Source organism: Onychostoma macrolepis, chromosome 09 (assembly GCF_012432095.1).
Source record: "Onychostoma macrolepis isolate SWU-2019 chromosome 09, ASM1243209v1, whole genome shotgun sequence".
Classification (NCBI taxonomy): Eukaryota; Metazoa; Chordata; class Actinopteri; order Cypriniformes; family Cyprinidae; genus Onychostoma; species Onychostoma macrolepis.
Window position 1 is genome coordinate 5,501,439 of NC_081163.1, and position 72,089 is coordinate 5,573,527.

Here is a 72,089-nt window from a genome sequence, read left to right on the forward strand (position 1 = left end):
TCTTGTTTTCTGTAAACTTCAAATCAAAATGAGGTGAGTGCATGATTATGATAAAAAAAAAAAAAGAACAAATCTCTGCAATAGGTTCCGGGAAAACAGGGAAAACACACCCTATTGACAGGTATTTGTTCTTGTATCAAACATAAGTTTTGTGCAGTTTTTCAGAAAACGAGATTTAATTTGTCATTTTCATTTGAACATGTACATTTTTTTAGCAATGCATGCAACATTTAATACACTACTTCATGAATTTAAGACTTTTTGCTCTGATTTAAGAATTTTTTTAAAGCCATAATTTGTGGAAGGGCAAATTAAGACTTTTTAAGACCTGCAGAAGGCCAGGGGTTTTATTTTTTATATTTTTATGTATGCATATATTTTTCTAGTTATTTTAGTACATTGTTTTAGTAAAACTAAATAAAAATGAGAAATGTTGCCTTAACAACTAGCTGAATACATGTTATTTTTATTTATTTTATTTCATTTTATTATTTCAGATATAATTTTTATTAATATTTTAAGTATTGGGAATGTTTTAGTTTACTACACTGTAAAACGTGATTAAGTAAATAATAATAAAATAAAAAAAAAGTTAAGTGAACTTGACAATTCACTTAACTTATTTTTTTAATGATCATTTACTTAAAAATTTTAAGGCAACGGGTTTCCTCAATTTTTTTAAGTTAAGTCAACTTATCACTTTTTATAGTGTAAACTGAAAAATGAAATACTCAAAAATTACTGGTAAATTTCACAAATAATTACAAATAAACTGTAAGTAACACATTTTGAAGAAGACTAACTGAGGTAGTATTTTCTTGTAAAGCATGTTCCAATAATTGTAGTGCAGTATACAGAGGTGCCCAAACCTTTGACTATGAAGGGCTAAAAATCAAACCTGACTGAGAGTCATAGGCCGAAAGTAAATGCTGCATTATATTCAACAATATTACATTAAAATGTACTTAAAATCTAAAATCTAATTTATAGGTCAATGCAAAAATTTAGATATAGCATAGATATAAAAAATAAAGATATGCTTCACCTCCACCCTTGTGACATTGCATGGCTAAATCAAAGGTCACCGGGGCCAAGATTGGCCATCTCTGATTTACTCTGGTGACCCCTGGCACTAGAAGGTCGAATCATGCTGCAATTACAGCTGCTGGCCATTTGATGTCAGTGTTGACCCTTCCTAAAACACGCAGCAGCAGCAGCAACAACAGCAACGTGTCTGGGTGTAAAGGGGAGATGCAGGCCGGGGTGGGCTTATCTGTCCTTTACACAGTAACACTGTATTATTGATGCTGGTAGCGGGGCAGATAAGGGCCTAGAAGAATTTCAGACACTCTCTGTTAGCGCAAGTCTCGCTTTTGGCGATCTCACTGATGTGTGACTGGAAGAGCTGTCCGCCCCCGACACCCAAACAATGGAGCCAGTTTAGTCCCACAGTTTATACACACCGTATCGCTCCAGGAAAACATCTCTGTTTGACGTTACGGCCGATGGAAAAGTACAACACGGCGTTTGAAGCGTGTGTGGGCCGATTTTTTCCCTGCAAATGTCATTGTGATTTTGGAAACGCTCTCGGCAGGGGGTCCAAATGACAAGATGGGAGGAATTAGGCAGTCCATTTGAGGCTGAGGAGGGGATAACCCTCTAATCCGAACGGGCTTTTGTGCGCTAGGGAGGAAAAGCTGAAAATCAATATTTCGTCTGGTTGCTGAGCAAAGTAATCTTTCTGGAGAACAGGTGTCCTATCGCCTGGCAAAGCCTCTTGTCCTTGCATCACACATCGAATGGTGGCAGCTTTGGGAGGGAGACGCCCTTTCATACCGAGGATTGGATGGCGCTCTCAAAGGAGCTGACCTGAAATCATACTCGAGTCTGAAGAAAAGCACCGCTGAGTGATTTGTAAAAGGCCTATAGGTGAGTTTACACTCGCTTTGGACTTCAGCTTGTGGATGGCTTGCTGAGACTGAGTTTACGGTGGACTTGTTTGTTTGTCCGTGTAACCATGTTCCTTGTCGAGGTTTTAAATGAATGGAACTAGTAAATCTCTCCCATTTTTTCCAGGGCTGAATTATGGACCGGGCCTGAGCCTCCAAAACTGCCAAAGGAAGTTGAAGAGCAGGACCTTCAGTGTATAAAGCATGAGCAGAGAATCTCATGCTTTATGACTTGTTTTTCAGTTAAAACATCTAAAAATCCTTCAAACAAGAAAAACTTTACCGCACAAGATTGCAGTGTATAAATCTATTCTGTCTTACTGCACTGGCAGATTCTTTCACTTGTCTTTAAACTGTTTATACCTAAAGCAAGTGGAAAAGAAGCCATTTTTGCAGTGCAAATTTATCTAATGCTTGCCTACACTTTAAAAAAAAAAAAAAAAAAAAAGATCAAAATTCAACCAGGGCTGAACAATAAATAAATAACAATAAATAAATGAAATCATGAAACTCATTGCGAGTATCAAATCACAAAGGCTATTTACGGTAAAATTGTTTGACGGTCATAAATATAAGTATTGTAGTTCTACAGTTATAATATTAAATAAAATTATTATATATATTTTTTTCTTAAACACAATCATTTTATTTTACTATGAAATATTACAATAGTGATATTTCTTATTTTGTCGTTTTTTATGTTTATTTAGTAGTGCAATAATGGGAAAAAAAGACGCACACACATCCAAAATCATACAAAAAGCTTGTATTTATTTATTATATTGAAGCCCAATAAATTGATATGAAATTTTTGGACAATTTTGGATGTGTGCAGTTCTTTTTTCATTCTTATATTATTTAATTGCTTGAATCTACGCACCTAAAGACGTTTGGTATATGTTTTTTATTTTTATTTTTTTTTGACAAATTTTTGGCTCTACAACCTTTTCCGTTTGTCAGTTATGTTTATTTAGAAATATTATTATTATTACTTCCACTACTACAATTTTGTACAATCACAAAACTTTGGCTAAATTGTGCAGCTCTACAAACAAGCAATAAATTGCATTTTTGTTTGCAATCACAATTTTAACAATTAGACTTTGTACCAACTTTGAACCTTATCTACCCCTAAAAGGTGCAGATTATTAGCTTAGAATCATATGTACCCTAAATGTGCTACTATGAACTGTTTAGGTGTAAATAAGATACAAAGAAGTCCCTTTAAATTTACTGACCCAGTGAAAACCCAGTGTTGTACCCCTAAAGTTGTATTGTACACAGCATACAAAAAAAAAATGTATTTATTTTTTTTTTTAAATTGGAAAAGGTGTCTTTATGTCCACTAGGGGTGCTGTGGAGGTCTGACCTTTGAAACATGTGTCCAGGGGGTTTGTATAGGACCACGATCTGGCCCTACCAGCATCCAATCAAGGCAGCAAGGGCCAAAGCTTGCCTACTAAAAATACACGCTCCAGGATGTTATTGCTAAGCTGCACATGCGTGTCTGGCCAGCATTTTTCAGCCTTTGGGATGTTTCCTCTCTCTCCTTTCCCTCCATAAATTAAAGAGGTAAAATTCCTCAGTAACACATCATAATAATGTTTCGGCTCTGACAGCACGTCCAGAATTGATGTGTGTTTCCTAGTAAGACACTGCACAGAATGTGTTTATTACAGTGTGTGTGTTAAAGGAGTCTTGGGACCTTCTATTGGCTCATAAAGTATTATCAAAAGAGTGCCAACCTTGGAGAACACACACTGCACCTTTCAGATCTCCAGCCTGATTTATTCTAGACGAGTACCAGTGTTGTGGAAGCTAATTTGAAACAAGCTACAGACTAATTCAAAACTCTTTTAAGTTTGGGGTAAAAAAAAAGAAAGAAAAAAAGTTAATGCTTTTGTTTCTTATGCTTATCAGTGCATCATTTATTTGATTAAAAATATAATAAAAACAGTAATATTGTGACATATTATTGCAATATAAAAAGTAACTGCTTTCTATTTTAAGATATTTAAAATATAATTTATTCCTGTGATCAAACCTGAATTTTCAGCATCATTACTCCAGTCTTCAGTGTCACATGATCCTTCAGAAAACATTTTAATATGCTGATTTGCTTCTCAAGAAACATTTCTTGTTGTGCTGCATAATATTTTTGTGGAAACAGTGATGCATCCCCCAGGATTCTTTGATACATAAAAGTTCAAAAGTTTAAGAAATTATTCAAGAAATTTTAATATTTTGTAACATTCTAAATATCTTTACTGTCACTATTGATTAATGTAATGTATTCTTGCTGAATAAATGATCATTTATAATAATAATAAGTTGTTTTAAAAATTATGACATACATGTATATATATGTGACCCTGGACCACAAAACCAGTCTTAAGTGTAATTTTTTTTTTTCGAAATTGAGATTTATACATCATCTAAAAGCTGAATAAATAAGCTTCCAATTGATGTATGGTGTGTTATGATAGGACGATATTTGGCCAAGATACAACTATTTGAAAATCTGGAATCTGAGGGTGCAAAAAAATCTAAATATTGAGAAAATCTCCTTTAAAGTTGTCCAAATGAATTCTTAGCAATGCATATTACTAATCAAAAACGACGTTTTGATATATTTACAGTAGTAAATTTACAAAATATCTTCATTCATTCATCCATTCATTCATTCATTCATTCATTCATAACCCCATATTGGTTTTGTGCCAAAAAGTATAAATAAATAAATAAATAAATGTTTGTCTATTTGTTTAAATGTATTTAAAATTATGATTCATATTTTTTTGGCACAGAAAGAGTGTTTTGAAAGAATGAACGTTGATTAAGGTGACAACATTAAACTTAAGCTAAATACAACCAATAACATTACACTCAATTTAAACCGAGTCAAATCATAAGATGCATCCCAATTTGTGTATTTATGCACACTATTCTGCGGTGTTGTTTATTATTATTATTATTATTATAAATAGTGTGATTAGTGTGTTCACACTGAAAATTCCAAAAAGGATAAAGTGCACTTCAAATGCCCAGATGATGCACTTAAATAACCAGAAAAAAACAAAGTATGGAATGTTAGATACTTCATGCACTCAATTGTCACAGCTTTAATTATGTACTGGAAAGAGACTCCAATGCTGGATGACAAAATAACCTTATACACTAGACATTTGAGTACATAGTGCATAGAATAAACGCCCAGTGCAACTACTTGGCTATGAAAAAAAATAAAACATGTTCCAAATAAAGTCAATGTAGTAACATCACTACTTTTAGATACTTGCCCCCCCAACACTGTGCATTTTTTTAGATGTTCATTCCTGAATTGCCCCGTATATCAGCATTTAGTCCTGCCCTGTAACTATCCCTGGTGCCCTTATTAACTTAGTACAGAGAGTTCTCTTCAGACCTCTCATCTGGATAGAGCTTAACCTCCCCCGCCCTCCTTTTCTTTAGCTGTCAGGTCAAGTACGCACCCATATAAATAGCCTGGAAAGTAGGGGTCAGAGGTCAGAGCTGAGCCATGCCCAGAGGGGGGGAGCTGAATGTGGAACCCCAAGAGGGATCAGGTGTCTCCTCGTTACGGGCGAGGGGGGTGGGACAACACCTGAATGATTGGGAAGGCGGATGGGAACCATTAAGATGGAGAAAACACACCCGTCCCCCACGACCCCTCCTTGGAGAATTCACTAACCGGCCACCATCCGGCTCCGTTTACCCAAACAGGTCAGGTGCTTTTTCCGTTTCAGTTTACAGGCTGCTCAGCTGGGGCTCTTAGCGGAGATTGCAGTCAGGCCCCAAGAGCCTCGGCATATTCACACGCCAAGCACTTACGCTAATCTTTCAGGTGGTATCGCTCTCTCGGCATCTGTATTGTGCGGGTGCGAGGCTCCCGTGCTTTGTCTTACCACGGGGGCCCTTCTGCGCTAATGGTGCCTTGCTCATCGGCAGGGATCTGCGCCTGCTGCAACAGATGGCACTGGGGTCGTCACGGGTCAGGGTGGGTTACAGCTGTTTGGAGTAGTTGTGACATGGCTTCTGCTTTGCAGCGTGCAGGTGGAGGGCTGGAGGTGCACCACCGGCCAGCCTCACATGAAATCATGCCTACTTTTTCACAGGAACGACCCGACATTTGCTGCCAGGGCTTCAGCAATCATTCACATATACTGTAGGATTGTTCCAAAACCTCATGGGCAGCTAGACAGTATTTTAAGGCACTTCCTTTATGTGAAGGTAGGTGATGCTGCTTTTAAAAATGCTAAAGTGACATTGAGGTTTTGCTGGGAAGGCAATCCCAAAATGCACTGCGCTGAATAAATAGAAACATATAACAATATACGGTAAGAAAAATGTTAATTGTAAATATATTTCAATAACTCTTTACAATAAGGTTACATTTGTTAATACTAGTTGATGCTATTAACATTTTTTTTTACATAATTAATTAATTTGGGTTACTTAATTAAGGTTTAATTAACTTAATTTAGGTTTAATTAAAAAAATTCCACTAAAATATTAAGCAGCACAACTGCTCTTAACATTGATAGTAATAATTATTTATTTATTTATTTTTTTGTATTTATTTTTTTAAATTTTAAATTTTATTTTTTTTAATGTTTTGAGCACTAACCAGCATTTTAGAATGATTTCTGAAGGATCATGTGACTCTGAAGACTGGAGTAATGGCTGCTGAAAATAAACTATATATTAAAATATATACAGGTGCATCTCAATAAATTAGAATGTCGTGGAAAAGTTCATTTATTTCAGTAATTCAGCTCAAATTGTGAAACTTGTGTATTAAATAAATTCAATGCACACAGACTGAAGTAGTTTAAGTCTTTGGCTCTTTTAATTGTGATGATTTAAGCTCACATTCTCTATGGGGCTGAGGTCAGGCGAGTTTGCTTACCAATCAAGCACAGTAACACCATGGTCATTAAACCAGCTTTTGGTACCTTTGGCAGTGTGGGCAGGTGCCAAGTCCTGCTGGAAAATGAAATCAGCTTCTCCTTGTCAGCAGAAGGAAGCATGAAGTGCTCTAAAATTTCCTGGTAGATGGCTGCGTTGACTGTGGACTTCAGAAAACACAGTGGACCAACACCAGCAGATGACATGGCAACCCAAATCATCACTGACTGTGGAAACTTCACACTGGACTTCAAACAACATGGATTCTGTGCCTCTCCACTCTTCCCCCAGACTCTGGGACCTTGATTTCTAAATTAAATGCAAAATTTACTTTCATCTGAAAAGAGGACTTTGGACCACTGAGCAACAGTCCAGTTCTTTTTCTCCACAGCCCAGTTAAGATGCTTCTGATGTTGTCTCTGGTTCAGAAGTGGCTTGGTAGCCCTTTTCCTGAAGACGTCTGAGCGTGGTGACTCTTGATGCACTGACTCCAGCTTCAGTTCTCTCCTTGTGAAGCTCTCCCAAGTGTTTGAATCAGCTTTCCTTGACTGTATTCTCAAGCTTACGGTCATCCCTGTTGCTTGTGCACCTTTTCCTACCCAAATTATTCTTTCCAGTCAACTTTGCATTTAATATGCTTTGATACAGCACTCTGTAAACAGCCACACCTTTCAGTAATGACCTTCTGTGATTAACCTCTTTGTGGAGGGTGTCAATGTCCGTTTTTCTGGATCATGGCCAAGTCAGCAGTCTTCCCCATTATTGTGGTTTCAAAGAACAAGAGATACCCATAATTTATACTGTATGGATGGTCATTTATTGAAACTCAAATGTAAATATTCAAATATTTTGAGATACTGATTTTTGACTGTAAGCTCTAATCATCGAAATTAAAACAAAAAAAAACTTTTGAAATGTTTTACTTTACATGTAATGAATGTAAAATATATGAAAGTTTCACTTTTTGAAATGTTAAAAGAAAAACTTTTTCACGACATTCTAATTTATTGAGATGCACCTGTATATTAAAAAAAAAGTATTGAAGTAATATTTAACAGTATTACTGTTTTTACTGTATTTGACATGATAGACTCAAAAACATTAAAAAATAATGAAAAGAATCAAACATTGAGTTATTGAGTAATTGCACTGCATGGATATGCTAATATATAAGTGTTCTCAATAAGTCACTGAGGTTCCATTTCTGTTAAAGGCAGTTTTCTATGACAGCAAGGCAGCTCACGAGGTTTTGGAACAGAGTTCTAGTGCCCCAAACATATGCCTGTGTGGAAATTACAACTCGCACTGAATCACACTAAATGTTTTTTTTTTTTCTTTCTTTCTTTGGTCAGAGATCGATAAAACACTCTCTCTATATTTATAATAATTCATTTTTGGTATATTCTTTCCCAGAGACAACATTTTACAAAAGGGAAAAACTGTCATAAGATTCTTGGCCTCTTTTTAATTTTGCATGTGGGTTTGCATTCTCCACCCTCTCTGGATCAACACATTAAACATCCAGGACAAGTACAGTAAACAGACCCACGTGCTTTTGAAACAGCATGAGTCTCGTGTCAGTCACTGCCCCGGGCCGATCCGCAGGTGTTGGGTGTCGACTGGCAGAAGGGGGAGGGTGGACGTCATTAATCATTCTATGATGGCTGGATGGGTCAGGTGTCCATCTCAGAGATATATGTTTAGAGCTGACCAGTACAGACAGCTAAGGCTGAGCAGACTGTCTTTGCATGCATTCCATTTCAAAGGCAGCATGTCAGTATGTTTTGGCTCAAATGCATGTGGTGCATGTTTAGGGCAGTTGCATTGTCTGTCTCATGCCTGTTTCAGCATGCTGCAGGAGTGTGGACTTTATGCATTGCTCTTAAAGGGATAGCTCACCCAAAAATGCAAACTGTCATTATTTACTCATTTGTTCCAAACTTGTAAGAATTTCTTTTAGCTGTTGAACATATAAGATGATATTTTGAAGAAAGTTGGTAACCAAACAGTTGATGGTAGCCAATGACCTCCATAGTCAATTGTTTAGTTATCAGCATTCTCTAAAATATCTTCTATTGTGTTCAGCAGAAGAAAGAAACTCATAGTTTTGGAACAAGTGAAGGATAAGTAAATGATGACAGAATTTTCCAACCGTGAAAATGGAATTCACTGTATAATAACACTTTTGGATTATTAAATCAAAAGTAGGGCTGTAAAATGAATTGAATTCAAATCAAAATGTGGACTAGTGTCAGTAATTATTAAACCGCAAAAATTACAGCTATTTAAATATATAATCTGCTTGTACATTATGCTAGCAACGTAGTTTTGTCTACTACACCTACTCAAGTACACAATAATACTTATTATTATTATTAATAATAAATCATAATTAAGAGATTTTTACCACCAATTTTTTTTTTTTTTACAGTAAAATAAAAATAAAAAGGCAATGATTCAACTTATACCCATCTATCGTTCCATTCTATCCATAAGGCCTATAAACCTTCAAGTTTCAAGACTTGATAAACTTTTCTCGTAACTTTAAATTTAGGCTTTATCAAGCCAATATTTGAAGTGTGGCTTGACAAGCATGTCTAAATTACAGTCACATGAACTTGGAATATTCAATTAACTTTTAATCTGCTTCTTTACATTTAAATTAAAACTGTAGTTCCACATCCGGTATGCTACCTCAAGTTGAATGATGCACATACTCTGACACAGTGGCATATCATGTATGTTATGGCTCAAATGTACATGGTTTATGTATAGGAATGTTGCATTATACAGCACGGCTACGGTTGATTTATGCATTGCTCTAAAGTTTCATAGGGGGCTAATATCAGAACGGCATGCCCTCAGCGATCCTTTCCATGCCCGTCTTTAGAAGGTGTTAACGCCCATTCCTAGATTGCAATGACGACTGGGGGCCCATTCCTAATGCTCAGTGTGAGCAAACAGGACAGGACAGTCCGTACTCCCAGGCTACATTCAATGTTTGGATGTCCCTTATATTTTAACCCCCATTGCCATTGCAGACTCCTCCAGCCCATCCCAGAATCTCCTCCACAGTCCCTGAGAATGGCATTCATCCTGCCTGAACCTATCACAACTTTCATCGCGGCATTCTTTCCAGCGTCTGCAATGCCTGGAATGGGACGGGCCAGTGATTCTTTTACATGGGCGCCAGGGAACTCCCTGACACCAGAACCAGCCTGGGCCTCCTGAGAGTGTATGTGGAGGTAGAGTAGTTCTCTCCCAGACAACCTGACTGATCCGACACACATCAGCTATTGGGCCAAAGATAATAAATTCATGAAGACTAGACAGGTCTTTACAGTGTACAAGAATACAAGAATGAGCTGCATTTAGCCTCCAGGCATCTCAATGACAAAAAGTGTCCTAATTTGCTCTATTATTTTGAGTCCAAAGATGCAATGAGCTGTTTGTCGGGAAAAAAAGCGATTATAACCCAAAACCTGTCATTATTTTGGATGAAACAATGTCTAAGCTATCAAAGTATGCTAATTCATCACAAAATTCAAGCAATCTCAGAAAACGTTAATAAACCAGCTTGTGAACGTGTCATGTGACATAAATACACAAAAATATTTGTGTACTAGGCTATATTACGCATATAATTTTCTTAATCTGTTGTAGTTATTTGATTAATACATATTTAATTAAATTCTCATTTTAAAAAGACAATAGTTAGATATATTTAAAAAAAATATATATATTTTTTTTTATAAGGACCATTTACAGTAAATGATTGACTTCATAATTGCATCACTAAAGCAAAGACTTTCTTTCATTCAGTGTATACAAATCGAAATAATTCTGCATAACAAACCATGCACTCAAAATGATGGAGCAGGTCACATGTTCAGATGTAAAACCATTCTCACTGGCCTGGTGTGCATCTGTGTATGTTAACTTGTGCGGGAGACTGTGTGTTCACTGATATCTCTGGGAAAACACTCTTGCCCTGGCCGGATCTCTCCTCACAGATGCGACTGCCTCACGGGACACTGGGATGGAGGGGCTTTGTGGTAATTGTGGCGATTCTTGTAAACAGGCATACGGTTTTAGAGCTCTTCCTCCCCCCACAGTCGACTTCCTTCCCTGCCAGGGCCCTTTGCACGACAGAGTCACAGTAGCCTGTCTGGTTGACTTTCTTCAGGCTTTTCTCACTGTAGACATGGCGCCAGTGTTTGATATCTTGCTGCAGTCTGACCAAGGACTGGACTGTTTGATCAAGGACTGTGCTGTCCTTTTTTTAGTTAAAAAAGAATAACAGAAGTGGCATAACAACAGGTTATTGCATCACAGTTGCGTGTTCATTTATACAAACTTGAACTGCACAAAACAGATGGGCTTGTCCAAAATTTAGATTTGATTCAAGAATGCCTAATATATTCCAATTCAGTCGGCAAATACTGTATATGAATATATATAGAATATCACAGCACAGGATGTTGTATATGTATAATGTAACAATTTTATTTATATGAAAAAAAATATATATAGATATCATATATACCATTTTAATTGAAAATATAATAATTTACAATATAATATAGAATTGAAAGGCAGATTCTGAATAGATATATTCTAAATTTTACATAATAATATTTTATGTAATTAAAACATGACATCAGTATTTTAGGTTATTAAACACGATAACAGAATTGATATACATGATGCATACTCTTTGTCTTAGTGCACACAATTTGTTACTGCATGTTTTTGCAAAGAAAAACTGTCGGCCTTCATAATCTTTTATCAAAACGTAATGAAATGTTCCTCTTTCGACTGACATCATGAATTCCTTTTATTTTTCAACCCTTCCCATCCAAACCTGGCGCCATTCTGATATATAACACCCGTTTTTCAAAATCAAAATCCATCCTACATTTTCATAGTTCAGTGTCCTTGATCAGTCTGATGCATTTCACTTACAATTTCAGAAGTCAAATTAGTTGCAAACTGCATTTCATGTTGACTGTGATCTCAGGATAATGTTGTTTAAAACTGAAGCTTTAGATGCTCAATCTGCTCATTTATTTCATACAAGCATGATGATGATGAAGCACTGCTCTGCATGAACCGGTCCTGGCATGCAGCTCTGCAGCGCTGTAAAAAATACGCTGATCATAGAGTGTTTCATTAATTTAACGAGCCCTCTCGCTACATCGAGGGAGCACTTCCAAAACCCCAGATCTCCTGCATGGAGTATCGGATGACAGAAGCTGGCTCTGGGACGCCCATCTAAGGCAGCCGTGAACTGTCAAGGTTGGGTTTGTGGGAAATCGCTTTCCCATGCAGTACCATGTGAGTGCAGCGGCTTTACCAAAACAAACAGTCCAGCCCAGAGATAAACCTACCGGGATTGATACCGGCCTGGAGGACAGTGGGTCAGGGAGGATTGTTTTTCCGTATAGGAAGCGAGTATATAATATTTGAGATAGCAAAGAGAGGAAACTCTGGCTTGGGTGACAGCATTAGAATGCATAGCATGCGCTTCCGGGGCTGACAGACAGCAGCAGGTGGAACAACAGAACGGGGCAACACCTGCCCAATTGCCTCATCAACTCAAACTAATGTTAGTCCCCCTCCCCGGAATCGCTTCTTCCCGCTCTGCAGATGCAGCCCTGATGGCTGTGCCGATTAGCCTGTGCAGCAGGTCAGAATTCAGTCACTGCTGCCCAGTCACGAACAGTGTTGTTACATTAATGCTGTCATTTTAAATCCACACTCTGCAGTGGACCGGCCCGCCGCTGCCAAGGGCTTGTCAATAAGTCTCCGCTGCCCTATTGATGCAGTGAGCCAGCATGTGGACTGCTGGGGTGGAAGTGGATGACTGTGGTACAGTCAGCGGTCTAGATGCTGGATGTCAATGCAGGCCTGTGTTTCCTCTGGCTGGGCAGCAGGTTACTGTGGGCTGAGTAAGAGCGGTCAAGGACAGGGGAACTCAGAGGCCCAGAGAGAGGGAGTCGTGTAGTGGTTTAGAGAGGCAGGGGTTTGGAGTCAGAGGGGGTGATTAATGCTAGTACTGTGGTTCTGTTGTCCTCTGCTTAAGTTAATCTGACCCTTGACCTCAGCCATCTTAACCTCAGCTGGCTAAGCAAAGGTGACACTGACTCTGTTTTGCCACTCACAGCTCTGGGCCTTTGGGGAGATGAACTTTGACCTTTAATATTATATTATATTATAACTTGTTAGATTTACTTTATTAGATTTATATATTAATGCAACTGATTTCTACTAATCAGTCTTTGAATTTGAAATGTTATATTTTATATAATATTTTTTATATTAATTTATTATTACTTCATCTTCTTATTTTATTAAAACATCTTCTATTGTTTTATGTATTAATGTATTTGGATATCTATGTTTATCTAGCCCTTTACTTTTTATGAATTTTATAATATATATATATTATTGTGTGAAATATGTATATTCCTATCTATCTATCTATCTATCTATCTATCTATCTATCTATCTATCTATCTATCTATCTATCTATCTATCTATCTATCTATCTATCTATCTATCTATCTCATGACTTAATCTCTTATTTTTCTTTCTTAGTAAATGTAGAAAATACCAGGAACCATATGTACCATGTGTTTTTTTTTTTTAAGTTAACCCCCAAAAGACACTTTCTTAGCATGCATTTCAAGTGCTAAACAAAGTTAATTTGCTTTGAAATATATGTCACATACATTTAATGACTTTGGAAAATAAATTTTAAAAATAATCATTATATATTTTCTTCCTCCAGGAATTTAAATTGTGAACAGATTTTGCCTTTCACACAGCGAGAATGACCCAATATCTGGAATCAGCTCCAGGAAATAAACTACATACAATCAGAACACCCATAATTAAAAGTATTACTCACGTTGAAGCATGCAATGAAGTATCAACACACCAGCTCTCTGCAGCAAACCATACTGGCTGCCGTGCAGGCCAAGTCGGAAGTCTTCCAGGGGTCTTGTTCGTGTGTGTGTGTTTGTGTTCCCACAGATGAGTGTGAATCCATTCTTTTGTGTGTGTGGATTTGTGGGTTTGATTATCAATGCCAGAGTGTCTAAGAATGTGTATATATGTGTTATCAGGCAGGCATTTGTTTCAGCTGGCCGTGGGGCTGTACCATCTGCGAATGCCAACGGCTTTGCTGTGTTCGACTTGCTTCTTGGCTGACCCCAGATAACTGGGGCTTACTTTTATGAATCTGACATGAGCAGCCACTCAAACGCAGGGCACGGGAACACGAGCACGCACAAGGTGCTGTGAGGTAACACTCCTGACCTTCTCATAAATGTGTCCAGTCTTGCTTTCCTGGAGAGAGAGTGACCTAAGGTCTTGCCCTGCCCTTGCCAAAAAACTCTAGCTTCCTTTTCCATTTGCATTTTTTTACAGGCCTTGTTGAATGTAGTCCAATGTGTATCTGTCTGTCATTTGCTTTTCCACACTTCCATATTTACATAATTGCAAAACTTTCAGTTATTTGTCTGGGAAAAGAAGACTGATGATGTGAAATATCTAGGTCATTTCTAAGTTGGATTGTAATTTATTGAAACAGATTCAGCCAATAGAAATGATAGATGTTGCAAAAAGACTTTATCTTCTCCCTTTGAGGTTTGTGTAAAAAAAAAAAAAACTTTTATTCAGCGAGGATGCACTAAATTGAGCTGTAATAAGTAGCAGTAAAGTCCTTTACATTGTTACAAAACATTTCTATATCAAATAAATGCTGCTCTTTTGAAATTTGTATTAGTCAAATTATCCTGAAAAAAGTATCATGGTTTTCATAAAAATATTAAGTAGCACAGCTGTTTTAAACATTGATAATAATAAGAAATGTTTCTTGAGCAGCAAATCGTCATATGATTTCTGTGACACTGAAGACTGGAGTAATGATGCTGAAAGTTCAGTTTTGCATCACAGGAATAAATTGCATTTTAAAATATATTCACATAGAAAATGGTTATTTTAAATCATAAAAATATTTCTGAATATTATTGTTTTTACTTTTTAAATTTTTATAATTAATGCAGCCCTGGTGACCATATACTGTATGAGTCTTCAAAAACATTAAAAAAATTCAAAACGAAAAAAAAGAAAAAAAAAGAAAAGGTACGCCATCTTTAAATACCAAACTACAATTTGAAGTGATATATTATTGAGTATGTTCCAAGGGCTTAGTTCTCCCGATTTTTCCCATCAGGTGTGTATTAACAGTAATTAGGATCTATATTTATAAAAGAGCAAAGTTTCCATGGCTTTCCAATCTGCTTGCAATTATGATGAGAAAGAATGGCCTCATTATTTCTTCCAGAATACATAATTTCTCATTTGCAGGCGAGACTTAATAATTTTTTTATTATCCAATACGCCAAACACATATGAGCTGAACCATCCGTGGAAATTATGAATAATTTTCCATACAGATTTGACTCAGTCTATATATACTAGATCATCCATAAGCACATGAACACATGTAGTGCTCGCTGAACCAGCCTGCTTTCTCCAGGAATGAAAAAAGGCGTCCATGGACACCCGATAGCCGCTGGTCGTTGCGGATGAGAATTCTACACCATATGTGTTGGGTGACGTGATGCGGCTCATGACATTGGGCCTGTTGGCTGTAATCAGTTAAGACTCAATGGCATTCCATTCTCCAGCGGTCACTGCGGAGAAGCCCACCACCCGCCTCTGCGCTGTCAAGCAGATGTTCATGAGCGCCGTGTGTGCTTCATGGCAGGGCTGGTGAGGTTCTCTCGTGCACGGGGGCTCTGTGCTATGTGCGTGTTTGGAGACCGGTCTGAAATGGGGCAGAAACAGTGTTAAAGAGGTGCTAAATAGCGGAGGAGGATAGAAAGATGGATGTTTTGGAGATCCGTGGCTGTGGGACATGGGCTTGGGTGTGAAAGTTATTGGTTTGGTCTAAACTGATAAAAGATTGACCGTATACTGCAGAACCACTGTAGTCAGCTTTCTTTTGCATTTGTCCAGATTGAATGGACAAAATGTCACCTTGTGGGTGATTTGTTACAAGAAAAAAATGCTTCATTCCTATATATATATATATACGGGCTTCACCAGGGGCATTTAAATTGTATGTATATATATATATATATGTATATGTATATGTATATGTATATGTATATGTATATATGATGTGTCGTATTGGAGGCACCAGGTGGTCATCTCCCAAGCCAACCCCACCCAAGAGGACATCTCCAACAACAGTGCTTGCTGAATATCGAGGATTTTAACATCTAGTCCTAGTAAATATATATATATATATATATATATATATATATATATATATATGTGTGTATATATATATGTGTGTATATACATATGTGTGTATATATATATGTGTATATATATATATATGTGTATATATATATATATATATATATATATATATATATGTGTGTATATATATATGTGTGTATATATGTGTGTATATATATATGTATATATATATATATATATATATATATATATATGTATATATATATATATATATATATGTGTATATGTATATACAGTGGGTACGGAAAGTATTCAGACCCCCTTAAATTTTTCACTCTTTGTTATATTGCAGCCATTTGCTAAAATCATTTAAGTTCATTTTTTTCCCCTCATTAATGTACACACAGCAGCCCATATTGACAGAAAAACACAGAATTGTTGAAATTTTTGCAGATTTATTAAAAAAGAAAACCTGAAATATCACATGGTCCTAAGTATTCAGACCCTTTGCTCAGTATTTAGTAGAAGCACCCTTTTGATCTGATACAGCCATGAGTCTTTTTGGGAAAGATGCAACAAGTTTTTCACACCTGGATTTGGGGATCCTCTGCCATTCCTCCTTGCAGATCCTCTCCAGTTCTGTCAGGTTGGATGGTAAACGTTGGTGGACAGCCATTTTTAGGTCTCTCCAGAGATGCTCAATTGGGTTTAAGTCAGGGCTCTGGCTGGGCCATTCAAGAACAGTCACAGTTGTTGTGAAGCCACTCCTTCGTTATTTTAGCTGTGTGCTTAGGGTCATTGTCTTGTTGGAAGGTAAACCTTCGGCCCAGTCTGAGGTCCTGAGCACTCTGGAGAAGGTTTTCACCAGGATATCCCTGTACTTGGCCGCATTCATCTTTCCCTCGATTGCAACCAGTCGTCCTGTCCCTGCAGCTGAAAAACACCCCCACAGCATGATGCTGCCACCACCATGCTTCACTGTTGGGACTGTATTGACAGGTGATGAGCAGTGCCTGGTTTTCCACACATACCGCTTAGAATTAAGGCCAAAGTTCTATCTTGGTCTCATCAGACCAGAGAATCTTATTCAGGTGTTTTTTAGCAAACTCCATGCGGGCTTTCATGTGTCTTGCACTGAGGAGAGGCTTCCGTCGGGCCACTCTGCCATAAAGCCCCGACTGGTGGAGGGCTGCAGTGATGGTTGACTTTCTACAACTTTCTCCCATCTCCCGACTGCCGGACGGCCAGCTCTAGGAAGGGTTCTGGTCATCCCAAACGTCTTCCATTTAAGGATTATGGAGGCCACTGTGTTCTTAGGAACCTTAAGTGCAGTAGAATTTTTTTTTGTAACCTTGGCCAGATCTGTGCCTTGCCACAATTCTGTCTCTGAGCTCTTCAGGCAGTTCCTTTGACCTCATGATTCTCATTTGCTCTGACATGCACTGTGAGCTGTAAGGTCTTATATAGACAGGTGTGTGGCTTTCCTAATCAAGTCCAATCAGTATAATCAAACACAGCTGGACTCAAATGAAGGTGTAGAACCATCTCAAGGATGATCAGAAGAAATGGACAGCACCTGAGTTAAATATGAGTGTCACAGAAAAGGGTCTGAATACTTAGGACCATGTGATATTTCAGTTTTTCTTTTTTAATAAATATGCAAAAATGTCAACAATTCTGTGTTTTTCTGTCAATATGGGGTGCTGTGTGTACATTAATGAGGAATATAACAAAGAGTGAAAAATTTAAGGGGTCTGAATATTTTCCGCACTCCACTGTATATATATGTATATGTGTGTATATATATATATATATATGTGTATATATATATATATATATATATATATATATATATATATATATATATATATATATATATATATATATATGTGTGTGTATATATATATATATATATATATATATATATATATATATATATATATATATATATATATATATATATATATATATGTATATATATGTATGTTATGGCATACCGTTCAGGAAATTATGGCATTTATAATATGAAGATTGAATATACTGAATGAAAGTATGAATATATGGAATGAAACTTGAATATATGGAATGAAAGTTTGAATATATGGAATGAAAGTATGAATATATGGAATGAAAGTATGAATATATGGAATGAAAGTATGAATATATGGAATGAAACTTGAATATATGGAATGAAAGTATGAATATATGGAATGAAACTTGAAAAGATGGAATGAAACTTGAATATATTGAATGGAAGTTTGAATATATGGAATGATACTTGAATATATGGAATGAAACTTGAATATATAGAATGAAATTTGCAGTGTATGGAATTAAAATGCAAATTTGACAGTATATAATGAATAATAATATACTGTAGCTAGTTATATCCTTGTTATCAGAGCAATAGTTTTCTGAATTGAATGACGTTAAAAATATATTTATTTCCTCAAATTTTCCAATACTTTGTTGAACTAAAAAATTCAGCAACAGCTGATCATTATCCAAACAAACAATACAGTTTGGAATGTACATCCCATCATCTTGATATCCCATCTCAGACATTTCACACAGTGTTAATTCTGACAGTATTTTGATTTAGTCTTAGTCTTTTGACTAAAATGCCATATAGTTTTAGTCATATTTTAGTCATTTGAATTGTTTTAGTTTTAGTCTAGTTTTAGTCGACTGAGTTAGGTTAAACTAATGCATTAATTAAGCATTTAAGTATCACACAACTGTTACTTGAATACATGACTAAATTGACAGTTTGACATAATTGTGTGTGTTTTTTGACAATTCAAGTGCAAAAAGACAAAATAGAGCTCAATTCTGTGCTCATCAGGGCCTAATGCATACTTTTTATGGCTCTATTTAACTATAATAATCCTGATAGTAAAATCTATTTATTGAAAAATATGTCAAATAATGTCCTTAGTCTTTCCTTCCTGTGACTGGAATCCCCGAAACAAGACCGAAATACACCGGAATTCTTACTTGCAGGCTGTTCATTTAAGTTCATGAGGGAGATAAAATATGCATTCTTAAAACCGTCTAAAACACATTACCATATAAACATTGTAAAGTAAACATCGCTATAATTAATCAGCATTAGTTCATAAGCAGTTGCCTGTCATAAATGTGTGCTATTCATTTATTGTAACCCGCTCTGAATCAGTTTGAAGCACTGTTGTTCGAGCCTGTAACATGCAACAGCGCAGAGTTTTCCCGCAGTTAGATCAGAATGTTACAATTCATATGTGCACGTCTATCACACAGGACGTCAGTTCTGACTGGGAATTTTCATCTCATTTTTATTTGTCGACAAAAATGGCATCGATGTAGATTACTACAGAACTACACAAATGTGCTGTTCACACAAGCAAGTGTTCCTTTTTTTTTTTTTTTTTACCAGTAAGATACCATTCACTTGTTTCAAAATACATACTCTTTAATGTCAATCATCCACCCAATTCAAGTTTTGTCCCATATATTTTATTCTATATATTCAAACTTTCATTCCATATATTCAAACTTTTATTCTATATATTCATACTTTCATTCAATATATTCAAGTTTCATTCCATACATTCAAGTTTCATTCCATACATTCATAATTTCATTCAGTATATTCAAACTTTCATTCCATTCCATATACTCAAATTTTCCTGAGTGGCATGCCATAGTATATATATATATATATATATATATATATTTATTTATTTATATTAAATTATATATACAAATTAAATTGGCAATTAAGGAATATTAATCCAGCAAAAATATTGGCAAGAAAAAACAAACAAAAAAACACTTACTGGGTTTCCCTGGAACAAATGCAGCTTCACCTGAAAGTGTGATTTTTAAGATACAACACTTTATTTATTTTTTATTTTTTTGTCTTGCTGTATCTAAAAATAGAATATTATGAATATTTCAATCATTCTGATTAAATTACTAATATTGAATTTTTCTGGCATGATTTACTCACCATTTTTCTTCTATCCAGCAGGTCAGATTGGACCTGCTTTACATAAAAACTCATTAATCAGAAGAAACGCGTGTCTATTTGAGGTCAGTGCAGCCACAGAATTCAACAGACAAAAAATGCATCTGTGTCAAATTTACTGTCATATTTCCTGTTCAGAATGTATGTCTTCCTTGCAGTTTGGAGTAGAAACATGGAAAAGTTGCAATGCATATGATTTAGAAATGCAATTTGCAGGCAACGTCAACCTATGCTAAATCATTTCAGCACATGCAATGGGTGTATTGTGGTCTGGCTGTTGCGCACGAATGTATTTTTAGCTCAACTTTGTGTGGTTGGGGGACCGAGACAAGCCTAGCCATCATCCTGATAAAGAGACATGAAATATGAAGTATCTTTAATGCAAAACATGCAATGAGCAGTCCACATGCTCTATTTCTGGTCTTCGATTTTTAAGAAACGCTTGTATCGATGTCTTGAAGATGTATTCATGAGTGAACTGCATAAAATAAAATGCAGGGTTCATTCAAAGGGCCTCTGAGTGTTTATTAATCCACATCTGGTCTTGTCATCAAGGCAGCATCAGAATAATGAGGTTAGCGAAAGGGAACAGTACATCAATTGCAAGTACATGACTACACAGCAGTGTATTAGTACGAGTGCACTGTAACTGTGTTTTAATGATTGTTTTTTATTTTTTATTGTTTGGATCTAACACATCTACTATTGTATACACATACACACACACACACATTCATGTATACTGTATGGATAGAGGGATATAGATAGATAGACAGATATATAGATAAATAGATAGATAGACAGATTTATATATATATATATATATATATATAGACAGATATATAGATAGATATTTTTGTTATAATTACAATTTAATTATAATTTAATTTACAATTTAAAAGTATTGATAATACTATATATACATGTATAAATTTTAAAACCCTTAAATTTAATTTATTTTAATGTATATATTATTTTTAATATTAATTAGATATCTTGTGTAATATATTTAGACTTGTTTCATTTATCTTAAATGTGTCTATTTTTGTTTACTTTTATGCAAAATCTAAAATCATAGTCTAAAATATACAGTACTTGTTACATTTATTTATTTATTTTTTGTTTTTCCAAAAATGTTCCATGTAGACAAATACATTTACATAAAAACATGGGCTGTCACCTTGATTTGGTCAGTGTTGTTATGAAATCAGTACCATACCACAGTACAGCAGATTTCAAGTTTTCTTTAGGCACTGATTCATTACCGTGACTGATCTTCAAATGTCTAGCTTGTCGTGCAGTAGCCTGGTCGGGCCTCTAGTCGTGCATCTGCTGTTTTCCTCCTCTATTCATTTGTGTTATGAACTGCCTGGAGTCACATGAAAGCAGGACAGAACCAGGGGTCCTCGAGACTTGGATTCGATTCAAGACCAGTAAGTATTTTCAAAAGAGAAGTCAAGAGGAAATGACTTAGTTGTTGAGAGAATAAAGGAAACTGTCTGCCCGGGGCATGTGTTGTTAATCCAACCTGCTCAGGCCTCGAGAAGCAGTGAGTTATTCATGTGTACGGTGTACCGCACCACTGAAGGGCTATTGATAGGAAAATCCCATAATTAAAGTTACAGCATGGTGGTTGCTGTAAAGTGCTAAGTGTATAATTACTGTTGCATGACAGTCTTTACTACATTTAGCACTTCTAAATAAAAAAAGAGACATGCAAGACAATTTATTCATTGATTGACTTCCAACATACATACAGTTTTCAGAGTTGCAAAAACGAAGTTTTCCAATACAAATATATAAACATTCTTGAATCAAGATACATTGACTTAAGAAGCAAAATGACACATATTTTCTGAAAATGTACCAAACTTGTGAGAGTTTTTGCTTAAAACAAGAAAATGTCCACCAACAGGGTCAGAAAAATAAACTTTAAGAGGAAAACATTAATTTATCTGACCCTAATGGCAGATATCTTTTCTTGTTTTAAACAAATTGTTTTCAGAAAACAAGACTTCATATTTCATTTCAATTGAGTCATTGAGTTTCTCAAGTAAATTTTTCTCGATTTAGGAATGTTTAGATATTTACACTGGAAAAATATGGAGGATCATTTTTTGAAAATTCTCAGAACTTTGTCTAACGTTCTGGCAAGGCTCTCTCAAAGTTATGGAACATTCTTCCAGTAATTTATTTGTAGAACGTTTGTTCAAAATTATCTGGTCTTTAATAAAGTTCAAAACATTAGCTCAAAAATGTTATTTATGCATCATTAATGTTTCATTTGGATGTTAACTGATGTTTTTAAACGTTACTACTTGTTTCAGAATTTTCAGAGAACATTCAAAAGTGACATTCCCACTGTGACATTCACAATTCGTCGTCGAGGAAGCACACAGGAGGCACGAGTAAACGTTCAACAGTCTTTAATCAAGGAAACTCAGGAGATAATCCACAATGGGAGCTGAACACACACATAGCAACAAAGCAGACCTGACAAAAAACTGAATAGACTGGGGCTTTTAAACTCAGGATAACGAGGGAACTAAGGAGACACACCTGGAATCAAATTAACAATCAACTTGAGAGAAAAACTGGGTCACAGGGAGCAAAAACACACACAGACAGGTCCATGATCCTGACACCCATAATGTTTGCAAAATTGTAAAATATAACGTTCCCTTAATGTTTATATAGCCAAGCAAAAAAAAAGCAAAAAAAAAAAAACTACACATTTTGAATGTTCCGAGAACAACAGAAATAATATTTTCATAACTTAATAGGTATGTTAGCAAAATATTCTTAGAACGTTAGTAAGACTGCATTCACTTTATAAAACATACAGTAGAACCAGTAATGTTATGAAACATTTTTACAATTTAAAATTACCGTTTTCAATTTCAGTATATTTTAAAATGTAATTTATTGCTGTGATCATTACTTCAGACTTCAGGGTCGCATGATCCTTCAGAAAGCATTCTAATGCTGATTTGCGGCTCAAGAAAATAAATAAATAATATTAGAAATGTTGAAAACGATTGTGCTGAAATGGTGACACTTTTTTTTTCAGGGTTCTTTAACTAATAGAAAGTTCAAAGGAACATAATTAGCTTGAAATAGAAATGTCTTGTGATCTTATGCCTTTACTGTCACTTTTGATCAGTTTATATATCCTTGCTGTTGGAATGAATGAACGAATGAGTGAATGAATGCTGACCCCAATATTGTTTTATCATTCTAAAAAATAGTGAAATTTTCCATATCTTGGTAAAGAAACCGCATACTGCTGTACAACAGGTCGCATGATTTGAGGTATCATTCACATCCACAGCACAAACAGCATGGGGCGAGTTAGCAGTCAAATTTCAGTCTTCAGAGTTAAGGGTCGTAAGCCAACAGGGCTTAGCAAGCATGTCTAAAACTCACCGTCACTTGCAAATAAGTTGAAACATCATCCAAAAATTCTTGTGGGGAAAATACAAATATTATGTTTCAGTCATGCAGCCACTTAGTTAGAAATAAAGCAATGTATAATAACAGGCTGGAAAGTGGCCCTTTGTACATAGGAATCAGGACTTTTATTCCCTATTGTATCAATAAAAACACATCATTTGTGATCTAAGCATGCCATTGAAGTTGTCTAACCATAAATATGTCTATGCTGATCAGATTCATGCATTACTCACCATTCTGGATTCTCAGAATAGAGGTCTTGTTACAGTCCTTATGAATTCATCGGGGACCGAATCTCCAATTTCTAGTAGGAGCAGTCAGTGAAGTTTGGACGAGTAAAGGTCTTATTACCTTAGAGACCAGGATGGATTTGAGTTTTGACAGATAACACTTCTCACAACATAGGTGTGGGCCTCAGCCTGTTAACAAGCGCTCAGGACCCTAAAACCTGTCACATTTGGATCCAGCAGCGGCAAACAACCAGCAATTTCCATCCGGTGTCTCAAGCAGTGGAGAAGACGGAGACTGACCCGAGGCCTGATCCCTCCATCTCACATCATGACCTGAACACCGCCCCACAGAGAGACCAGTCCTGGACGTCTGCGTTTAAAGAGGCCTTCGGTGATGCACAGCTGATCTAATGGTACCGGCTCCTAGAAATCCTGTGATTTCTGCAGCTCTCTTGGACTGACCACATGTTAACATCTGCACGATTGAGGTGATGACCTAATGACCTAGTACCTTCTATTCACGCGCCGATCCCTGATCTGTCTAAATGAGTCTATGTTCGCGTGAATCATTCGTGATCCAGCTTCATCTACAGAAGTAGTGAGTATAACGGTTTTTTATGATTCTTTGTAAATTGCCTTTCCTAATAATGTGCTAGTTAGCCAGTTTCTACTTGTCACCCCATGGAAGAGAGGGGCGGGGTCAGCAGATACCATTAGCATTTAAAGCGACATGGACTAAAAAACGGCTTGCTGAAAACAGAGCTGATTTTGACAGGGTAAAAAGGGTGTTGTTTTACACTACCACTGAGAAATTTTAACCAAAGTATGTTATAGACTTTTCATTAAGACCCTAAAGAATCATATCAGCTTATATCAAATGGGCATCCAATGAGCCCTTTAAAAAAAACAAAACAAAACAAAAAAAAACATCACAATGACTGAAAATTTGTCTAAAAATTAGAATAAAAACAGAAAATATTAAAATTAAAACTAATTCAAAACAATAATATACTAAAATATACTAACACAACACTGAATATGCACTGTAAAAATGATTGCTGCAATTAGTTATTAAAATTCAACATTAGAATAAAGTAATAATGTGGCATTTCAACTAAAAAAAAAAAAAAAAAACAATGTGGCAAAGTGTCATTATTTGTACTGTACGTGGGATTCTTCTCCATCACTATGCTGATTGTAGGTTGTAGATCACTGGTTTCCTGTGATCATTAACTGAACAGCCATTACGGAAATTCCACAGAGCTCTTTTTTTTTTTTTTTTTATGCACGGTATCTGAGGGCTCATAGTGGGATGTGATGTCATATAGTTATCTGCAGTAGTGCGGGAAATGTGTTTGTATCTCATAATCACAATGCCTGATTCTGTTTCAACATGGAGGTCCACTATCTACAGTGTGATCAAATTTCCTTGCAAGTTCACTGTTAGCTCTGTGGTCACTATCTATTGTTTCCCTTGGAATGGAAAACATATAGTCATCAGAGCCGACAGCTGCTGGTTGTACGTAATCGCTCTGATATATGAGGTGTAGAGTGTGTTGCTTTTAAATTGGTTTAAACTGAACATCAAGGAGACCAGCATCAGAATGAAGGCACCAGAATTGACTCAATACCCAAAATTGCAAAACTGTATGACAATATGTTTTAAAAAATGAGAAATTTCTTTTCTTGTGTAAAACATTCTCTAAAAACAAGTTTTAATATGTTATGCAATTTCTTTTTTCAAGAAAATACAAAATAAGTACAAATGTTTATGAATGTGTTAATGTTATATTTATAATAACCAAGAGTAATTAAATGTTTAACACCATTGCATTTGTTTAAAGAAGTTAACACATTTTCTTATTTTGACATTATGAATCATCCACAACAGAATGAAACAATTATAAGGACTGATTGGAACTATTGTGTCCGACAAATCTCTGTAAATGATCAAAACATGCAATGTCATACCATAACATTGATAGTGTTTTGATTATATTTCATACTTGTTTGGCTTTGATAATTAAAATCAGCCATACAAAGAGTGCTAATGACTTTCATTAGTTCCATCTGGAGTTCATTCATCAATAAATGTGTAATTAAAATAGTTCTCAGACAAGTTTCGCCATCATATACTGATTAATGAGAGTCCCATATGGGATTGTATGATTATTGAACCTGCACCCGTGACAGGAACCCTCGCAAAGTTTCCGGCAATTCCACGTTCTGAGCGGTCGTCAGAGAATTAAGAAATGTCTCTAATGTTACATGCATGTTGTATTTTAGTTTTTGTGGGGATTTCATCCAAAAATGGTTTATGCATGAATACAAATGAGACAAACCTGAACATGCAATGCATTTTTTAAAGGAATAGTTGACCCAAAAATGAAAATTTGCTTCAAATTTACTCACCCTCAGGCCATTCAAGATGTAGATGAATTTGTTTCTTCATCGGAACAGATTTGAAGAAATTTAGCATTACATAACTTGCTCACAAATGCAACTGCATTGAATGGGTGCCGTCACAATGTCCAAACAACTGATAAAAACATCACAATAATCCACAAGGAATCCACGTCACTCCAGTCCATCAATTAACAATTTTGTGAAGTGAAAAGCTGCACTTCTGGGCAAAATGCCAATCCATAATAATCCTTCCTCCAGTGAAAAAGTCTATCTCCTGTTTTCCTCTTGCATCAAAATCCACCTACATATTTGTTTAGAACTGTTTTGGACCACTTATAAACGTGTTTGATCTGTGCATACTTTCAAACAAGATAACTTTATCACACTGCAGAAAGCAATATTATGGATAGAGGACTCATTTGAAATGAAAAACACCTTAATAATGGATTTGTTTCTTACAAACATGCAGTTTTCTCTTAATAAGATATTAACTGATGGACTGGAGTGGTGTTGATCACTTGTGAATTATTGTGATGTTTTTATCAGCTGTTGGACTCTCATTCTGGTGGCACCCATTCACCGCAGAGGATCCGTTGGTCAGCAAGTGATGTTATGCTCCATTTTTCCAAATCTGTTCAGATGAAGAAACAAACTCATCTACATCTTGGATGGCCTGTGGGTGAGTACATTTTCAGCAAATTGTAATTTTTTTGGATGAACAATTCCTTTAAAGCTTGCCTAAATCCTTTATAAAAAAAGACCTCCTCAGATGGCCGTTATTTCAGTTGAAATTAGGTATAATGCATACTGGGTGTGTGGGTTTACTTAGCTAAATATGACAGCAGCTGCCTTTAGGGACATCTGGAGAAGTCCTCAATTAGAAAAACAGATTTTTTTTTCTAAAGATATAAAAAATATTTATTTCAGGGTTACAATTAGTCTGCAGTAATTATATAATTTACTAAAAACAAAGTGGTCATGGGAATGTGCTCATTTACAGATAATAGCTAAGCAAACATGTTAGCATAAAAAATACTTTATTAACGGCTAAAACGTTTACTCGTCTGGTTTGTTCATTTACCTCTCAGTAGGCCACTTAAGGAAGGAGTGTCTAAGACAAGAAATGAGAGCATAAATCTCGGCCTTCGTAACATTTATCAAGTGATCCATCGTGTTTTGCTGGATTAGTAGATGTTAGGGCAGCATGTTTGTTTACTTTGGCCTGGTCGCCATGTTTGCTAGAGCAATCTGTGACCACAGCAATTGAACACCATCCAACCAGAACCACCACGAGTGAAAACATAATTACGGTCGCTTTCATTTCAACCGAATCTGATCTCATGACCTTTCTCGAATTTCGGGTGGAATCTCAGTGCGTGATGCAATGACGGGCCATAATTGGGAGACTTATCAAGCCATGCAGTGATGTCAAAGGACACATAATGGATCTGAGTAAAGGAGCACATTTAATGTGATACTTATTACGGCCGCATGCGATATCACAGCGGGACGTCCTTTACTCAAAGTGCCCAGCTGAGGTCAACGAGCAATAGTGCCCAAGACAAGCAAAGTCTAATCTTACTGTGTCATTCAGTATATTCATTAATTTCTTTCTGGACGGTAAGTGAATTACGGCACACCATGAAACGCATTAACTGTTACAGAAGTTAATGTGTGTAATACATGGATTTAATTCAAACATTATACAACTCACAAACAGTTAAACTGCAATTAAAGTTAGGTACATATTTACCACAAATACTCCATTCACTCAAACTAATCATAAAAAAAAAAAAAAGTAAATATTGAGGACCAAGTACAGTATATGTGTATATATATATATATATATATATATAATTTACCCAAAGGCAAGCAAAGAAAAAAAGACATTTAATATAAATATTATGTGAAACACATTGTATGAATGAATACTAAGTACATTAATAATAACACTGAAGTAATTCCATAATAGAAAAACTAAAATAAAAAACTAAAATAAAAAAATACTGAGTGCACATTTAATGCTGCAAGTTGCTCAATAATCTGGTCTATAATAAAACCATGAAAGAAACTTGCAGTATAAAATGTGCACTCAGTATTTTTTCAGGATAGTTTTACCCAAAAATAACTAATTAACTAAATAAATAAATACAATTAAATATTATATTATATGCATATCTAAATATTATATTACAATATATAAATATAATATGAAACACTTGACTAATTAAATAATTCAACCTGAAAATATAAAAATAAAAGCTAATTCAAAATATTAATAAATACTGTATTTCATTAATAATAATACTCAAGTAAATTTAAGTAAATAAGGCCAAATATTAAGCTAAATATGAGTTTTGCCATCTGATTGTTTGGTGACTTCGGTCAGGGAATAAGACCTTGAGTTAAATTTTTCTGCTTGAACTTCTCACTGGACTCTCGCAGCCTACAAGACATATGAGAGACGGCCTTGTGCGGTAACAGATAGACTCGTGCCACTCACCGAACAACAAAGCCATTGTATGACGTGCCAACCGGAGAGCACCTTCTCAAAGCAGTGCCGCTGAAAACAACACGGCGTGTATGACGACAGCCGGCGTTATGAGCCGTGACATTACAGCCAGTGAAGGGTATGTTTGTGTCTGATAGGGAGCAGACGTGCTGTGGGAAGGGGTGACACTCTTTGAGCATCACAGAACATAATACAGTCAAAAGTCAAATTCAGAGGTTCTACTGTTACAGAAACTACCTGGCAGGAACCAGATCTGCTACCTTACGTGACAATAAAGCCTTTGCTTGTTTTGAATCAACATTTTCACAGCACTGCCTGCTTTAGAGGTGTCCATGTTGGCTGGGTAAATCCCTATCAGAAAAGTCCATAGAAGAAGCACCAGGATAGCGGGATATTAAGTATAAACAAAGAATGTTCATGATCCCCCCCCCCCATCTGGGACAATTAAGTATTTAAAATTGTAGTAAGCAATTGTTTTTGTCATATAAACTTTTAATTCTTTTCATATTATGGGCAATAAATAAACAAACATATTTATTTTTATTTTTAGCATATAAGAATTTTCCAAAAATTATTACAGTTTCAGAAACTGTTTCTATTTAAATATTTTTAAATGATATTTTCTATTTTTAATCATTTTAATATACAGATTTTGTTCTCAAGAAATATTTATCATTATCAAATCATGTTAAAAATAGTTGTTCTGCTTAAAATTGTTGTGGAAATCATGATACATTTTTAAATACATTTCTTTTTCATAATTTATTTTAAATACAAACATTTTGTGGCAATATGAATGTCGTTACTGTCGCTTTTGATCAATTTAATGGGTCCTTACTGAATAAAAGTGTTGATTTCTTTTTATTTACATTTTAGGACTAGATGGTACTATCCCATATTACTATTGCACCTCCCTGAGATAAACAATGTAGAGCATCTTGAGTGGTAGCACCAGGAGTAGAGGGGAGAGGGTATAGAGGGAAAGAGGTCTCAGCTTCATTGGCGTCATCTTTGGTGTTTCAATGATATCAGCCCACTACACCTCCAGAGGGCTCATCGGCACCATCTGGCGTCCCAGTTGTGCCCCCCTCTGCTTTCACCTCTGTTGTTATGGGGCCCAAACGGATTCTCTCCTCTTAATCCAGAGCCATTGACTCGCTTGTTCAGCAGCACTAGAAAGGGCCTTGACAGCTTGCCGTTGGGATTGGCCTCGGATTCCTAGTTCCTTTAACAGTTTGATGACAGATCTCCCCACGAAGCCCCTGCAGCCAACTTCGACTGGACAAACCTTCGTTTTCCAGCCACATTGCTTTGCATCGACTGCCAGCTCAGAATATTTAAGGCTCTTGCATTCATAGGCCTCCTCCACCGCATCCTCCCATGGCACAGTGAGTTCTATTATGTACACAGTACGTAGTGAAGAGGACCAAAACACAAGGTCTGATCTGAGGTTGGTAACTGCAACTTCAGCCGGGAAGCAGAGCCTTCGGTTTAAGTCGACAGAGAGATTCCAATCGCAAGCTCCTCTCAGCTGGTCAGTGAGCCACTTGCCCCTTCTCCCACAAACTCCTTTCCCTTTGCACGATGGCCTAACAGAAGAGGTAGGGAGTTGATGGATATCCGCCTGTTCTCCAGAAATGCTGCAAGACACTTCAGCACCTGGTTGTGCCTCCAGGTATACCGGCCTTGCATCAGGCTTACTTTACAGCCAACCAAGATGTGTTTCAGGTTCGCTGAGGATGAGCAAAGGGGGCATGTAGGATCTTCACCGAACCATTGGTTAAGGTTCACTGGTGAATCATATGTGGCATCATATGTGGCTCATAAAAGGAAGCTGATTTGGAATGCTTCCATGCCCAGTTTTCGCCTCCCCACTCCTTCCCATCTCATCCACTGCCCTTGCTTTACCTGTGAGATTGCTTTTGCACATCTCGTTGCTTGGATGATGATTTCCATCTTTTCAGCTGTTGCCAAGCTGTGGTGTACTCATCAGTTAGTAAGCATAGTATGTATGTAGCTTAAATAAATTAATAGTAATAATAATAAAAAAATTGTACTGACCCCAAACATTTGAACAGTAGTATAATTATAAAACCTATTAACAACAAATAAAAATAAATAAATAAAATTAAATACAATAATACAATGCAAAATACAATAAGAATTTCTAATCATAGTAAACAAAACACCTGAGATGGTTAGATAAATATTTGCAATAATTTATCATCATCTCTGCTAAATGTTGGCAAAAGCTTAAAATAGGTGGAGACAAACATCCAATGTTGTCCACACCACGTGCACGATTTGGGACAGGGCCCGAAGTTTGGCCTTGGTTGTTTCCAGTCTACCAAGAACTTTGATTCTGTGGAAGCATTTCCACATCTTTTGTGTTCCAGTGATTACGTGCAGAACTTTCCTCACATTCAAGAGCCCCAGAAGACCTTTGCAAACACTGGAGCATTTCTCACACCCTCACTGCTGCTGACCTCTGTCAATATGTTCTCATTGTGAGTTTACTACAGAGCAGACACTTGTCTGAAGCACTCACTTTATCTATAAAACAGAGTTATCCACCACATCTGCTTACTGTCACAGCAAGAATTTGATTCATACGTTAACGGCCAATAACTCTTACACGCATCACGTTTATTGTGTCTGTAACAGAAATTACGTTTTCCTCCATCATGAGAGGTCACAGGGGATCAGACTGTGTTTACTTGGCACATACATGACCCCAGTCTGGCTCAGCGCCGTCTAATTTATCAATCACCCGCTCCAGAGTTGCTCAAACTTGGTTTTCAGTGTTAACTTTCCCCATCCATGAGCAATATTTTAAATACTAATATAACTTGGGTTTGACTGATTTCAAGCCACTTGTTTATTTGATATATCCAAGCCACTGTGTTTAGTAACTTTAAATGATAGGTTTCATTTTAAAAGCATGAGGGTTTATGTAAAGCTCTTGATTCGTATGATAAATACAGTTAGACAAGGATCGTAAATTTAAGCGTCTTATGGTCAGCTTGTGAGCCGTTTGCAAAAATGCGATGAGATCTTTGCCCAGTGTATTCTCCAAAAATGTTCTCCCTGGATGATGCATTTCATAACTCCCTATTTCTCCTGGTTAAAGATCAAAGATCCTACAGCATGACAAAACTTCAGCTGTCTGAACTCTGGCTATTGAGCACTATATTAACACTACTGCCAACAATTTTCAAGTGGAGGAAGAGCTTTGTTAAAATGGTAAAACATTGTTAGGATGTTGTTGTTATTGTTGCATTTTTGCCACTTTTGCTAAGTACCATAATGATTCAAAGTAAGTCTGCAGTGACAGCTTTATTTTGCAAAGCTACTGGATTAAATAAAAAACAAAATCAATTAATTACAATAGTTAATTATTACATAATTAATGAAACCCCCCAAATGCTAAATAAATAAATAAAAAATACAATTAAGTTTTGACATATTTAAAAAAGGTAAACAAAAAAGTGTCAGAATCCCTTAAATAAATAAATAAATAAATAAATAAATAAATAAATAAATAATTAATTAATTAATTAAATACATACATACATACATACATACATACATACATACATACATAAATGCTGTTTAAGGCATTTATGTGACCTTTGCTCTTATTGGGTTATTTGTTGAAATCTTAAAATTGTTACATTTTTGCAACTTTTTTTAATGACAACTTTATTTTGCTATGCTAATGAAATAAAATGACAAAAGTAACTGACAATTTTGAACTAATAAAAAGGTAAACAGACTCAAGCAAAATGAAAAACAAACAAACAAAAAAGACATGAGTAGGCCAGTAAAGGAGTTTACATGCTGTATGAATTTGGGGTTATAGGCAATAAACTGTTTTACATAAACTGACCCTTACCCGATAAAATTACACTGTTTAAGGCGTTTACGTGACCTTCAATGCTGTTGGGTCATTTGGCATATTCGGCATAGGACTGTGCGAGTAAACGTGCTCTATGTCAGTGTTTCCCAACCCTGTTCCTGGAGGCTCCCCAACAGCACATATTGTGGATGTCTTTCTAATCAAACGCACCTGATTCAACTCATTAGCCTGTTAGTAAAGAACTCCAAGATCTTAAAAGGGTGTTTCTGATAAGGGAGACATCCAAAATGTGTAGTGTTGGGGGGCCTCCAGAAACAGGGTTGGGAAACACTGGATTATATGACGTATTGATCCAGAAATCCAGCATGCGGCAGAGAATTTCAAGTTCAGTGCTCGTAATTTATTGAAAACATCATGATTGGAAATAAACTGCATAAAATAATTCCAATAGCATAATGAGTGATAATATATCTCCATTTAAGTTCTTATTACACAGTGATTTAAGGTAGCAATTGATCTTGTTGAAAGTGCTCAAGTGAACTTTTGATTTGAACAAATGATAAAACGTCATTCTATTACTAACCAAAATGACAGCCAGATTGTAACACCCACTAATAAAATGAAAACTTTATAATGAAAATGAAAATATAACAAAGCACTGGGGACAAAATTGGCCATAGCGGTGGCAGTGTATATGACACATATCTAGTTCAGTCATGAAACTCTAGGTGGCACAGCTGAAAGATCCTTTACATGAAGTCTGCTAGCAATCACATCTTTTAATACATATCATACACTGATAGGTCTCAGCTGATTGAGTTACCATTAAGATTGCTTGCTTTTTAAATAATCTGGTTGTGTTCGCTGTAAACTGGTGCTGCAGTACGCTATAAGACTTCATTTGAAACCCTCCACCTCCTCCAGCACCACCTGTCTAGATCTGCAAGCTAAGGGATTTTTGCATGCATATTCATGCATCAGCAGCAGCATATCTTCCATGTTCACAGCAGTCTGTTGGCAGCAGCAAGTCCATACTTGCTCTGCATCATCGTGCGAAACAGATCTAGACCACCAAGACCAAATACAGTCAAACAGTTATAGCCATTGACATACTAAAACTATTCAGAGAGGCATGAATGGATAGTGGTTTGAGCCCAACTTGTACTCCAAGCACTATATATGAGTAAAAATTGACTTTAGCAAGTAAATACAACAAAGTTTATCACCAGTTGTTATGCAACTAAATTAGAAACTACACTACACAAGTATATAAGAATATATTCAGACCTGTGTTTTCCTCTGGAACTCCATGTGGCAATGCATACTGTATAAGACATTCCTTGCTTTAACCTACTAAAACTAAAATGGAACGATGAAACAACATGTGCCATGTTATTACCGTATTGTCCCGAATATAAGACGACCCTGATTATAAGATGACCCCCCTTTTTCCAGATGTACCTGTTGGAAAAAGGCTTTTTGAAAACCAAATCTTGTTTTTTTGTTTGTTTGGTTTTTTTCTCTCTCTGTAAAACACGTTTATTCTTAAATTATTTTCATATTGCATATTTTTCCAATTCTAATTTTTGTTTTGAAAGTATGGTAAATACTGGTAAAATGTACCAACAATGACATGAATTTTGATATACCATTGAAATAACAGGTAGCCCATCTGAATTATATAACAATTAGGTTATCCAACTCATAGTAGCCTACCAAAATGTTATTATCAGTAGACGTGAAATCTTATTGTAGTCTTCAAATCTGGGTACTGTCTTATGTTTTAAAATCACTTACAGAGGAAGTTTGGTCCCATCAGGCTAACATGACAGTCACGATCATGCTGCTGTAAGCTTTTCTTTTTCATTTGTTTTCATTCGCGATCTTTACAACACACATTACATTACCATAGACTGTAAAAAAAAACTTTACATATTTCATGGCACGCTGGTTTTATGCGTTTTTGGCGCCACCTATTGTTGTGGGTGTATTACTGACATGTCAAAGTCTAGACCCTGAATATAAGACGAACACGTTTTTTCAGATGTATTTCCAAGGAAAAAACATCGTCTTATATTCGGGTCAATACGGTATTATTATTTAATTTTTTAATTTTTTGTGGTTTATACCAGGCGCAATGCTGTTATTTTACTATCATTTATACACTGTTATAATTTTTGTTCATATTTTGAAATAACAAAGTTTCAAATACGTTTCAAATTATTTAATTTTTATCTTTTATTTTTATTAGTTTCAGTTTAGTTAACAATAATAACCCTGGTTCTTTTGGTGCAATTATGCATTTTAAAATCCCTGGTAAAAACTTAAATAAATGATCTTAGATTTTAAAATGAACAACAAAAGTGTCCATGTTTTAAAAGGATAATGCCATTCACCATCAAATTGTTCCAAACTGACGGTAGCCACTTACTTCTGCAGTATGAAAAAAATAATAATAATATGGAAGTCAGTGGCAACCATCAACTATTTAGTTACCCACATTCTTCAAAATATCTTCTTTTGTATCAGAAGAAAGAAATTCATTCTGGTTTGTAACATCATTAGGGTGAGTAAATGAACAATCCCTTTAACACTTTCCTAAACACACTTGAGGAACACACTTTTGTTTGGAACAAAAACCTTGATTAGCTGCTACTCAAAACCATAATCTTCAGGATTGGAGTTGAGAATCTCTCATATACTATGTAGTTTGAGGTGTTTGAGAACCGTTGTGTCTCTTACAGTTTCATTTCTGTGTTCTCAAATAAAAACGAGAAGTCACACTGGCACAGCTGTATGGCTGTTCTCCCTCTCCCTGAGCAGTTAACGGCCCGTTCGCCTGGATCAACCCAAACCGTACAACGGGCCTCCTATGTCTCTCTCGGCCGGGTCGGGGTGCCACTGCGGCAGCTGATACTGGTTAGCGTCTCTCTCCATTACAGTTTGTCATCGGAGACCCGTGAACTTCAGTCATGGCACTGCCCGTAGTCCTTCTTCCTGTGTCTGGCTCTCCGTCTGCGGTATACGAGTGAGTGCCGGTCCTGAAGTTGCTCGGAACACGCCCAGTTGCATGATTTACAGCCCTCGTTCGGCTGGCTCAACAGAGGCCTCGCTCCATCTGAACTTATTACCATTTGGTTTTGGTTTCCGCTCTCTGCCACTGTGCCACACCTATTGCATGTTTGAGTCAATGAGCACAGTGTGGCTGCATGGTCAAGAACCCTTGAGTTTTCTCTCGCGCTTGGCCCCGATCTTTTATTTCATTACTTCTCCTCATCCATTCTTGCTTTTTTCCATGCATGCCATTGAGTGAAATGTTCCTTTTTACATACTTGACATTTGGCCAGAGATGAGGTTATGGCAACCCTGGACTTTCGGCTCAGTGGATGAACTACATCAGTGGTTTTGCTCCAGGACCGAGATTTTACATTGGAAACAAACGGCTACTCAATACAGTATATAAAAAAAGTTGTAATTGTTTTAACCTATATGGCAAATGTATCTATTTTCACATACACTATATTTTTAAAATATAAAAAAAGGTCACAATATATTGCTAATAAAGATTTGGATTTTTTTAATGTAAGCTTTAGATACTTGTATTTCCTCACATATTTTTGGACATTTTTTAAATATATGTTATCAACTAAGAAATCCGAAATGTTATAACAATATTAGGATATATTATAATAATACTTAAAATATATTTAAAAATAATAATAAAAAAATACATTTTGCATATACAGTACCAAATAGTATTTTAAGATTAAAAAGTACATTTCGCAATATATTTAGGCATTTAAAGGTTTAAACAAATAATTTCTATTTCGAAAACATACATCCTTATACTGCACATTTTTCAACATATATTTATTACACATTTCAAATACATTTAGTCTTTTTATATGGGTGCAGCCAGGGCCGTTTTAACCATTGGGCTAGGTGGGGCTGAAGCCCGGGGCCGAGCAAGGAGGGGGCCCGTGATTGGCTGTAGGGTAGATTGACTGGAGCGCCGATCGCCAAAGCCACAACGCCCCCCCACTTATTAGTGCTGTTATTTAGTTGAGCTTTTCCGTAAATTCCATGCATTACCATTTGAGATTGAAGCGTAAAGTCTGAATTTGGTTTACCAATCAAATGCATTTATTCTATATTTGACTTTTTTGAACGGTATGTGCACATATCTATCAGGTGATCGCTGCCCAGTATTTCTCCATTCACCTCCACTCTTCACTGCGTTCTGGAGTAATATGGAAATGGTCGCTCAAAGAACAATATTCGATAAGTAAAAATGTCAGCAATTCTGAGAGAGTGGGCCTCAAAAAATGAAAAACTCCAAATACGAAGAACAGAAAAAAAAACACAAGTTAGTCAGTAAAATCCCCAGCTATTGGGTTATTTTACTAAAGCTAATGATGGAGTGGAAGTTGTTGGAACAGCGAGTGGACCGCGAACAGCAGTCCACTTTTTATTCTGCACAGAGCAGAAAAAAAACAAAAAAACAATCAGCATCATCCTCATCGTCCACACAGATTTTAGGTTAGTTTGATTATTAACTGGATGTACAGTTTTGTGTTTGAACAAACTCTATATAGGCTATTCATTTAAGGGTTGGGAGATAATCAATCTTTTTGCGCATTAAGATGTAGGCTAAACTTATCATTTAAATGCGTTTTAAGCAGGTATTAAATCAAATGGTTTAAACTGTTAATGAACATTAAGCAGTGGGGTAGAATTTATTCTGGTAAATGCGTGCATTAAGACGGTTTCAGTCTGATTTCGCACGGCACGCATCTGCTCCTATTGCGACTGAATAAACTTTTCGCTCCTTGTTGTGCTTAAATGTTCAAATACACCGCTGTGTGTCAAAAATTCTCGTCTTTGCGAGGATCCTTGTAAACACAGTTATTTGTGTCTTAAATGAACGTTAATATTTAAAGATAAAGCATGTGTAGTGTTATATCTGAGATCCTGGATATGATGAGATCTTAAAAGGGTGGTTTACTGCTTTTTTTCTTTGCTTGATTGTGTTTATGGGGTGCAATATAACATGTCTTCGTGTTTCGTTTGTTAAAAAACGCCTTATTTTTCATATATTTCACCTTTATTGTAAGCCGCTTTCTCCTCTGTCATTTGAACGACCGGTTGACTTCCTGATTCTATGAAACCATTACCTTTACGGGCGACAGTTGCATGTGCTCTGGTCAAATGTAAATAATGGTGTCAATATTGCCGTATCACTTTGAGCCAGAATCAGACCCAGAAAGCGGTAATGAAAAGAGTCAAGCAGAACTTCCGCAAACACGGCTCTTACAAACGTTTCTGAATGGAAGTTTGCTGTTGTGATTACATACAATTTTGTACACGTTTGTCTTATACACACAAAAAAGCATCGAACTAACTGGCTACTATAACCAAACAGCGTTGGCTTGTGTTTACGTTCTTGATCAAATCGAAAAATTGCGTCATAAAGTATACATGGAAAATACATTTACAAAATTAGTACATAATTACAAATTCGGGTCCAAAATGTTTGTACACGTTTGTCAAAGACACACGAAATAGCATTTAACTAACTGGCTACTAAAGCCAGCGTTGGCATTTGTTTACGTCCTTGATAAAACTAAAACATTACGTCTGAAATTATACATGCAAATACATTTAAAATTATTAAATCTTACTTGCAGGTTGTGGCCCAACAACTGCTGCCTCTGTTTTTAAAGTTGGAACTGCTCCATGTTTTAGTAATAGTTTCTGTGTGAATCCGGCATTGAACTCGTGTAGATTCTGGAAGCTGTCTTCCGTAAAATACGCAGCACAGAGAGCTAAATTAGGATTGTAATTGTCAAGAACATAATCAAACATAAATTTTAACCATTGTTGACGAACTACAGCGTCCGCAGAACATGGCTTTGCCCCCTTTTTTGATGTTCTGGAGGGAGGGGTTGATGGGTTTATTATGTATGCAACCCGGGAAGTATCTCGTTGTAGTCCCATATGAGTCGTTTTTGTAGGCATTAAACTTCCTGATTTTTAAAAGACGATATCTCCGCTTACGTTGAACTTTCAGCACAGCAACTTTGCAGATACTGTTCATGCACCAACAGCAACATTATACACTATTTAAAATGAAAAAAGTGAAATCGCAGTAAACCACCCCTTTAAAAGGATAGTTCACCCAAAAATGAAGATACTGTCATACTTAAACTCAAGTTGTTCTAAACCTCTATGAATTTCTTTGTTTTCCTCAACATAAAAGAAGATACTTTGAAGAATGATCGCAACCGGTTTCTGGTCCCCATTGACTCCAATAGAGTATTTTCTTTTCATACTATGGAAGTTATGGGGGCCCAGCAACTGTCTGATTACCAGTATTGTTCCAAATATATTATTTTGCATTCAACAGCAGAAGGAAACTCATACAGGTTTAGAACAACAACAGAATTTTCATTTTTGGGTGAACTATTCCTCTAAAGCAGCCTAATATAGCTGATGTTGCCATTTGTGTCAATAATGTAAATCAAACATCAGAAAGAAAATCTCTCACTGTCCTTGGCTGAATCACTTTTGTAAAATAAATAAGAATGAATGTATATTGAATACAGTGGACACCATTCAGTCTATTTGTACATTTTTTTTTATACATCATAATATTATTCAGTGCTTTAAGTATTTCAAGTAGGTCGATTTCTTATGATCTTTGTTCTGTTGTAGCCTAATTTGTGACTGTTTACTTGTCTTCAGTAAGCTTATGTTTACTTAGACTAGTATTATCATTTGTGATATTGAAATTGATGATAAAAATTATCAAATTTCAGTGCATCAAGAATATATGTGACCCTGGACCACAAAACCAGTCTTAAGTGTCAATTTTTCGAAATTGAGATTTATACATCATCTGAAATTGATGTATGGTTTGTTAGGATCGGACAATATTTGGCCGAGATACAACTATTTGAAAATCTGGAATCTGAGGGTGCAAAAGAAATCAAAATATTGAGAAAAAGTGTGTTTTATTGACTGGGCTTTGTAGTAAACTTGCTCGGTAGCTCACCTGGTACAGCATTGTACTTGCAATTCACAGTTCAACAAAAGAGCCTAAAGCCATGTAGAAACAAGTTAAAATGGCATTTTTGGTTCAGCAAATGCATTTTCTTTTCACGTTTTCTTTCGTTAACACTACTGATTATGTTTAGGGTGGGTTTAATGAAGGTGGCATGTTCTTTTCAAATACGATAGCTCATTAATCTTGTCGTGCCACTCGTTGGCTCATTACTCAGTTTTTTTTTTTTTTTGACTAAGAGATTCCATTACTTCTAAGAACTCAAGAAAAGCAACTCAAGCTCATGAAAAACAAACAAACAAACAAACAAACAAAAAAAAAAAACATTGGTAACACTTTACAATAAGGTTCATTAGTTAACATTAGTTAACAACATTAGTTAACATGAACTAAGAATGAACAATACTTCTACAGCATTTCTTAATCTCAGTTAATGTTAATTTCAGCATTTACTAATGCATTATTAAAATCACAAGTTGTGTTTGTTAACATTAGTTAACGCACTGTGAACTAACATGAACTAACAATGAACAACTATTTTTATTAACTAACGTTAACAAAGATGAATAAATAGTGTAATAAATGTATTGATCATTGTTTGTTCATGTTAGTTAATACATTAACTAATGTTAACAAATGACACCTTATTGTAAAGTGTTACCAAAACATCTGTGGTGAGATTTTTGCAAAAATTTTATAAAAAATATCTTCATGGAACATGATCTTTACTTAATATCCTAATGATTTTTGGCATAAATGTTTTTTTTTTTTTATAATTTTGACCCATACAATGTATTTTTGGCTATTGCTACAAATATACCGACTTAAGCGACTTAAGACTGGTTTTGTGGTCTAAGGGTCACATATACTGTAGTTAAAGCTTTAAATAGGATTTTTATCCCATATATATATGTATATACAGTATATATATATATATATATATATATAACTATATAGATATAGATATATATATATATCATTATTGTGATGGGGGGCCCTGCAGTAAGTCATAGCCCCGGGGCCCAGTGCAGTCTTAATGCGGCCCTGGGTGCAGCATTTCAAAGAAAGAAAGAAAGAAAGACACACTTCAGCACAAACCACCAATGCAGTTTGGGTCATATTTGTTTTGCACAGTTTTGTTCTTGGATTTTGAAGGTGATGGAATGACACACAACCTGTCCAAATCGGCCTCTATTTAATTAAAAAAGCAATGAAGTGCCTTTAACATCAACAACAAAATATATGGGCAGCATTTTTCATTACTTTTAAAAGAGGATAAGCCTATTTACTTTCCTCACAATTATATGGTTAGTTGCGCAAATAGTTTTACGTATGTCTCCCTCTTTTAATTCTGAGATAAGAGCTGTTATATTGCGTTGTTGTCAAGCAAAGTCTCCAGGCTCAAAGCAAAAGCTGCTTTGTTCTTTCCCCCCTCAATGTCTCTATTTCCACCATGTCCAATGACAATAAGTGGCACAAGGGACTATATGGAGACACTGCTTAGGATGAAACATGTGGTAAAGCTCACCAGTCACTATCTGTTTAGGGAAGAACACCCTCAATCCCGTAATTATCCAGCTGGAGCTGCGACAGGCCCTATTATGTCTTACCTGGGGCAGGATGCATGTGAAGAATTAATCAGCCACAGAAAAAGCTATCTGTATTTTTGGAAAGCCTTCATGTCTCTGGCTTTCCTCAGGCGTCGGTAATTAGGCAGTAAATGTGCGTTTCCCCTGTATTTAAAACACAAATATGTTGCTATTTAGTACTTCAACAATGTGGAATGTACACCGCATTAAGCAATATGATAATACATTTTACAATAAAACTCAATTCATTAACATTAGTCAGTGCATTAAGTATCATGATTTTACAACAAACAACATTTTTAACAATTTATTAATCTAGGTAGGGTTATTACAGTTAACATAAACATTCTATTTAAATTGGTTGCCAACGCAACATTTCTCATTTTCATTTAGCTTAACTTGAAGTACTAAAACTAAGAAATAAAAATCAATACAAACTAAAAAGCACAAAATGACTAAAACTTTAACTAAAATTAAAGTGAAAACAGAAAAAATTAAAATAAAATAAAATCTAATTCAAAACATTAACAAAAACTATAACAGCATAATGATAAAAATACCTGTACGAGACCACCATTCAGAAAAGATCTCAACTGGGTCTCCAAAGTCTGCAATCAAAAGTCAGGATCTCAAGATGAAATCAATAATTTCTCATCAATATTAAATCCAAATTATCTGAACTATGCTAGCTACTGTAGATTATATTTACATCTCCATGTGTCAACAATGGTCAAATTTATGTTTTATGTTTTTTTTTTTTTTTTTGACTAAGAGATTCCATTACTTCTAAGAACTCAAGAAAAGCAACTCAAGCTCATGAAAAACAAACAAACAAACAAACAAACAAACAAACAAACAAAAAAACATTGGTAACACTTTACAATAAGGTTCATTAGTTAACATTAGTTAACAACATTAGTTAACATGAACTAAGAATGAACAATACTTCTACAGCATTTCTTAATCTCAGTTAATGTTAATTTCAGCATTTACTAATGCATTATTAAAATCACAAGTTGTGTTTGTTAACATTAGTTAACGCACTGTGAACTAACATGAACTAACAATGAACAACTCTATTTTTATTAACTAACATTAACAAAGATGAATAAATAGTGTAATAAATGTATTGATCATTGTTTGTTCATGTTAGTTAATACATTAACTAATGTTAACAAATGACACCTTATTGTAAAGTGTTACCAAAACATCTGTGGTGAGATTTTTGCAAAAATTTTATTATATTGCCTTTTGCATTTCATGGCCGTTTCAAAGCAAGTGAGTGGTGCTAAAAAGTGTGTTTTATTGACTGGGCTTTGTAGTAAACTTGCTCGGTAGCTCACCTGGTACAGCATTGTACTTGCAATTCACAGTTCAACAAAAGAGCCTAAAGCCATGTAGAAACAAGTTAAAATGGCATTTTTGGTTCAGCAAATGCATTTTCTTTTCACGTTTTCTTTCGTTAACACTACTGATTATGTTTAGGGTGGGTTTAATGAAGGTGGCATGTTCTTTTCAAATACGATAGCTCATTAATCTTGTCGTGCCACTCGTTGGCTCTAAACATGACCAATAGTGTTACTGGAACAAAACGTGAAATGAAAATGCATTTCTTAACTAAAAAATGCCACTGTGCCTTGTTTCAACATGGCTTTGATTTGTTTTGTTGAACACAGTGTAAAGAGTCATGCAAAAATTAGTTTTAGTGATTGATTATTGACCTCTGTAATCATAATTTATGTAAATACGAGTAGTTTCATGTTTCACTGCCTCTAGTATTAATTTCACATGGTAACTGCAGTGAATTATACTGTAGGTACGTTTTCCTGTGCCTGGGTTGCAATGTCCTGAGATCAACACGGTACAGTATATTTATGACACATTCTGATCATACAGAAGCAGAGCATAGGAAACCTTGTGGCTATACATAAATACATGAAGACCAAAAGACCTGTACAGGTCTTTGACTGATTAAAGTTAAGTTTTAACTGTATCTTGACAAGTTTGTCCTTTGAATTTTTCGCTTGAGTTGTCATAGGATTGAGGAGCTCAGGAGGTGCTTATTTGCACTAATTAGTCTTTGGTGGTAGCAGCCTCTCATCTGCCTGCCAGCAAAGCCCCAGCCCAGCCTGTCCAGGCGGATTTGCCTGACAGATGGTAAAATCGTCCCCAGCTTCCAGGACATTAACTCATTTTGGCTGAGTATCCTGACAAAGGTGGAGCACCTAAGTGGCGTTCTTTGGCCCTCCTCTGAAGCACTGAATGGTGACCGGGTTAATCCCAACACTTCATCTCACAGCCTGCAACAAGTTGTCAGATCCCAGTCCCGGAGCGACAATGTCCTGTTAATGTATTTGCGGATCGGTGTTCTCTTTCCACTGAACGGCAGTGCTGGATTCCGAGGAAGAACACATCATAGACGCACCTCGTTTCAAAAGTTGGCTCGGTGCAGTTGCTAGTGGTTTCTGTTGAATCACAGTAGCGGCTTAATCTCATAGCAGATCTGGACTGTGGAATATCACACCTAAATGAATGGAGCATGTTTCATCAGATGCATGCAGAGTCATGTTGAACGAAAGGAGTTTATGTTTACAATGTTCATAACATGCTGACCTTCACCAGACTCTGTGTGTGGATGGTACTGTCTGGGTGGGTGGGTGGGTGTAGGAGCTAGTTATTCTTTTCTTTTTTTTTCTTTCTTCCAACCACAGGAAAGTTTTAATCTGGGAGGAACTTTCTGAAAAAAGACAGGCAGGAATGCTAGTAATCCCACTGGACATTTTGTGCATGTGATATTTGTGTGTATGTACGTGCATGTATGCAGTGCACTTTTTGCTGTGGCAGAATCTGCTGGTATATGCCAAAACTGCAAGTTCCAGTGAATTCACAATGCAAAATACAAACAAGCACAACCTCACTCCTGATACTCATCCACTCACTTGCAGCTGCAGTTCTGGATAAAATAGGCATTCAGTTGATTGCTGTTAGATTGTACTGACTGTATTGATGCTGACTGGCTGGTTGTGTCATAAGAATGCACAAAACCTTCACTAACATTTATTCTGAGCTGTAATTCTGAGAAAAAAGTAGTTCACCCTATTAAAAGGTTTCAAATAAATAAACACATAAGAAAGCATGCAAACAACTGACTAAACATCTTTTATAACAATGGCATTTGTAATCTAGTTACTGGAATCAATAATCTGTTTTTTCTTTTTCTTTTTTTTATTGATTGATGGATTGATCCTTTTAAATCAAGAGTTTGGTGGCTTTAGTCCATGTCTACTACAGTATATCTCTACTATCTCTACTATATTTAATATATATATATATATATATATATATATATATATATATATATATATGTGTCTATTGTGTTATTGTGTACTCTAAAGGCTGGAGAAAAAAGCACACACTTTTAGCAGTTCTACACATTTAAAATGTCTAATTTACAGGCTTTTTTTTTTTTTCTTCTTCTGAGAAAGCGAAGAAAAAATATTGATGACTCATCCTGCACTACACAGCTTTTAGTCACAAGTTGATATGATTCTTTAGGGTCTTAATGAAAAGTCTATAACATACTATGGTTAAAATTTCTCAATGGTAGTGTAAAAACACCCTTTTTACCCTGCCAAAATCAGCTTTGTTTTCAGCAAGCTGTTTTTTTAGTCCATGTCGCTTTAAATGCTAATGAGCTCTGCTGACCCCGCCCCTCTCTTCCCTGGGATGACAAGCAGACTGTAAACTTCAGCCGCAAAACTGGCTAACTAGCACATTATTAAGAAAGGCGATTTGCAAAGATTCATAAAAAACCCTTATACTCACTTCTCTAAATGAAGCTGGATCGCGAATGATTCGTGCAAACATAGACGCATTTAGGCAAATCGAGATCGGCGCATACACTACAAAAATGAAAGTAACGTTAATAGTAAGACTCAGGGTGGGTCTAAGGTAAGACGGCCTGGGAGTGGCCTGTGCAGGACTACGTCATTTTGGAATCTCAGAACAGCCTGATTTGAGAAAGGGGATTTAAAAAAAAAAAAAAAAAACACTGGGTGGATTTTTATCATTATCCATTCTCAGCCCAAGTTTCAAAACCAAAATCACACATTTTTTGCCATTCTTGAGAAAACATGATTCTATGGGGTCTTCAAAAACAGATATTTCTTGAATCTCCGCCCATGTTTCAAAACCAAAATCACACATTCACACAGTGTCTGTCTTTGATCTGCTCAGACAAATTCCTCTCCATCGTCATAATAACTTGAAGAAACAGAATCATAAAATACAGTGTCCATGCGGACTGAAGCAATGTCAACATAGTGTCAGCATTCCAATGTCAATAAAAAAGCCTTTGGAAAAGACAACATGGGTTGTGAAATGTTCTAGCATAATGTGTTAATGGAATAAAAAAGTTACTTTCTAAAAATAAATCACACCCCAAAACACTTAAGTTCCCAACACATGACCGGCCTGCTCAAAGTTTGACCGCAATTACACAAAATGACTCTATTTTCTCTCCGTCTTCATAATTTCCAGTGAAGTTGTAATTCATCAGTTTGTGTCAGCATCAAACAGGCCGGCAGGAAAGAGGGTAACGCCTCACTCTATTTTAAGAACAAAGTATTCCAGGTACACTTCAAAACTTGGCTTTCGATGCCGGGCCAAACGTTTACCAAAAGTCCCAGCAGTGGACACCTGAGATCGAGTCACGCCAACTTCTGGGCTGAAGTCAAACAGACGCTTCAGAATAGATGCAAAAACTCGGCGGGCTTGCACTCTATAATCAAACTCAATTTAAACGAAGGTGAATAGAGATTGGAATGCGAAGGGCTATAAATAAAGTTTTATGTCCTTCCAACATTAATAATGTCGTTGGATGGTGATTACTAAAATAAAAAATAAATGACCTGTTAGACGTGTAATAAGGTCACTAAACTGCCGAGCAAACATGACTCACCCTGCTGCGTGTGGGGTCTCCGTTTCTGGGATGCCGTATGAACACTCATTTACTTGTTCAAAGGATCCGTTTTTACATCGCCCTAATGGCTGCTGAGTGCTACGACTTGGAACCCGTGCATTTGGGGTTTTCTTCCTCCAGTCCTGGTTTCGCTCTCTCCTTTGACATGGCTACAGATGACTGTAGCTAAATAACTGTGTGCAGGGGAGACAAAAAAACAATGCGATACACATTTTCTCATTCAAACTATAAAGAAAAGCAAATCTCAAAAGGAGGCACAACAAGTCATGGCACACATGCTTGTATTTAATGCCACAAAGAACAGCAGCATTCCACTTTTGGCCATGGTTTTTCTAAAATAATGATATAAATCTCAGAGCACAGCTGCAGAGGAAGGAGGCAGGCAGTGATGGATGATGCTGGGGCAGTTTTACAGTTGAGGCCGATTTCACAAAAAAACAGAGCAAAGTTTTTTCATTATGGCAAACATCAGATTTAATATTGCTCATGCTCGTGATCTTAAAAAAAACTTCAGCTTGTAATTTGTCATGCACTGTTTGTGCTACAGACATGAATGATTCCTCAAATCACGCAGCTTGCTGAGGAGAGGTGTGCTGTTATTTTTCTAAGAGATCAGACTGGCGATTTTCATCTGACAGACGTGAAAAAAAATCCCTTAGACTTACAGTAAATTGAAGGAGGGACCTGAGTCATAGAGACCAGAATGAGACTTGTAGGTGGGCTTTTTGAGACTTGTAGGTGGACTTTGGCCAGTAAGAAACCAACTAGTAAATACTTGCAGACACAGAATTGACATGTTTATGTGCACAAATACATTTCTTCTTTTTTAGAATTACTATATGATTTAACATTTTAGATCATAGAATCCTTATTTAATCTTAACAACTGTATATCATAATAGAAGGTCTAAGACAAAATCAATATTTGTAGCAGTGATGCTCTTACCTGTAAAATGGAAAGGGATCACTACACACATCCATTAGAAACCTAAAAATGTACATATTTAGAACTATTGAATAACTCTCATTTTTAAATCACAATTCTTCAGAGAAAATGACCATTTATGTACATTTTTTCACTTCATTACGCCAATCAGGAGCATGGTGGTTTAATAATAATACATAAAGTTGAGTTATTTCTTACAGTAAGAAATTAATACTTTTACACGGCAAGGATGCATTAAATTGATCAAAAGTGACAGTAAAGACATTTATATTGTCACAAAAGCAGGAATAAATTACATTTTTAAATATATTCAAATAGAAAACAGCTATTTTAAATTGTAATAATTGCTTTTTATGTATGTTTGCACCATTAAAAAAAAAAAAAAGACGGACAACGCATTTCCACTTCCTTCTATTATTGAAAACTGATGCTAAAACATCCTAGTATGGCCGCTGTCATTGCATCATTTGGAGCTTGAGTCTGCACATTAGTGATCATGAGGTGGAGCTGCGGTTTCAAAATCCCGCCCAAACTCCCGCAGACCTAATTGCAAGCTTACAATCATGACACCACATCCTGTTTTTATAGTATCAAAAAAACTTTCAAAAAATTTCAAAGCAAACTTATTAGAAAAACACTTTAACATGCATCCATGCAACTACCTAAAATGATGGAAACCATCTTTGGGAAAAAAGTCTTTGAGAAAAAAGTTATTTCATGTGTAATTTGATTTATTCATTTTTTTGGCTCAAGTCCCATTCGTTTACATGGAGAGGTCGGGGTTTATGACCTATACTGCTGCTAGCCACCAGATGGCGATCAAAATGTTTTGGCATCACTTTTCAGGATGTGTGCTGCACAGTTGGTTTGCAGTTTTTTTTTTTTTTTCATACAAATGTGTAAGTATACGCACATATGCAGTTAGTGAAAAAGATCTGTTAGTGAAAAAGTTAGTGAAAACGATCTGTTAAAAATGCAATAAAAATAAGTTTGTTTGTGACAGCAACGTCAAGTTCAAATAACTATACTTCTAGGTGTCACTTGTCTTGTCATGTCCAATTGCAGCCCGATCTCACGGCAATTCGTACATATTTTACGAGGTGGCTAATTTGTACGAATTCATACAACCTCTCTCGTACAAATGTATACGATTTTTGCCAAATTGTACATATTTTACAAGTTGCACAATTTGTATGAATTTATACGAATGACCTATACCTAACCCCGCCCCTAAACCTACCTGTCACTGAGGTTTAGACAAATCTTACAAAATCGTATGAGTGAGGTCGTACGAATTAGCCACCTCTTAAAATACGTACAAATTGGTCGTGAGATAGCATTGCCAATATAACTGACTTATAATGCTGCGCAAGAAAGTTCAGTTAAAACTGCCATTTGATTGGACTTGGTGCACGTGTTGCCACCTCTTCTACCACATCTCTCAGCCAGCTTTGGGAAATCTTTGGGAAATTTTGTCTTAGTCCAGCACAGGTGGTTCACATTTAGAGGTGAGACTATATATAGACTGCGAAAACACAATCCAGGTGGATTTTCCAGTGAACAAAGCAGCTAATGCAGAGCCATGCGGCTGCCCCCTCCCAGGGTTTGTTTAATGAACAGGATCTCTGGAGTATAGAGGAAAGATACAGAGCTGCCAGCTGGGCACAGACCGCTGATAATTCAAGCCCATTGGTCAGAGGCACAGAGGGCAGTAAATGACACCAATCAAAGTTTTTGGTTTCACTGTTGGGGAAGCTACTTTGAAACCATACCTTCCCAAGCTACAAACCACTCATAATTTAAAGCAGTTAAAGTACAGTCATGCTGCCCTTTTAAATCAGTAGCTACAATGGAACTATTTGAGAGATCTTTTTTAAAAATACTATACTACTAAACTATTTCGTTATAGAATTTCTTTTGAAATAAATACAGCTTTTATTGAGCACAAAAATAATGAGGATAATGAGGATTCAATGAATATATTTACACAGAACAAACCCAATAAAAATGAGTATAGTGACTGACATTATAATTTGAAGAACTGGTAGAAAGTAATGCTAAGCGTTTTATTTATTTATTTATTTTTTAACCACCAGATTGACAAGAATGAGCTGACTAAAATAAAGCTGAATCCTCAATGCTTCACATGCTTGCTGGTTATTGATTCAGTTGGTCCAGCTTTACTGTTATAGAAACAGATGAGATGCTACTGAAAAATGCATTAAGTCAGTAGAATCACTATTTTTAGATAAGGAAAAAAAAAAGTTTTTATTTTCATTTTAATGAAAGCTTGGTTTTAGTTTTAGTTAAATACAATAACCCTGTTATAGAGCAGAAAATGTCCTGTCAAAAGTGGCCATTTTGGACTGGGCAACATAGCCGTGGACGTTTTTATGCTTTTTTTTTTTTTTTTTTAAATGCCTGAAATGCATATCTTATCATGTATTACAATGCGAATTACTTAGACATGGCTCTTTTATGACAGGCTTACAAAACAAGCCCAGGAATGCATTCAGGTCTCTAGATTTACAAGTCAGGTGCCTTCAAGGTTATTGCGACATGCATATCTCTACAGCATCAACATCCCTCAAATATTTGAATAGTGCTGTTATTCATGGGAACTGCAGCACGAGAGACAAACGCTCCCAGTGAAACATGTTTTGGATAATTTAGCCGGTTGCTGCCTTTGGTCTGAGGAGACATTTGGGCAATGCCACAGTGGCCACAGAGGCCGTTCTGTTGGCTGCTCACGAAGGAAGCGTCTTTGCGCCAGGCCACTCTGCCCACTTCCACCCTCCACCTCGTTCTTAAAACTAATCCTGCAGGCGGGCTGCGAGCAGACGGATCTGTCTCCATCACAGTCTGCAGCGATCCTTCCCCCACATTTCTAGGCTGGGCTAGTCTGACAGACACAGGGGTCTCTGAAAGGCACAAAGGAACTTTTTAGGAATCTCCTCTTTTTTTTTTGTTCCTAGAGAATCTATGTCAGGATTTGATTTTATTGCAGGGTGCAGCCTTCCCCGTGCTGCCGTCTGGATTTCATGTCAACCACATGCCTGATCCACGTCCAGACGGCTGAAAATACATCTCACATTTAAGGCACTGTTATTTTCCTCAAACACTGTCCATGAAAGACAGATAGATTCTGATCGAATTGCAGTTTAACAACTGTGTACCTTTCCACACTAATATTAACCAGGTATGCTGAAGTCCCAGGTATTAAAGACACAGTTCACTCAAAACTGAAAAAATTCTGTCATTATTTATTCACACTTATTTGTTGCAAATCCATATGCTCTCATCTTTCTCTGCAGGAAGCACAGAATAAATCTTAAGTAATCTTCACAAATATATTTTCCATGCAACAACATATGGACAAAAAGAACTAAAAAGCAGTACAAAAACACAACTCAAGAGGCACATTGATAATGCACAGTACCAGCTACATAACTGATAAGAGTACATTAGGTGATGTTATGTTTACATTAAACTAGCTCTTATTTGTCTTTCTAAAGAGCCAATACAAAATTAAGTTGGGTTCAAAAATGACTCCTTCAAAAATGCAGATTCATTAATGAATGAAACAAGTATTTATGAGCGAGTCATTCAATCATTTATTGAACCGATACATTCAAAGACTGCAATAATTGAGCAATTTGATCATTCATTCAAGTGTTCAAAATGGCTGATTCATTCAAGAAGGAAACAAGCGACTGTCTTTATGAGTGAGTCATTGAATCATTCATTCAGTGAGCTGTTCAAAAACATTGAATCATTCAGGAATTAAACAATAATGCTCTGTTTTGCAATGGATCTGTACTGAATGGAACAGTTTTAGTCAACAATATTGTGTTTAAAATATGAGTAACCTACTGTTGTGCAAAAACAATATTACGTAATCATACTTTAATAACTTCTCAGAAATTACCCATGCAGTTGTTGATATTTCTAACATGACATTTCTAAATTAGTAGAGGAGTCGTGGACACATCTTTTGAACTAGAAATGCAGAACCTCAATCCAAGGCATAAGAAAGTATTGGTAATTGTAAATATATTTCATTGTAAATAAGAATTTCCTTTGCTGTTGATTATTTCAAACAAATAAAAGTGCTTTCATAATCATCAGATGGTCTGAAAGCTAGACTATATGGTTTCACATAAAATTAGTTGATTTTTATTTTTTACACACATTGGTGGAATTGTGTGCGTGTTGCTGAAGATTTCGATGTGAAAGCAGTACCTGTTCACGGTCTCTTTCTCCCTCATAACTGTTTTGCAGGTGCCAGATGTTCAGGGTCGGAAGGCTAAGATAGTCGGGCCTGGTTGGGATGAAAAATAGCCAATAAAATACAGGTGGACACCTTAAGCTCTGTTAGTCATGCACAGCGAGCCTCTTAAGCACTTCTTTTAAGTCATATTACTTCTAAAACATATTACTTCTAAGTCCTGCAGGCTAGGTGATAAACAACGTGGATCTGTCAAAGCTGAGCCCATTCAATCACTGAATAGCTTTTCAGCTGTCTGTCAACCTATATTTATGATCCTGCTCTAAAACATAGAGTGCTTTTGCCCATGTAGGAAGCATCTTAAGGGTATCACAGATTCTTGTTCACATTTGTGGTTTAAGCAGATAATGAGACTCCAAATGGATGGGTATGTTATACTATATGTTGTACTATTTTTTTTTTTTTTTTAAATAGTTTCTCACTAATTTGCCACAAAGTACACTAAAGTGTCTGTCACCTTCCTTTCAGGAGCAGCGAACATCCAGACAGACAGAACAGCCAGACTCCTTTGTGATTCGCCCCACAGATTAAAATAACTGGGTGTTCACAACTTCACTGGAAACAAATAATTCGAGTATCCGTGAACAATGCCAAAGCTTTAATTGGAACACATTGTCCGCAGTTGAGAACTTTGGAACAAAGGAGCTGTCTGCATTTGTGAGTCTGATGCTTTGCAGGATGAATCTCATGAATTTCGCTCCGACAAAGGCACAAAAAGACAATATTATTGTATAAAACATTTGACAGTTGGACGCTTACATGGTGCGTTTTTCCATTCTCAAAGTTCTACCTGACCTAGATTTCTGTAAAACTGAAGCGAAGAGTGAGGAAACGTTGTCAGATCGTATAGAAATCACAGTACTTTTTGCAGTTAACTATTAAAAAGAAACTACTTGGATCTGACAATTCAATAAGGAAGCATTTTGTTTTAATTTCAGGGTATGTCTCTTGTCAAAGGTTTCCTGTCTTCAGTGGTTTTCAGCTTAGACTCATTCAGTCATTAACTGACACCTCAATTAATATCTTGTGAGATTATTCTGGTAAAGACAAGGATGAGGAATGAGAGGAAGCACTAAGTGACAGGCCTCTTTTGCATGACATTCTCCCTTTGCACCAAAATGAACCCTGCCAGAGGATCTGCAAACTTCAAAACCAGTCTAATTAACATCAAATAATAACTCACTATGTCACTACATACAATAACTTGCATACAGAATATCTTTAAAAATTTGACTGTCAATGCCAAAACCAACACAGCTAGGAGACAGACAAAATCAATCAAAACCAATCAGAAAAGCGTCGGGCTTGGAACTGAACTCGCAAAAAAAAAAGAAAAAATAAATAAATTATATATATATATATATATATATATATATATATATACAGTGGTGTGAAAAAGTGTTGGCCCCCTTCCTGATTTTTTTGCATGTTTGTCACACTTTAATGTTTCAGATCATCAAACAAATTTATATATTAATCAAAGATAACACAAGTAAACACAACATACAGTTTTAAAATTATTATTTATTTAATTATTGAAACAAAATCCAAACCCACATGGCCCTGTGTGAAAAAGTGTTTGCCCCCTAAACCTAATAACTGGTTGTGCCACCCTTTGCAGCAACAACTGCAATCAAGTGTTTGCGATAACTGGCAATGAGTCTGTTACAGCGCTGTGGAGGAATTTTGGCCTACTCTTCTTTGCAGAATTGTTTTAATTCAGCGACACTGGACGATTTTCGAGCATGAATGGACTGTTTAAGGTCATGCCACAGCATTTCAATTGGATTTAAGTCCAGACTTTGATTTGGCCACTCCAAAACCTTAATTTTGTTTTTCTTGAGACATTCAGAGGTGGACTTGCTGCTATGTTTGGAATCATTGTCCTGCTGCATAACCCAAGTGTGCTTGAGCTTGAGGTCACAAACTGATGGCCGGACATTCTCCTTCAGGATTTTCTGATAGAGTGCAGAATTCATGGTTCCATCAATTATGGGAAGTCATCCAGGTTCTGAAGCTGCAAAGCAGCCTCAGACCATCACACTACCACCACCATGTTTGACTGTTGGTATGATGTTCTTTTTATGAAATGCTGTGTTGGTTTTACGCCAGATGTAACGGGACACACACCTTCCAAAATGTTCAACTTTTGTCGCATCAGTCCACAGAATATTTGCCCAAAAGTCTTGGGGATAATCAAGATATTTTCTGGCAAATGTGAGACGAGCCTTTGTGTTCTTTTTGCTCAGCAATGGCTTTTGCCTTGGAACTCTACCGTCGATGCTGTTTTTGCCTGGTCTCTTTCTTATTGTTGAATCATGAACACTGACCTTAATTGAGGCAAGTGAGGCCTGCAGTTCTTTAGATGTTGTTCTGGGTTCTTTTATGACCTCCTGGATGAGTCGTCTTTGTGCTCTTGGAGTAATTTTGGTAGGCCGGCCACTCCTGGGAAGGTTCACCACCGTTCCAAGTTTTCTCCATTTGTGGATAATGGCTCTGACCATGGTTTGCTGGAGTCCCAAAGCTTTAGAAATGGATTTATAACCCTTTCCAGACTGATACATGTAAACTATTTTGTTTCTCATCTGTTTATGAATTTCTTAAGATCGCGGAATGATGTGTTGCTCTTTAAACATGCTTGACTTTGTCAGACAGGTTCTGTTTAAGTGATTTCTTGATTCAACAGGTCTGGCAGTAATCAGGCCTGGGTTTGGCTAGTGAAATTTAACTCAGCTTTCTAAAATAATGTAGTTAATCACAGTTCTTTCATGATTTAATAGGAGGGGGCAAGCACTTTTTCACACAGGGCCATGTGGGTTTGGATTTTGTTTTCCCTTCATAATAAAAAACTTCATTTAAAAACTGCATGTTGTGTTTACTTGTTATCTTTGATTAATTTTTAAATTTGTTTGATGATCTGAAACATTAAAGTGTGACAAACATGCAAAAAAAAAAAAAAAAATCAGAAAGGGGGCCAACACTTTTTCACACCACTGTATATTAATAATTTTAACATTATTAAAAATGAGTAACCAATAAAATCTTTTTAATGGAATACATTTTGTTCAAAGTTTGAATGCTCTTGTTTCCTTTCTTTTCTTTTCAAGATCCGAGGTAAAATATCCATTGTCGGTTTCAGTGTGGCTATAAATGTCACAATATTCAAAATTACAGTAAATCCCTTTCATTTGAAATAAAACACATAATCAGTACCTAAGATTATCACGTCATAGTTTGTAGTTCCAGTTGACATCGCAGAAACAGAAACCCCTTCAAAACTAGAGTCCTGTGTTGTTCATCGTATATCGCTGTTGCATCAGGCTAGGTTAAAAACTGGTTAATATGGAGAAAAAACAAAAAAAAATGTATTGCACATTGAGTCGCATCTGTTTATGCCACGGCCAAAGCCACTTTAGGCAAGCCTCCAAGGTTAGCCAAAAAGCATAACGTCGTGGCACGACAGTAAGGAGACTGGAGGCCATTTTTTGAATGGATGTCAATGAAGGAGAGGCTGCAAAATGCTTCATAAATTGATTTTGTGGGATAGAAGCAGAGTAGTATATATGGACTATATGGACAAATATATTGGGACACCTTCTAATGAACAGGTTTGACTACTTTAGATAGTACAAATCTTAATGTTTAAGCATGTAATGATATTCTAGGAATTGTGTGCTTTAATTCTATAGCAACAGTTTGGACAGGACCTTTTTCTATTCTAACATGACAATGCCTCTGTGTATAAGGCAAGGTTAAAAATAAATGATTGATTTAGTCAGTGTGCATGGAAGAACTTGACTGGTCCGCAGAAAACAAAGTCCTAATCCCATCTGAAGACCACTGGTGGGACTCTAAATGCATGCAAAAAAAAAAAAAAAATCAGAAAGGGGCCAACACTTTTTCACACCACTGTATATTAATAATTTTAACATTATTAAAAATGAGTAACCAATAAAATCTTTTTAATGGAATACATTTTGTTCAAAGTTTGAATGCTCTTGTTTCCTTTCTTTTCTTTTCAAGATCCGAGGTAAAATATCCATTGTCGGTTTCAGTGTGGCTATAAATGTCACAATATTCAAAATTACAGTAAATCCCTTTCATTTGAAATAAAACACATAATCAGTACCTAAGATTATCACGTCATAGTTTGTAGTTCCAGTTGACATCGCAGAAACAGAAACCCCTTCAAAACTAGAGTCCTGTGTTGTTCATCGTATATCGCTGTTGCATCAGGCTAGGTTAAAAACTGGTTAATATGGAGAAAAAAAAAAAATGTATTGCACATTGAGTCGCATCTGTTTATGCCACGGCCAAAGCCACTTTAGGCAAGCCTCCAAGGTTAGCCAAAAAGCATAACGTCGTGGCACGACAGTAAGGAGACTGGAGGCCATTTTTTGAATGGATGTCAATGAAGGAGAGGCTGCAAAATGCTTCATAAATTGATTTTGTGGGATAGAAGCAGAGTAGTATATATGGACTATATGGACAAATATATTGGGACACCCCCTTCTAATGAACAGGTTTGACTACTTTAGATAGTACAAATCTTAATGTTTAAGCATGTAATGATATTCTAGGGAATTGTGTGCTTTAATTCTATAGCAACAGTTTGGACAGGACCTTTTTCTATTCTAACATGACAATGCCTCTGTGTATAAGGCAAGGTTAAAAAATAAATGATTGATTTAGTCAGTGTGCATGGAAGAACTTGACTGGTCCGCAGAAAACAAAGTCCTAATCCCATCTGAAGACCACTGGTGGGACTCTAAATGCATGCCAAAAACTCATCATCAAACACCAATGACTTGTACATATGGGTATAGTCATTTTAGACACTTCCAAAACTGCTGCAACAGAGATGGAAATAGAATTTTTAAATACATGAATTATGTTTCCATCTTTGTTGCCACAGGTTTGGAAGTTCCTTTTTCTGTTCTAAAGAATTGGGTGTCCCAATACTTTTGTCCATATAGTGTATGTACACATTAGTCTTTCTAATGACTTTCTAAACGAACGTCCAAAGAGGACTTTAACACACCATTGCTCCAAATTTCACCAAACGTATTTTAACATATACTAATTTGGAATCACAAAACAGAACATATAGTGGCACAATGCAACAAACTTCATCGCTCCCATTAAGGTCAACAAAGGGGGTATTTATTTGACTTGATTTTTCAGTCATGAACATAGGCTATAGCTTAAAGCTTGAGGAATCCACACGAGGAATCCACATCCGGTTGTCCTGCGTGATTCTGTCTGAGCACAAAGGCATAATCTCCCATGTCTTCCAGAGCATCCCTGGTCTGGACTGGCACAGGAAATTTATGGGCCATGTGCACTGTTTGTCTCTGGGATATGTTAACAAATCGAGGATGTCAGAGGAACATGACCTTTCATTTGTCCTGTTTATTGGATCTCTGTTCCCACAGTTAATGTGTGAGCGGGACAAAAGGGGAGATGGTCTATTCCACCTTGAGAAAGCTCTCCATCAGCATTTCCATTAATCTCAGTAGCAGTTGGCATCTTTGCTCAGGATTTTTGAGCCAATCATCAGAGCCACAGGACATTATGGCAACATTGACCCAAAACCTTCAACCTATCCTGAGCTGTGATGAGAATGGCAGATGGTAACAAATATAAATCCATTACACACATTTAATGAGATTAACTGAAATCAAACATTAAATTTTTCCGACTTTTAGTCCATGTCTGTTCACTTATGTATGCGAGTGCATTACTAAACATATACTGTATTATATATTACTATTGTATACTAAAATGTACTTCTTATAATGATAAAATGTACTTAAAATTCAAAAGGAAAACACAACATTTCTGAAATAAACAAACAAACAAACAAAACATTTCATAGGGCCCTATTACTATAAAAAAAATATATATATAAAATATTAAACTGTCAAATTGTTAAAGTTTCATTAATTCAATTGATTGGACATGAATTTGGTCATTAAAATGTGATTAAAACATTTTAAAATATTTCAGAAAAAAACAAACAAAAACAATTTGGAATTTGGGTAAAAAAATAAAATGGAATTTTGGAAAACATCAAACTAATTTTATCTGGCCATACATATTGATGAGTTGATACTACTGTAGGTTTTCTATATAAAAAAATATATATCTCCTTCATATATCTCACATTTTATATTCGTCTGAAGAACAAAAAGTCCATGACCTTTTGTGCTCAGACACAACTGACTCCACAGCACTTTTAAGAAAAGGTGAAGGGCTACTTCAGTGATCCAGAGTGAGAAAAAGGCAAATCTGGTAAGCCATTGCAAGAACCGTAAGAACCCCAGGCATTTATTGCATCTGACAGTAATGATGTTGACACTGTCAGTGCCTGGTGGCACGGCACCAATGAGAGCCAGCCCTTAGGGTGGTTTGGCTGGTCACCTTGCAAGAAGTCCAAAACCCTCTACTGTGTTTACATCCATTTCACTGCGCAGCATGTGTGGCCTTTGTGAAGCTTTGAGCCCACCACTCCACAATGAGCCACAGTCCTGCTGGAAATTAACGCGTCAGTCTGAAAATACCCAGCCCTGGTCGCCAGCCTTTAATAAGGCTCTAACAGGTCTCACTCAGGGTGTCCTGGCCCAGCAGTGCTCTCTGACTGCGGCCGCTGCCTACGCTCTGCGGTGGATGAACTGCCCCTATTTGGGACGAATCCCCCGGCTCATTATCGGCTTTCACTTCATGCAGGTGAAGCTTTGCACAGAGTCCTAACCAGGCCTGACACAACAACCCTACAGTCATTTTCCTGTCCACACAATAAAAATAAAATGGGGAACATTAACTCTCCCCTATGATGTTCCACAGCTTATTATTTACTTTAAATGAAATATATAAATATCTTTATCTTTATATACACTGCTGTTCAAAAGTTTGGGGTTGCTATGAATTTTTGAATGTTTTTTTTGTTTTTTTAAGTCTCTTATGCTCAAATCTTTTGATCAAAAATACAGTGATATTGTGAAATGTAATTTTCAGCATTACTCCATTTCTTATTATTATTAGTGATGAAAACTTTTGTTGCATAATTTTTTTGTTGAAACAGGATTACATTTTTTACACATTTACAACACTTACTTAAAACATAACTCTTTTGTGACATTATTAATGTCTTTACCATCACCTTTGATCAATTTAAAGGGGTCATGAACTGCCTTAGTTTTTTTTATTTTGTACTGTTCTCTGAGGTCCACTTATAATATTATCAAGATTTTTACAAAAAAAACAAAACAACAATTTAGAAGTAATGGGATATTTTCTGTCCTGTTTTTAACCCCCCTCATCGGAGCACTCTGTTTGAATAGTCGTGGCAGTTTGTAGACTCGGAAGTAAACACCCACTGCTATGATTGGCTAATAGTTGTGTATGTTTGACAGTCTATGTACTCCACAGATGGACGCTGCTGTGATTTAGGTTAAACATGAAGAAATACTCATCAAACGATTTGTTTAACAGACAAAGCAATAGTGATCATGTAATAAAAACAGTTACTCACAGTTGTGAGTTGTGACATTACTGTTGGATCCAATATAGCCAGCACAGCATCGCCTTTTAGTTTAATTTTTTATGAAAATCCTGTGTTGAATTGTGCCTTGTTTGTAAATTAATCCGTGATAAAATGTAGTGAAAAAGTCTGGATCTTCATTAAAAATAAAGTTAATCCACTCTTTCCTAATGTTGGGATCAGAAAGAAGGCAATGCAAATACTGTTTTTTTTCTTTTTTTTTCTTTCCACAACCTGGCACTGCACAGCGCCTTGTTGTCTTCGGAGCATCTTTATCGTCTGGTTTCTGCATAGACCTGTGCATTCGCCTCTTTCATAAACTACTGCAGCGGCACGACTGGTCTTCAACGAGCCCAAAAGAGCCCATGTTACACCTCTCTTTATCTCCCTGCACTGGCTACCAGTCGCGGCTCGCATCAAGTTCAAGACACTGATGCTTGCATATAGAACAACCACTGGCTCAGCACCCGTTTACTTGCACTCTCTACTAACAAACTACATCCCCTCCAGAAATCTGAGATCTGCTAGTGAACGACGCCTCGTGGTACCATCACAGAGAGGCTCAAAATCACTCTCCAGATCATTCTCGTTCACCATTCCTGGCTGGTGGAACGATCTTCCCACCCCTATCCGGATTGCTGGATCCCTGTCAATCTTCAAGCAACAACTGAAAACTCATCTCTTTCGACAGCACTTGACTTCATCCTAAACTAAAAAAAAAAAAAAAAAAATCTCTTTACTTATTCCTTCCTTTGGTAGTTTGTATTTATTTGAACAATGCCTGAGACTTGGTGTTGCAAGCACTTCGTCTGTCTGATTGCCTCTTCAAGATGAATCGCTTTATGTATTCCCCAATTGTAAGTCGCTTTGGATAAAAGCGTCTGCAAAATGACTAAATCTAAATCTAAATCTACATGTTTGAATTGGTGGGCGGGGCTAAACAGTCAGTGATCTGGAAGCAGGCGTTGATCTTCTTCAGTGGAGGTGGTGTTTAGACATACTATTACATCATATTCCACAACCTGTCATTTTGGCAAACTGACTTCAATATAAGCTGATTTTAGACTAACAAGAATGTTTTGAGTTCTGAAACTTACAGGATGTTTTTATAGTACAGTGACCTCTTATATGTCAAAATATCAAGGAAATTTTGGTTTCTCAGTTCATGGCCCCTTTAAACACACTTTTAATAAAAGCATTTCACAAATTGAAATGTTTAAGCATAAACAATGAAGCGATACTGTAGACACTTGTTCTCAAACTTTGTGGAACATGTTTATTATTAATATGATGAACTACACCAGTGGTCCTTCTGCAGGATACCTGTGTGAATTTGATGAGAACTGACTTTATGCATCAATGAAAAATTCTATTCAAATATATATGGATTTCAATTTGCATTTCACAGTTTTATATGTGTACCTGTGACAGTCCATTCCTACATAAAGTGCGTAGGCACCCTTAAAGACAAGAACGGGCCACCAGTTGAAGACACTGGTGTCGCTATACAACAAGCCAGAATGTATGTGAGCCAACACTAATAAATCCTTCTGGACTTTTCGTAGTCCTTTTAACTCTGAATTCTTTCCTTTGCTGCTCTGATACACAATTGGACAGTGCCACACAAGTAGAGATGCATTACTTACTTCTTTCCATCTCATTCTGATCTGCACAAAACACTCGATCAGGAATTTAACCTTTGAGTTTAATTACTGGAGCCGATTTCTGCTGACTTAGGCAATCTGGGCTTTAACTACCGACGTCATTCGCTAACTGCCCCGGGCCGCAATGCTCTATATTTAACAAGTGTCATACAGGCCAACACGCAGAGAGAGAGAAAAGCAGGGTGAGATATAGGAACATGTGGCGTCATGCAGAAGCACATGGTGGCTAGATGTTTGTTGCATGGCTTTAGGACCGAGTTCTGTTTCCTTGCGAACTTGCTGACTGAGCACAAATGCCGTTCTTCTGCGTCTCGCTTTCAGGCACGTTCCGTGGTAATGAATGATCTTCTTGGGTGTTACAATTGATTTACCAGACATATATTTTAAATGAGCAGGCAGGGAACATTTGCATAATAAATGAGATCGATTACGCAGCCGTGACGCAGTCAGCTTGGTCCAGTTCCCGCTGTGCAATCGACAGAGCGATTGCCACGTGACTAGAGGGAAACGAGTTTGAGGCCACCTCCGTTTTTCATGCCGCATGTTCAGATCCTCCAAAAGGTCTGTTTGCTGAGTTGTTCTGCTTCCAGTAACTCCGCTAGTGTTGCTGGAGCTCCCAGAAGCAATACCTCATCGCGAGCCAACGTGATTAATCGCAGCCTAATGAAGAGGCAGAGACTTCAGACGTAAACTGTAGGACGCCCCACTGGCAGCGCTCATTAAATCAGAGATGCTGATCCATGTGCCGGGGTGGCTTTGTCTTGGCAGGGATGCATCTGAGTCACTGCTAAGTCGCTCTTCGGCGCAGCATGGGCGGAAGTGCTAACGACACGCTGGTGTTTCAGATGGAGCCTGCTCAATTTTCCCTCTGCTTTTCAAGTGCGCTTGACAGAACGTCTGGGTAACCGCTGTTTTCTTTAAGATAACAGCTGTCAGAAGGGACTAATTAGGGGAGGGACGGACGCGGCGAAGCCTTTGCTGATTCGGAAAAAAGTCCTGGAGAATGAGCGCGGCCCTTTTGCTCCTTGAACTCTGAGCTTGTTTCCTGCTGAGCATTTCTCTATCACCACACCCGACTTACTCCATCCCTGTTTCAAGGAGCAGTTCACCCACAAATGAAAATTCTTTCATCATTTACTCACCCTTATGTCGTTCCAGCCCTCCATTATTTTAGTTTTTCCATGCGACTCAAAATGAAAAAGGCAGAGTGCGAGACAAGCCCTGGGGCCAAATATTGTATTAGTTTTAGCCACAGTATTAGTATCTTCAAGTGGCAGGATATGCACTGAAATTGCAAAGAAGTGTTATATGTTTGTTACGGTGCTTTAAAAGTGTGATTCTAAATGCTGAAGTCCAATCAGTGGTTTAAAAATAAGATAAATGCAGAGCGTAAGATAAATATGAATACACTGCAAATAAAAAGAGGACTTTTAAGATTTTAATTAGTCTTTGCATAAGTAAAATTTATCTTGTTTCAAGGATTTTTAAATTTTAACTGTAAAATTAGACAAAAATAGTTGTTTTTTCCTACTTTTTTGAACATGTTGCTTTGTGTATATTTTGAAAAAGGCTAACTGATGCAATGGCCAAAGATGTCCATCAGAAACATATGTACAGTACTGTTCAAAGTCTGGGATTAGTATGATTTGTATTTATTTTTTTATTTTTTTGGAAATAAATGTGTACTTTTATTCAGCAATGATGCATTAAATTGATCAAACAAGACAATAAAGACTTCAGTTTCTACTAAATTAATCAGCACAACTGTTTTCAACATTGATAATAACAGGAAATATTTATGTTATGCAGCAAATCAGCATATTAATATATGTATTATATATGTATCACAGGAATAAATTCATTTTTAAAATATGTTAAAATAGAAATATTTTAAATTGTAATACTATTTCACAATATTACTGTTTTTACTGTGCTTTTGATCAAATAAATGCAAACATAGAGAGCATAATAGACTTATTTCAAGATATCTTACCAACCCCAACCGTTTGAACAGTAGATAAAGATATTTTGAATTATCTGTGCCTTTATTAAAAAAAAAAATAAAAAAATAAAATAAAATAAACCGCAGAACAACATGGCGTGAGTTAACGATGAGAGAATGTACATTTTTCAGCATACTATTAAGTATCTCAGACACATTCTCTGAGCATTTGTGTCCCTCAGTCATCGAATCTAGATGTCCTCAAAGTCAGTCCAGTACTCCTTGCATTTGATGTGGTCTGCACTATTTGGGGAGAACTAGCAGGAAATCTATGTCTACATACCACACACACACACACACACACACACACACGTACGTGAAATGTCCTGTGTTTAGTCTTAGAGCTGTGAGCCAGCAAGGCCCGGGTGTAAGAGGGCAGTGGGATTTGACATGAGGACCAGCTCCATTCATACAATCCTGGGTATCCTACTGAGTGACAGTGTTTTTCAAAGTAAATGGTTTTTATGAGCCTTTCAGAGCATGCAATGAGACTTACATATCAAATATAGCCAGAAGGCTGAAAAAATATCAAGGTTTGTTACATGGCTCCTTGAAATAATAAATTATCATAGATCAATCATGCCATTATTCAGTAAATTATTGACTGTACAGTTTTGGTAGCACTTTACAGTAAGGTTGAATTTGTTAACCTTATTATATAGTGGTATGTTTTAAGCTCAACGAGGCTGCATTTATCTGATTAATAATACAGTGAAACCAGTAATATTGTGAAATATTATTAAAATTTAAAATAATTTTCTATTTAAATATATTTTAGAATGTAATTTATTTCTGTGATGCAAAGCTGAATTTTCAGCATCATTACTCGTCTTCAGTGTCACATGATTCTTCAGAAATCATTCTAATATGCTGATTTAAGAATTTTTATTTTTTATTTTTATTATCAATGATGAAAACAGTTGTGCTGTTTAATATTGTGGAAACCATGATACATTTTATTTTTCATGATTCTAAGAAGAATTCAAATGGACACCATTTATTTGAAATTTAAATCTTTTGTAACTCTATAAATGTAACTTTTGGGCGATTTACAGTAATATGCCCATGTTGAATAAAAACAAACAAACAAACAAACAAAAACTAAACCATTTTACATTTTTTTTTTTTTTTTTTAATTATATATTACGAAGTAACAATAAATACATAAATAAATAATATTCTATATAATATTATGAAAAGGTTAATAATTTATAAATGAACATATAAATCCTGTGAAAAAAAACAAAACAAAACAATATTTTGTGATGCCTAATGCATTAACTAATGTTAACAAATCAAACCTCATTTTAAAGTATTTTTTAGTCACATCACGCAGCTTTAGCACTCATAGATCATGAGAAACCGGCTCAAAACGATCTGCAGCTCAGCAGGGAGGAATCAGTGTGCATCTCCCACGCAGTCTGAGCATTTCTCTCGAGTGACTTGTTTAAAAAGAAGACAACATGCGGATAAGCGGATGGCAGATGTCCACTCTCTGCATGATGGGAATGTAGAAATCACGCCACTCCTTCACGTCAGTGAGACAGGAGAACAGTAGCTGTGGTTATCGGTTATCACACAAGTCAAAACAGATAACCTCTAGCACAAAAGTTTATCAGCATCACACCTCTTAAAATGACAGACACGACCTAATGTTGATCCGAATAAATAATCAGTCCTGACAACAGTGTCAACAAAACGACTCCTTCGCACTGTTTATTTACAGAGTCGCCACCCTGATAATGGCCTGTCAGAGTCCTTATATAAAATATGAGCAGGGAAAGTATTTTAGGAATTAAATGCAAGCTGCTGAATGTAGCGCTGAGAAGTCCGGGGCACGACTGTCTGTGTTTAATGACTGGGTTTTAGCGTGGTATTTGTGGGAATTATTAATCACAGTAACGAGAGGAAGGAATGTTAAGTGAAGTGAGGGTGGAGACAGATTAATCTCTTGTGGTTAATTGTGTTGACTTTTCTAAACACTTGCTGAAGTTTGACATGCAACCTGCACTTCCAAAAATGTAGCGCTCGCTCCAGCAAACTGTTTCCGACTGACAAATGAGGGGGTATTAGAACCCAATACATCACTGTAAAAGTTCACTGTGAAACTGTTGAGCACATCCATCACTCAAACACCAGGTCAACATTATGTCAATGTGTCGATTTCTGCACCGTGAAAATGCAAAAAAAAAAAATTTGGTGTTATTGTGAACATTGTGGAATTAGCTCCACACATTGTTATGCAACTTCGACGATAACTGCTACTTTAGCATGCACATTTACCCAACTGTTTAGACTGACGAACATTACCATATCTGCAAAACACACATTTCTACATAATAAAGATATGCATACTCAGTGAGTTCCTCTCTTCAAATCTGGCAAATAAAACATGACTTTGGGCCTACACAAACATGTTAAATCAAGAATACTCATCTAAAATGTTTAAGCAGCCGATTTGCTGATTTGCTGTTCAAGAAACATTTTTTAAAATATTATTATTCATTATTATCAATGTTGACAACAGTTATGGTACTTAATATTTTAGTAAAAACCGTGATACATAATCATTCAAATACATTGGGGTAAGTAAGATTTAAAAAAAAAAAATAGAAATTTATATTTTTAATCAGCAAGGACACATTAAATTTGATCAAAAGTGACAGAAAAGACATTTATAATGTTACAAGTTAAATTCAGCTTTGTCATCACAGGAATAAATTACCTTTTAAAATACATAGAAAAATAGAAAAAGTTCTAATTGTAATTAGAACTTGTTCTAATTGTTCTAATTGTAATTCTAATAAAGTTACTGTTACTGTTTTTACTGTATTATTAATCAAATAAATGCAGCCTTGGCAAGCAGAAAAGCTTCTTTCAAAAAGAGCAAAAAAAAAGTAATTATTATTATTTAAACTTCTTTAGTAAACTATTATATAATACACTGTTATTATAGAAGCTATTAGATTTTTTTAACTTCTCTATTTCTTTTGTATAATGCAAGGCTAAACACCTTCTCTGCGTGCAAAAGTTGCGTGAAAGGTTGATCTCTTGCATCACATTGCTGTGACATTATGAGTTCTCAACTTTTCATTCAAGGACCTCTACTTGTCAAGTAGCCCTGATTTTTAGCAGGTTCAAGATAAACAGAGGTGTAAAAAGTACTCAAATATTTTACTCAAATGAAAGTAAAGATACTTAGTGAAAATTTTACTCAATTAAAAGTACAAGTATCTGGCCAAAAACATACTTGAGTAAAAGTAAAATAGTACAACTTTAAATTGTACTCAAGTATTAAAAAGTAGAAGTACTTTTTTTTTTTTTCTGACAGACATACAGAAGTTTGGTTAAAGGGAGAAAACGAAACAAAATGCAGTGGCACAGGTCAAACATATATCTAGTGCAGCGATAACAATTCAAATGCAGCACAGAGGAACACACACACAAACAATTGCAGGGAAAGGAATTAAAAGGAAACTCCATCCTTTCCACCATCATGCCATCCCATATATATATATATATATATATATATATATGGGATGGCATGATATAAATATGACTTTTATTCATCAGATGAACACAAACTAAGATCTAAATCATCTAAACTAAATCATATCTCTTCGTATAATAAGACAAGCATGGGACTTCCAAAAATGACACTTCAAAAACTACACAAAGTGAATATGACAGTAACTCATACAACTCCTGTTAATGAATCGGTGTGTCTTAAGTGAAACGGTAGGCATATGTAAGAAAATTACAAATACTAATATTTTAAACTTGACCGTTGTGTTCACTTTGTGTGGTTTCTGAAGTAGTCCTGTCCCCTTGCATTACACGGACTAAAAATCTTTGCTTGTGTTCATCTGAAGAAAGAAAGTCATAAACATCTGGGACGACATGATAATCTTAATTTTTGGGTGAACTATCACTTAATAACAATGTGATGCAGAGGTTAGAAACATATTCCAGACAGAATGGAAGAATGGGCTGAATTAATGAGGAGTGTCATAGAATTAAAATATACAACATTAACATTTTGAAAGGCCACTTTTTTTGTGTTGTCTACGTCACTGTCTAAAAGGATCATTAATCTTTTAATTGTTTATTTGGGGCATTTTTATTTGGGCATTCTCAGCAAAGATTGCTACATAATTATTTGCGACTAATTATATGAATTAATGAGCAAATCATGTAATTATTAAGATTAAAAAATATTCATTGAGACTCAAATTCCTACTCAATGCGTCATATAATGACATATTATTAAAACTTGTGTGAACTTATCCACTACCTGGTAATAACATCACAACATGAATTACAATTAAGTAAACATACAATGTTCATTTAAACACTTTTTTGGAGATTTGTAACATTTAATTTAAAAAAATATTAATTATATTTAAATTTCCATCACTGATTTTATTTGCACTCAGTCTTGTGCATTCAGCCAATATATTACACAGCTAATGGCTCTATCAAAACGAAGCATAATGAATAAACTTTTTGGGGGAAACACAACTTTGCTACCTCAACATGCTTCCTCAGATTTGATGGTGAACTTTTGAAACCAGACATTTACCTGATGAAAGTCATATCTGAAGCAGAACTGTGTGTTTGATGCGTGAAAACAATGATCATTGGTTCTCACGTCAAGAACACATGTTTGAGATTCCGTTTACTATATTTAATGTGCATAAGATCAAATAAAAATATAATGTACTTTTTAAGTTGAAATAAAATAGTAAGGAGTAAAAAGTACTGTTTTTTCTTCAGAAATGTAATCAAGTAAAAGTACAAGTAGTCAGTTTAAATTGTACTTGAATAAAGTAAAGTTATTCAAGTAAAATTACTCAAGTATTTTACACCTCTGAAGATAAACGATTTCAAAACGCCATCAAATAATTAATGCAACCTGAAAGAAAAGCTTTAACAAAGAGCTCCATTACACATTCAGGATGATTAATTCCCGGCCATTTCATCTCCAAGGGTGTGTCTTGTACATTTCTGAGGATATTGCCTCCTAGTGCTATACTAGTTTGTGTTTCCCTGGTTACCCAGTCTCCAAGGTAACAGGTGCTTAGAAATAGGCAAAATAAGAACCTCTCCTCTGCTGGAATGCAGCCTTGAGCAAGAGAGCAATTGTTGGCAAAAGAGCATTGTGGGGTTTGCATCCCAGGTCTTACAAGATCTGAAGAGAGGCACTTTGCAAGCATTTCGAGTGACTTGCACGGTGGAAAAATAATGACAGATGAATGATGAATGTTTTCTTTTTTACTGCTTCAAGGCAAAAGCAACTTGATGGAACATTCAATGGTCACATACTCCCTGCAAAGTTTTGGGAGGGACTTTAAATGCGGGCGTGAATCCTCTAAATTATCGTTCGGTATGTACAAAATACAGAAGTCACTCCCAAAATTGCATTGGTTGATATAGTGATAAACTAATTTGTCTGCTATTTTTAACGATAGAGTGATAGAGTGATATAAAATATTTTTGTGGAGGACTAGGTGTGCCAGTTAAAAATAAAATGAAAAATAAAAATTCAATTTAAAAAAATAAAAAATGTAAATAAATAAAAATGAGACAAATGATAATTTCAAGTTTACAAATTTAGTTTTATATATATATATATATATATATATATATATATATATATATATATATATATCGATAGATAGATAGATAGATAGATAGATAGATAGATAGATAGATAGAGACAATTAATAATATAAAATAATTCATATAATATTCTGATTCTTATAAATAACAAACTAGAATAGTTTTTAAATGCAGTATTTAATTTGCATTTTTATATAGCATTTACACATTGCTTTTCTTTATCAATTTGCCAACTATATTTAACTAGCCAGTGAGAATTCACTGTTGTGGTTGCATAACTACAAAATCATTTTCTTTGTAATAAGCAAAAACATGCATTGTCTGTTTTGCTTCTTGTTAAAATGAGTTCTTGTTCTTTCAAAACTTTATGACAATGCCCAATGGGAGCTGTGACATTTCATATCTTGCAACACAAATTTCTTGTAAAAAAGGAACTGGGTGTTTGCTGTCTCTATAGGGTCTTCAGTAAACATGCCAGAGCTAAAAACCGAACATTCCAGCCATAACTGGACAGGGCTGAGGCCGTGTGGGAACATGACGCTTTTATATAGTTAGGATCTATCATTTTTATAGCATCATTAATAAAAGTTCTTAGGAGGGCTACAAGGAAGAGGAATCTCAGGGATGTATGAGTTGCATCATAGAGGGGCGGAGCCTCATCTAGAAGTAATTTGATTGGTATACGTGAGAATGAAGCATACTGAGGAGCTTGAAAAGGGTGGCTGGATTTGAAATGACACATATAATGACACATTTGGGCCATACAACAAAAATAGTAGGATGGCAGTATGCTTTTCCAACTTTAGCCTCTGTCTTTGGATATAGCATGATCACTTGTTGAAAGCAAAGGAAAAAAAGTCTCCAAACTGCACCAACAACTAGATTTTTAACTTTTATTTTTTTGAAGAAATAATGAGCGGTGCTTGCCTGTGCAAAACTTGCTGCCGTAATACCAGGGTGGTGCCTTCCAACCTGTATAAAAACAATTCAAATAAATTAATCCCTTCATTCAGAAAGTGCTAGTAAATTTTACAAAGGCAAAGAAACAGATTGAATTAAAACATTTTGAAGTGAAATTTTGAAAGTGTAAAATCACAATCACAATCACAATCACAGTTGATTTTGCATGCTGTTTAAGAAGGGTGGGGTTAATTGATGATACCATAAATACCAAGAACCATTATACCATGAAAGCCCAGCATAAAAAAAAAAGAAAAAAAAAGGAATTGAATTATGGCAAAACTTGTTTTCACAGTACAAAAAAATAAATAAATAAATAATTAAAAAAAAAAAAATCTGTGATCAGAAGCTCTGTCCTTCCAAACGTAAGGCTCTTTCATAGACTTTACTCAGAAAAACAAAGTGTTCTGGGACATGTTTGTAGCACAAACGAGTTTCTTGACAAAGTTTAATACATATTAAACAGGGTTAGGGATTTGTTCTGAATTTTCCCACATCAAGTGTTTCCTGAAACGACACAACTAGGAGAGGGATGCTAAGATCAGAGAAAAGAAATCTGGCAAGCCGCTATGGAAAAAAAGAGCATGCTGTTTCAAGTTCTTCACGGGATACAGAGGATATCGAGTGAGAAAAGGAGGGAAAAGCAGTGAGATTGTAAAAGACCAAATGTTCTCTATATGACACATCTGGAGAGTCCACGGGCCAAGTTCAATCTGCTCTATGCTGGGTTTTTGGCCCTAGTCAGGGTGTCTAACAGGGTGGGGCCATAATTTGCTTTGCTGTCCCCTTTGTCAAAGGAGATGGACTAAATTATCAACAAATTTTATTGGAGAAACCATTCTCGCCTCACAACCAAACATAATAGCGGGACGGAATCAAGTACAGCTGACCTCACTGTGGGGAACACGGTCCCTAGTGAAGTGTTTTTTGGAGACGGTTGGTTTGTGTTGGAAAAGAGGTGCCGTTGAACAACTGTAGGGGGTTCAGAACATTCTCCACCATGAAATGAATTACTGTAGATCACAGGCTTTGAATAGGCCTACGGTCAAAAGATTTCTTTTCCCCTTTATTAAAAACTTCCTCGCTTAACTTGCTGAATCTTGTCATAATATTGCATAACCTCCTTCTCTGCCATACTGTATTATGGAGTTATATTTGGAGTCTGTGTTTGGATTAGTGCTGTACTCACTAATTCACCTTAAAGGGATGGATTGACTTAAAAGTCTGCCATCGTTTACTCACCCTCACATCGTTGCGGTTGCAAACCTGTATGACTTCTTTTCTTCTGCAGAACACAAAAGGATGAATTTAGTCGCTTTGTCCATGCAGTCGGAATGATTGAAGCTTTCAAGTTTCAAAAAAATAGTCTATGTGACTTGCGCACCATATTCTGAAGTCATAGGATAGATTTGCATGAGAAATAAACAAAGTTTATGCTCTTATTCGCTGATAATCGTCCTCTTCAGTGAGCTGCTAACGGCTGTTGAACTCAAGAACCAAATCATTTTGATTCACGAACAAAAAAATCATACTGGTATTCTAAAATGGAAAAAGATCTGAGTCAAAAAATGATTCATTCCCATATTACACAATACCACTTTCCTAATAAAAGCATTAAGAAGATCTGTTAAAAACAATTGACATTTCTTAAACATGCATGTCAGATGGCTTCAGTTGGAATATAAGCTACTTTTATGGTGTTTTTCTTTTTTCTTACGGCCAGTCCCAATTTTCATAAATATTCACCTGAAATTCATCTTTTGTTACGAAATTGTGATACAAAATTAAAACAACCTGACACCTTTACAAAAATAAGTATACTCACAAAACGCTAAAGTATATTTTCAAGTAATATTAACGTACTAATACAGTATACTTCCAAGTGTACTATTTCAATATTACTTGGGACTAAACTGGCACACTTTTTAGTTTATAAAGCATAACAGTAGTAAACTTTGAGTACACAACTACGAAGTACAAAAAGTATATTTCTGAGAAGTACATAAAAAGTAAACTGAAAGTATACTAATAGTTGAATAAACATTATTTGATTTATTTTAAGGACCAGTTCTCACTATTAACTAGCATTCATATTACTAACATAGCACATATATATATATATAGCACGTATTAATGCCTTATTTTGCATGACTATATTTTAGAGTCCCACCCATAAACTTAACTACCTTGCTAACTATTAATAAACAGCAGATTAGGAGTTTACTGAGGCAAAAGTCATAGTCAATAGTTAGTTAACAGTGAGAATTGGACTTAAAGTGTGACCCTTCTTTCTTGTAAGGGCAACTATTCCCTAAAGCCCTTCGAAACGATATTAAAAAAGGTGTGATATTTACAATCTTTGTGTGTCACTGTGGTAACAGACATTACCTGTGAGTTAGAGTTAGGGAGTAACTTTGGTTACCTGTCCATACAGACATTATTCCATCCTCCAGAACAGTCTGAGAGTCACACCTGTCAGTAAATACGTCCATCAGTCCAGAACACCGACTGAATGAACGTAGCCAACATGTGGGAGTGTGAATCACAGCAGATCCTCTCCAAACGCGTGTTCACAGGCTCGTGTTCCCAGGTGACTGCAAGGAAACTGCACAAGGATGTTGGAATTCCATTAGAGCACAGCATTAGAGCTTTTTTCCTTTTTCTAAGTAAACAAGTGACTTTGTCCTTGGTTAGATGTTTGTGTATGTCGCTTAGAAACATGCTATTCAAAACAAAATGCCGTAATCTTTAGGGATGCGAAACTTGTAGGTTAAAAAAACAGTCTGATACCGGGAAATTAGAAATAGAA

General features: G+C 36.0%; 1 long non-coding RNA gene across 2 annotated transcripts; it reads right to left on the reverse strand.

The window, feature by feature from the left end:
* Positions 1 to 40,539: 40,539 nt before the first annotated feature.
* LOC131547193 (uncharacterized) lies at positions 40,540 to 52,878 on the reverse strand. 2 transcript variants are annotated; one of them, XR_009272868.1, is made up of 4 exons: positions 51,444 to 52,878; positions 46,236 to 47,243; positions 43,889 to 44,012; positions 40,540 to 43,799 (listed from the first exon to the last, which is right to left on the reverse strand). It is a non-coding gene; the product is annotated as an uncharacterized LOC131547193 (long non-coding RNA). The 2 variants fall into 2 exon arrangements; XR_009272867.1 differs by having other exon boundaries at positions 46,236 to 52,820.
* Positions 52,879 to 72,089: the final 19,211 nt, after the last annotated feature.